The 60,096-nt window shown below is 40.3% G+C and overlaps 1 long non-coding RNA gene and 3 other non-coding genes across 4 annotated transcripts; all 4 read right to left on the reverse strand.

The window, feature by feature from the left end:
* Nucleotides 1–19,536: 19,536 nt before the first annotated feature.
* On the reverse strand, nucleotides 19,537–30,405 carry LOC145448548 (uncharacterized). Its single transcript, XR_013917950.1, has 2 exons — nucleotides 30,199–30,405; nucleotides 19,537–20,177 (listed from the first exon to the last, which is right to left on the reverse strand). It is a non-coding gene; the product is annotated as an uncharacterized LOC145448548 (long non-coding RNA).
* Trnal-uaa (transfer RNA leucine (anticodon UAA)) lies at nucleotides 20,963–21,045 on the reverse strand. The gene has a single exon. It is a non-coding gene; the product is annotated as a tRNA-Leu (tRNA).
* Nucleotides 30,406–34,128: 3,723 nt separating the features above from the next.
* On the reverse strand, nucleotides 34,129–34,200 carry Trnap-ugg (transfer RNA proline (anticodon UGG)). The gene has a single exon. It is a non-coding gene; the product is annotated as a tRNA-Pro (tRNA).
* Nucleotides 34,201–34,923: 723 nt separating this feature from the next.
* Nucleotides 34,924–34,995, reverse strand: Trnaa-ugc (transfer RNA alanine (anticodon UGC)). The gene has a single exon. It is a non-coding gene; the product is annotated as a tRNA-Ala (tRNA).
* Nucleotides 34,996–60,096: the final 25,101 nt, after the last annotated feature.

Genomic DNA, 60,096 nt, shown 5'->3' on the forward strand with positions numbered 1-60,096 from the left:
AAAGGAGTTTGCGCAATTATATCCCGAAGTTATTTCAGTTATGGACCGGAACAGCTTGTGATTTCTTATAATTAAAAAAATATATAAATTAAGTTTATCAACCGTTTTGCAAATTTGAGGTTTCGCGGACCCCTGAAAATGCTTCGCCGACCCCCGGTTGAGAACCACTGCTTTAGACCATGGGTACGAAACCAGTGGATGCTGGACTATATAGTACGCATCGGCATTTTGTCGCCGCCATTTTCGCCCCATGACACACCAAGATTCATGAAGTTTTGGCTGCCATGTGACTCCGCGAAGTTCGAGCCCTGTCAACAAGTTCGACGGCGATAAAACCCTGAAACGAATACTGCAGAAATCAAAACTGCGCTGTGGAGAAATGCGAATTTGTAATCACCACGTGTTTTTCGTATTAGTTTGATATATTCTAGAACGTGTGAGCAATAAAATTATCCGAGGTCACGAAATAACAGCAGACGTTTCAAAAAGGCTATTATTACTAATGGGTCCGCTCGGAGCTAACCCACGAGAAATTCGTAAATAATCTTAACCGTGGGACATGAAGATGACGAAAGATTGTAGGATTACGTGCCTTTTATGTCCGAAGTCATTACCTCCGTTAGCTCAACAGGTAAATCCGATCACATATAGGCGGACGGATGATAGTATTGATTGTAATTTATGCAAGTGCCGATATCATGGCTGAAGAAAACAGATCCGTACTAAGCCGATAGAAATAATTAGTCCGATAATGTGATCGTCGTTACATATTGAGGCCGGTTCGTGATTCGCGTAATACCATAATTACTGCGCTGTATGTGTTTGTTACTCGCGCTAACCAATATCCATGGTTCATATTACTACAGTCAGTGGTTGCACTCAATATATTGGCAATCGGTTCGGTTACAAAATGTCTATCCTGGTCACTAATGTTAGAACATTCGTGATAATGATCCATTTTAAAGAACTGGTGCGAGCCAGCTGAATCGTTTCACTACATATGTTCCACATTACCTTTCTCAAAATAGATACGAATAATTTTGAATTTGGAAAGGCTATGCAATAGAAAATAAAGGCGAACGAAATGGCCTTTTCAAAGGAATAATATTCATGCTGCCAACATAACACAGAAAGCAATGTAAATTTTTCACAAAATTTCGTTGCCTTCAGAGGATATTCAACGTTTTGGCGAAACTATCTACCACTAAACCACACGGAAAGGGTCGAAATCAATGTAACGTGAAAATATACCTAAAATTCCCGGAATCTTCCCAAAGCGAAACAGAATTGGCGTTTATAGTGGAAGCGGTGAGAAATCACTCAGATGGCCGTAAACCGCGCCGGGATACCGAAGTTAGAATTGCCCGTTAGAGTCTGGTGCCGGGAGAGTATAGTAGAGTTGAGTCAGAGTAATAGTCACTGTAATAAATTTGTTGGAGATGGTGATCAGACATGGGGTAATCGCGATTAGTAATCGTAATCGATTACGACGATTACAGCATTTTGAAGTAATCGTAATCGCAATCGATTACATTCGAAAAAAATCCGAAGTAATCGTAATCGACTACTTCCCATATCTAATCGATTTGTTTGTGAATGAACGATTACTTTTTGTTTGTACAAGGACTATGACATAAACTGAATATCCGTGAACAAGAATCAGATAATATACCACGTTAGCGTTAGCACAAACGTCTGTTTTAAAACGCCACTGACTCATTATTACGTCAGAAGTATTAGCTCCGCTCGTCATTGCGTAACAAGTATCCACATATAGTAAACAGACATGCGATGGACATTGTAGTGTGATTGTAAGAACACCTCCCGTGGTGTATATCAGGTTATCAATACACTACAGAAGCCGCTACCTCGCAGCAGGATATTGATCACCACTCTGCCTATAGTTTCAAATAGTAACTTATGTATTAATGTTTAGTTGTGCTTAGTTAAACGCAGTTTGCCATTGCTGCTTGGCGAGCAGGAGGCCTACGTACGCACGTGCCCCTGACGAAGATTCGGAATTTTGTACTCGTCGAATAAGACATTGCAGTTTCCACAACGAAGCATTACAAATAAACAGCTGCTGATATATATCATAACCTAGCCGTGCTTAGCCGTTTCTCGTAACAGCAGCTCGCTGTATATGTATTAAGTTGAAGGCAGAATTTTTATGTTAACCATATCTTATTCTCATATAACTACTTGAAACGGGCGTCAATCGTTATTTCACAGTTCGTTACTTAGCATTTGGACCTGCCGCCATAACCATCCGCTTATATAGCCTGACATGTTAGCGTGGGTTGTAGCTAGAATCAGCAATTCAGCCAAAACAGCAATTCCCCTGTTCAACCGTTGGTCAACTTTCAAAAGTGAATTTCGTCAATAATATTGGTAATTGCATTATATTACTATTCATTTATAACCTCTCTGAGCCCCGAGTGTCAGATTTACCTGTAAAGCTGGGGCACGTAATTCATATTCATAGCATCTGGTATGTTGTTAATTCGCGACCTCCAGTCCGTTGTATAATCACAAGATATTGTACTCGCCCAAACGTAGCAGACTAAAAGAATATCTTTTGTGAGACGCACACACAAATTGTCATGGCTTTATTCCTTTGTGGATGCGCCGGGTGACATTTGCATTGTGGGACCAGATTGGAAGGACAGGAGTTATTAGTCCCGCCCACTCAGCGCGGCTATTGACAATAAAATACCCTAAGTTTCGGCCAAGGTATTTCTTTGGTATCACATCCCGTGGAGTTGCGTGTTGGCCGAAACTGCTTATATGTTTTGGTGTGTTGTGGGATCGTGGCGCGGTAATGACCGGCTACGAAATGCCTGTTCCCATAAAATATAGCCTATGTATGTTTTTCTTGAGGGGAACAGGTATGCATTTCAAACCCAGCTATCTACTGGAGCAGGGGTCACCAACTGCTTTGAAACAAAAAGCTACTTCTTGTGTAATTTGTACTGATTATTACGACGACCGACGGGTTACCACGTAGCCTAGTCCCGTCGTTTATCCATGTTCAGTTGGATTTCTTCACTTAGAGTAAGACAATCAGAGCACTGGGCCGGGTTTCCGCCCCTTACCAAGAAAAAAACGCCCACTCGCAGGGACTCACACCAGCTCCTCCAAGCTCAGTTGCGTTGCTGCCGTGTGCGCAGAAGCGCCGATCTCCGCGTCTAGACTCGGGAATATTAACTATATAGATTCCCGTTGAGCCGCCGCGTGGGCGAAGACAAGCAATGCCCCGAGCGACTGCGTTCATATGTTCCTTGGCGTCGGCCGACCCATGTTCAACTGCTGCTCATATGAAACGAGCTTCAACTATCAAATCTCTCATTTGGATATTTGCTACAGCGCAGTGGTGGCCATACGAACGGGGGGGAGGGGGGCTGGGCGAGACTTACCGGGGGCCGCCCTATAAGTATCTATCCGTAACTTATGGGGGGCTTCGCCCCCCAGACCCCTCTTTCGCATCTGTTATTATTATCCATCTATCAAGGTTTGGCCAGGTGCTGGATTCGGCCATGTCTATTTTTTCATGTGTGCAAAGATAGACGACATTAAAACTAAGTAATTCTACCGCATGCAGAGACGTGATGATTATCGGCATATGGTACGTTTCTAACAAATGCAGAGATTTGATGATGATTGACACATCTGTACGGAATCCTATTCTTGCCTTACACGGATTTCCATGTTTATTCGTTATTATCCCTGAAAAAAGCGCATAATCCAAATAGGGGAGCCCTTCGGCCAGCCCCCCCTGGCGGCCGCCCACCTCGCCCACCCCAAAAGCCACCACTACTACAGCGACCGCGGACGACTCATTTGGTCCGCGTTGGTGACCCCTGTACTAGAGATATTTGAATCGCAAAGCTCGGAAAACATTTACAAGAATTAATTAAATTCTCGAAAATGCTCTATAATATATGTTGGTTCACGAAATACTTTTGAGTCCCCTTCGAGCACGCTCCCCACTCTATTAAGGAATTTGGGGCGCGGCAGGTAAAGACCTGGCAATAATGCAAATCGTTGGATGCGATAAATCATGCACTATAAAGTTGTGCAATTGATATATTATGACGTAATAAGCAAATGACGCAAGATGTATGAAGAAAGTTGATATCTCATAAGCCTTTTCATCGCAATCCTTGTATTGCCTTCCCATATATCATTTAAGATTATAGTCCTAAGCAAAACAAATGTAATCGCGAGTAATCGTGATTACTTTTTCAATGTAATCGTAATCGTAATCGACTACTTCCTGATTTTGCTGTAATCGTAATCGTAATCGCGTGATTCCGAAGTAATCGTAATCGCAATCGATTACATTCATAAAGTAATCACCCCATGTCTGATGGTGATATGAGTCGGATTCGCAAAGTTATAAGACATTATCTTCAGTCAGAGTCGGGGTCGCGGTTTTTGAGTGACAGGAGTCGTAAACGTCGTAGTCGATTACTAAATTGAGCAATAGTTATGAGTTGTAGCCGGAACCGTACGCCGCACCCCAAACCCCTGAATTGGGGGGGGGGGCGGCGAGCACGAAGGGGGTCCAAAATTACTTCGTGAATTAACATAAATTGTAGAGTATTTTATTTAAATTTATGCAAATTTTTCAAAACTTTTTATAGGTATCGAATTTCTTGATTATTCAGTACCCTTCCCTCAAGAAAAAATACCCACAAGTTTTAGAAATGAGCATTTATGCGTCGGCCATTAACACGCCATGACGCAGCCACACATACGAAGCTTTAGAGGCCATGTAACATACGACTCCGGGAAGTGTGCCAGTACGAGTAACCCTTGTCGGGAAAGGACTGCCCTTATGCTGACGAAAACTCCGATATATAAACATATATTGTCCATTGCCGCCCAAATGGCTAGCGCCAAATGTTCCTGTACTGGCAATCTGAACCCCACAAGAAAAATGCCATCCCGCAGAGCAAAATTATTTGCCACAGCAGAAATACCAATTTGAAATCGTGTGCGTCTTTTAGTTTAGTACGATTGGGCGATTTCAATGTCTTTTGACATAGCAGACAGGCCATGAAATACCATCACGTAACGAAGTCATTATGCCAACGGGCCCGCCCTAATATATTTAATTATTCTTTACGCTCCCTACATTTTCCAATACCCTCACTCAGCTCTACCGGTAAATCTGATTACATGACAGCAATATATATGCAATTACCGATCATAGCTTTTAAAAACATTTTCTATATACATCTATATTTATTTTTAGGGGGTCTCACATTATAATCAAAACATCAGGACCAATAAATCACGCGAAGCGCGGAAAATATTCTCAAGCAAAGTAAAATCTGCCCTAAAAGACTCTATTTTACGTTGCTTTACCAAATAATTTTCGAGTTACTACGAGCTTTGTACATTTTGAAAACTTCTGTTTCATATTTTGCAAAAACAATAGTTTGCGTCAAATCATTGGGCGTGCCATGAAAAATCATCTCGCGTGCTACAAATGGCACGCGTGCCGGGGTTTGCCGACCCCTGCCGACCCCAGCTTGTAGCCTACTTTATAGGACTACCGTTGTAGACGACTCATTGTGAATCGTAAACATTCAAATGAAACAAATAGGCTGACATGGTGTTATGCTTAACGTACCGCAATATCCTAACTGAAGCAAGATTGCGTGGGTATTTCATGGTTCTTATATCCAGAAGCGCATGATGAAAAATTGTGATGTAGACAACATTGTCAGAAGCAACACGGTGTGTAACCAGCAGTGTGCGCACAACTTCAGTGTTGTCAGCCAACAACTGTTGGTGTTGAACGATCTTTCTCGGTTCGGTTTATTAGCAGTTTCTATCAGTTCAATACACCACAAAAATCTTGGCGGAGGCAAAAAAAAACGAATGAAAAGTAAAAGAGGATAGTATAGAAAACAGCAAGCGACAAAAATGGGTTGGCATGTCACGGAAGTCGAGATCGATAGGTCAGATCGTGGTCCGGTAATCTTGAGAACGGATTAGTATTCTCCATTATTGGCAAACAAACTTAGCTAGGACAGACACTTTCTACCCGAGAATGTAGCAAAGTATCTTTCGTTGTACTACAACAAATTTTAATTATTTCAACCATAATACGTGATGTGCCTACCGGAATTCTTCGTAGGGCCAGATTCAGTTAAAATAAAGTGTTTTCATGTACACAGTTGTCAGTTTTTGAGTCAAAAAAGTTTTTTCAGGCCAAACTACTTCGTAAAGACAGACAATTACAACCAGAAATGAATATTAGTAGTATAATTCTAACATTAGGTGGGTAAACACCTAATTTGCATACATTAGGTCAAAATTAAGTTATTTTAAGGTAAAAAAATGTCAGCTAATTTCAAGAATTACCTCGCGGGCCACACAAAACCCTCTCGCGAGTCACGGGTTGGCCGCCGTTGATCTCAATATCGTTACTAATAACAGTGATTGATGGTACATAAAAATACTATTTAGTTATTACTCGTAATTTAAAAAGATACCTTTGAAAGCAATTGTTTTCATAATAAAGAAGTTGGAGTCGGAGTCAGGGTCATTTCACAAACTCCGAATCCAGCCACTTCAGTTTTCACGACTCCAACTCCAAGCCCGACTCCGACTCTGACTTCACAGCACTGCTTTCAACACTTCAAAATTTGGACTTGAACGCCTATATAATCAGATCTATGTTATCATAGCAGTGTCGTGTGGGAATGATTTCCTTTAAGAGACAGCATGGATATATATTTTGGCATTATGATCACCAGTCAAGGACATCGATCGTTATTCAGCATCACGTAAGCCGCACTTAAGCTTGGGCTGGCCTAATCTTATCAGAAAGATTTGCTAATATATCATTTATTATGATTAGACCATATGTTAATCCTTTAGAAGACGACCGCGTCATAGCACAGAGGCAGATTCGTCGAACCCAGGGTTCGATCGAGCCCGGGATAATAACCTTCAGAGACAATGTCGTAAAATTCTAAACATTGCTATTGTAGTCTAACTACCTCTTTCTATAATATTCCCCTGCTTCCACGGCATGCAAAGCAAGATTGTTTTGTGTCGTCTAACCAGACCAATTCAAAGTCTGGTGACATTGAGTGGATATTGCTATCTGGAATGTATTATAAATTATTTACTGGTATTATAAATCTGCGTGAATACAATGAGCATTTGAAATACTGCTGAACACCCGATACGATTTAACAATATGACATTAAGTTTTATTTTTAGTCTGTGTTATTATTACTTGAATAATTAAGGGATTTAGGAAGGCAACCGCCCCATCAGTACATAGTCAGTGATCGCAGTTTTCGCAGCTTCAACTGCTATGTTACGAATTCTCAATCGACGTGAATAAGACGCTGCAAAGTTTCGAATTGTCGGGTATGTAGTATTTACCAACGTCAATCTGCTCACATACACGTAATGTTTCGAAATTAACGGAAGCAAACAATCGATATCGATCGTTGATTTGCTCCAACATACATATCGTTGACTGAGATCAATGTATGAGCCATTTTTTATTCCGCGAGTAACTTGCTCCCGCGTGGCCTGTAAAGGAAGCTAGTCAAGGGAAAGGATTATATACTCATAGCAGATAACTATTTCCGTAGGATATATAAACAAGTTACCATTTTAAATGTTGTCGCAAAATTAACAGTTGCTGGAAACTAGAAACTCGGATCTCTGTATCGCAAACATTCACCGCTTATTTTCAACGTATGCTGGATTTGCACAAGTCCAAAATTAATTTGTGGGGACGTCAAAACTCGTTGGCCAATTTGTACGAATATCAAATGTATTTGAGCGATTATGAGAGCAACCTTGCTACTGCAAAGTGTTTTCTTGTCCCGCCTATGAATATTCGCTGTGTTATAATGTTAGCCTGTGCGTTCCTCTGTGATCTTGCAAAATTTACGAAACAAATAAAACAGTTACCGTTCGAGGACTTACGCGAAATTGACGGTGTTGAATGAGCTCGTTTCCTGATCTAAATGTCAAAGCGTCTTTGTTCGTGTATAGATCTGCGCGTTTTATCTGGTCTTACGGGTTGATCGAATTGTACGTGATGGTAACTGAAGGTAGTGGTAATAGATAACTTATTTAGATTATTCGATAAGGTTGCAGAGCTCAGTATATGTCTACAGCACCGTAACTGCCGCACCCCAAACCCCCCAATTGGGGGGCGGGGGAGCTCGAAGGGGGCCAAAAATTATTTCGTGAATTAGCATAAATCATAAGTATTTTTTGAAAATTTATGCAATTCTATAAATTATTGGGTATTGGGCCATTACCGCGCCACGACCCACCAAGACATACAATCAAGTTTTATGCCATATAACATGCGACTCCAAGAAGTGTGTCAGAACTATCGGCAGCGAGAAAAGCTTGGCCGAAAAGGTCTATGCCCTTATGCAGACCGAAGACTTCGTTATATAGGCTATATAAAATACATATAGGTTTAATTGTTCATAGGCGCCTAAATGACTGGCGCCGAATGTCCCTGTCTTTGCAATCTGAACCTCACAAGACAAATACCATCCCACTGAGAAAAATTTCATGCCAGTGAAGAAATACCAATTTGAATCCGTGTGCGTCTCTTAGTTTAGAAGCCTACGTTTGGACGATTCTATATTTTTGATGTAGCGGACTGGAAGACACGAAATAACATCATGTAACGAAGTCATACCAACGGGTCCGCCCGCCCGAAGATGTTTAATCATTAATTGTAATTGTAATCGCGATTTGCTGAAATTTTGACTAATTACAATTTCAATTACAGTACATCGTTATTGATACTTGACAAACACAACATAAAATAATTGGCGCTTCTTCGTTTTACGATCAACAATCAACTAGTCTACACCGTGACACCAATAAACAATAACCATGTCAAAATATATAAACCTTGAAATAATTTTTATGCGTTGTGATTGGTGTTGTGGGCGCGGGATATTAGGGTTGCGGGAATTTTGGGTTACGTGTATGGGGGATATCAGGGTTGCGGGTTAGGGACAGGGTATCCACAGATTAGGGTAGTGGGTGCGGGATGTTAAGGTAGTAGGTGAGTTAGGGTATCCCAAGATTAGGGTGGAGTGGTATTAGGGTTCGGGTATCCTAAGATTGGGTTGGGAGTATCGCATTATTCACCCCCATCCTAATATCCGCCACCCGTAACCCTAACCCACCTTCAACCCTATTATCTCCTCACCCACAACCCTAATCTCAGGATTTACTGGGGGCAGAAGCTTTTTGCACCCTCTAATAATATTCATCAAATGCAATGCAACAGTTTCTGAGCAAGCGAAAATGTAAATAAGAACCAAACCTTTGTAATTTGTAGTTATCAGGAGCTTCTTTCCTTTTGCGTTTATTTAAATTTTACACACCTTATCGCTATAATACTTATCGCTGACGCCTTATACCTAATACATTTTATTTGCCTTGCTCAGCTAAGTAGGCTATATTCGTTTGATTACACTTCATTGCCTGTCTTATACCCTATTTGTTGTTCGTGTTGCCAGTCGCGCAAACTTTCGGTATTGGTTTTCTGTGTTTGTATTTTTCAGATTAGGGATAGTTCGAAAACGTTCTAGTTTTTTTAACCAACGGGTATTCTACGTATCATGAACGAAATTTTGTGATTGTTGCTAATAACGTCACTACGATTGTCAGAGAGCACCTCTCTACCGAAGTTGAATTTATGATTGAGCAATCACCTGTTTAACAGTAATTGTTATTAAATTGTAATTGTAGTTTTAATTGTAATTTGATATCTTCAACATGGAGTAATTGTAATTTTGATTAAACTTAATTGATGTAATTGATTCAACTCTGGTCCCAAACACGCGACCCGCGAGAATATTTTCTGCGGCCAGCGTCTGCATTTCAAATTTTCAAGTTTTGGACAATACTTGACTGCCACTTTTTTTTTAGATTTGAGAACTTAAAATCACCAGAACACTGATCCAAAATCCTTAAACTAGTCATTAAACTTCAATATTGCGACACTTCCAAAAGCCACCATGCTGTGGAAGATCTGCCAGTAGCCTACGTCACGTTATATGTTCATGAGATGATAAAACAGTGCTTCTCAAACTTTTCACGGTCGCTTAGCAGTGGCGGCTCGTCCTATATAGGGCAACTGGGGCATTGCCCCACCTAAAATTCGGTTCAACAACAATTATTTACCATTTATAGATGCACAACAATCAATATATACCGAAATCACAGCGAAACCTGCATTATTCTTGTGCTTTCGCTTGTAAATGCCCATACCTAGCGAAGTCTCTGCGAAAATCGAATTCTCTTCTGTGTTTTCGCTTTGTGAATGCCTAGCCGGGGCAATTTCACCGTTAAATTGTGGCCTTCAAGCCATTTGCTGGCAACCCGATGTCAAGCGCGTGAGCTAGTTCGTTTTCGATGACGGCTAACAGTTGATCAATTGATCAGCCTATTCCTCAATAGATTTTACGCAAAATTCAGTGTTTTTAAGCAAGACTCGGCTCTTATCAGACTGGTAATTGTCCATTGATCTAATCGTACACGGGAGGAAAGCGCACTCTTACCTTTTCCCAACGTATTGCGATAAAAAATGAAAGGCTGACGTATAAGCGAGGATAAGGACGCCTTGTTATACACTTTTACACTTCTGGTGCCAGGGGCCAGTGTCTCTAGTTCGACCGAAATTGGGTATCGTATCGTGATCTGAAGCATGTGGTCTATTGCAAACGGTGTCTCGATATTACCCGATAGTCGACATTAATCGGCTCAAGTTGACTTGTTGATATTCTAATACATCTTTTTCCGAAGTAGTAACCACTAGTGAACTTTTAAAATTCCTATAGTTGAAAAATCGCTTTAGGCATGCTGATACAAACGTTAAAATATACAGGTATGAACAACTGTACTTGATATTTTCTTTCGAATAATTTGAAATACATGTCTTGTTTACCATGCTTAATGTATATACCCCATACAAACTGTGTGTGACAACACATTTTCACGTCGTAGTACACTATTGTGACGTCATTTAGACAATTAAAATCGCGTACACCCCTTGCCCCACCACCCGATATTATCACGAGCCGCCACTGGTTTATAGTTACCAGCCAAAATAAAGAATAGAGAAATGAATTGATGAGATGCAATACATAACCCATTTACATATTGATATGATATAATGGCTGAGGAGTACATAAACTAATTTCGAAGTCAATTTCAATAAAACAAGAGGTTTGGTTAAGGGAATAACACAGAACAGAAATAGACATTTTGCTATTGTACTTCTTTACTATTAGTTTACGACAAGGTAAGCTGTAAGCGTCGACTACTTCGTTTGTGGTCAATTTATTTGTGAGAGAACATTGGAGGCTTAGTAAAACGCACGATCATCGAATGATTGGTCGCTTTCACGGGTTACACCAGCGTTTCGCGAACAATCCGAACATAAGCAAGATACAGTGATTATTATCGGCACCGATTGCTTGATGTCTTGAAATTGACTCGTGAATTTTGCTCCTAGTCACGAGTCAATCCACATTTCTGATACGCCGAGTCAAGTCAAGTCGAGTCATTTTAGCATAGTGACTCGAGTCAAGTCAAGTCATACGAAAAAAGGTGACTCGAGTCTGACTCGAGTCAAGTCATGACTCGAGTCATCCCAACACTGAATCACGGTACTACATGTACATTGTACACTGTACATTGCACAAGTACAATTGTACATTTGTACAATGTACATTGAAACCTATTTACTACGTGAGGATAATTTATTATGCAATCACGACCCTAGCTAATACATGTGACGCAATAAAGAGCAGTGGCCTTTGAAAATCCGACGTCTCTGCTATCAATAACGTGATAAATCATTGTTCATGTTCACGAATATTCGGTTATGTCATGGTCAATGTTCCCTCTAATTTTTTACGAGTCTGCGCAAACACGCCAACTCACTGCGCAGGCCCTTAGACTTCAGTGCGCAACCAAGCCCCCACAGGGTGATAAACAAAACTTCTAGGGGGCCTCGCCCCCCAGACCCCCCTCCGGTTGTGCGCTTTCTGCCGCTGCTTATCGTCCACCTACATTGTATGTCTGGTTAGTGGGTGTATCGTATGAACGCGCAAAGCGCGAAAAATGTATATAATTCATGATTGAATCGGTATATTGCTATCAGTTTTCATGCTCTCTCTGCTCACATAATCAGATTTAACGGTGGAGCTGATCAAATGAGGAGTGTTGGAAAAGGTAGGACCCCTAAATAATAATTAAACATCTTCGGGCGTACCCGTTGGTATAATGACTTCGTTACAGGATGCTATTTGGTGACGTCCATGCTGTCCACATTTGACCATCCGAAAATTCGTTTGCTATTTTGGCTTCTCGACATATTTTGTGAAGCAGACCAAATCTCATCTAATTTTATAGTTTTGTCTTCCGTTTTCACATGCTCCGAAAACCATTCCATGTTAAACGAATCGCACTTCTTTGATAATATAGCTTGGTCAGTGGATGAGAGACTACCTATTCGTTTTGCCATTAATAAAAGCGATCAGTGTAAACAGTGCTAAGCAGAATTAGCGAGTATTCACTCAACGTTGGCCACATACGCAAGCAGCTAGCCAAAACAATTGTAGCGACACAAATGGGCGCCTCGCCTGTAACCGCAAGTACTAGTATAGACGGCGAATCATAATTTTTTGCGACTATCTGTGACGTCACAATAAATCTGTGTACATGGTGACACTAAGTATAGACAGAGGATGTAGGTATCTACAGTCAGTCTATAGCAGAGGTCTCAAACTCAAATGTGCTCGCGGGCCAGTTTTCCCGTTTTGACGACGCCGCGGGCCGCAGCACTTAGGGGTATTCTATGTCTTTCCAAGTAGGCCTTATTTGGCGTGAATGAATTGTCCTATTGAAAGTGAGACGATCCAGCAGACTGACAGTGAACACACATCGTCAAAATGTGATTTACTCTTGTAGCAATTTAGGCCTGGCACGAAAAGAATCATCACATTTATAACTACTTGAATAGAATTGTTGTTGTACTTGGTATATAATAATTATAAGATATAGACACCATATGGGCGGACAAATGTATAATGCCATCATAAAAGCTATCGGGTTATAATTTTGCAGCTATTATGAATATTTTGCATTTAACTGATTGATAATAGAGACTGATCTGATATCAAAACATTTTTAGGTTGAGCATTGTAATTCCAATCCAGGATTCGGGTGTACTTCTGATAAGTAGGCTATTAATCTCATGGCCAAATATCTTCAAATATAGGAGCAGAAAAAAATAAAAATATAATATAAATATATTATTAAATGTGTTTTAGTGGTTGAAATGTCAGAACGCCTAACGGCCCATTGTTGTTAAAGGGGCACTGCGCTCTAAAAATGACGTGGTCTCAAATTGAAGGTGAAAACGAACAAAAATTTTTGGCCGCGGCCATTTCCTTCAGAACGTCACCGTAATGGAGCTGCAATTTATTGAAATTTCTACAAGACCAGCTGCTGCGGCTGCTTAACCTGTTACATGGCACGATATCTTCACCGTCGCACTTGCTCGACGCGATTAGGCAGTCACACAGATAAGGAATTTTAGATAGTTGTCAGCCGATGTTATGAAGGAAATGTGTCTAAGTTTCGTTCTCTGCGTGACTGCCTTATCGCGTCAAGCAAGTGCGACGATGAAGACATCGTGCCATGTAACGGGTTAAGAAGCCGCGGCAGCTGGTCTTGTAGAAATTTCAATAAATTGCAGCTCTATTACGGTGGCGTTCTGAAGGAAATGGCCGCGGCCAAAAATTTTTGTTCGTTTTTACCTTCAATTTGAGACCACATCATTCTTAGAGCGCAGTGCCCCTTTAAATCGTTGGGGCGTACCACTACGGTACTCGGTACCTTTGAGTGGCCTTAATAACATGGTTTAGCGACCAAAGATGTAACTACCAGATTGCCAATGGTTGCCATAACTACTTGCTTAGTTAGCGAAATACCAAGCTGCGACTTTCTGATCTATTACTATTTCCCTGATACGCGATTAGTTTGTTGCGTCCATGGTTCTAACAAATTCCCGGCATTCTGAATCACTCCGAGTCCACTATATAGTCATTTTCATTTTGCCATTGACTTAGCCCGAGTCTGAGTAATTGTAGGAAAGGTCGCGTCCGAGTCCAACTCACAAATTTCAGTCACGACTCGTCTAAGGGTCAGGTTTTGTCATCATGAATTGGAAATGTGGCGAAATAGTGAATCTTCCACTGCATGGTAGCGTTTGCAATTGATGTGATAGTGAAGTTTGATGAATAGTTTCAGACTTTCGGAGCAATTTAAGAGGGAATTTTGTTTTTATAACCTGAAAAGATATATGCGACACTTATATATTGTCAAATTATGAAAAATCTAAAATGTCGTCGCGGGCCGCACAAAATGCTCTGGCGGGACGCGAGTTTGAGACCTCTGGCCTGTAGTGACACCCTATAGATTACTGGAGAACGAACTTCAAATCAATGCATGCGAGATGCGATCGATGTGGGCCTGCCACGTTAAAAGACTGATGTGACGTCTTAAAACCGGCAATGCACTCTTTAACATCAAGACATACGGTCAGATATAATGATACGGATATTCAAGTCTGACTGAAGCAAGAACAATATCAGCGTATAACCTTATCGAGATAAAATCAAAATTTGTCCTGCTAAGAAGCTGATGTAATTCAACGCACTACACAATTGCACAATTGCAGCATTTCCCGACCAACTTTTGCACGGGGTTGGATTTTTTCAGCAATCGTGATGCTTGTACTTGCATATTCTGCATATTTTCCTATCTCACCATACGTGATCAGATTTGGCTGATGGAAGTGATGACTTCGAAAATTCACGGCATGTAATTGTGCAGTAAATCTTACGCAATGGTCATGGTCATGCCAGGCGGAGAAGACTATTCGTTAGTTTCTCCCAGATTAACTTCGAGCTAGCCAATTGTTATTCATAACTTTGTTCCCATTGTTATTTATAACTTTGTTAAACCATGTTATTTCACCATTCCAAGAAAAAGATTGCACTATTGAAATGATATCAGTATCGCTCACGCGTACGAGACCATACCAAAGAAAACTCTATTTCGTGAGGAGCACGCCATTGCAAATTATAATTTCCTCACAGAGCGCAAAATTTACCGGGCCGCACTTGTATCTCGGTTCCAGACTTCAGCAATGACACTATTTGCCATTGGTAATGTTCCCACTAATTTTTCGCGAGTCTGCGCGCTTGCGCGGTCCCTTAGACATCAGTGCGCAACGACTGAAAAAACAGTCATCACTTCGGATTTTTTGTGCGCAGCTTAGATTTTCTGTGCGCAGAGACCGTTTCAGCTCTGCGCATTTGCGCACGTGCGCAGCTTAGAGGGAACATTGGACTCATGGTCCTTGCACAAATGAAAAGTAATCGTTCTTTCACAAAGAAATCGATTAGATATGTGAATTAGTCGATTACGATTACTTCGGATTTTTTTCGAATGTAATCGATTGCGATTACGATTACTTGGAAATGCTGTAATCGTCGTAATCGATTACGATTACTAATCACGATTACCCCATGTCTGGTCCCGATGAGTGAGAGTTATCTGTTCTTGTTGAGGGACGGAAACCCTGTCAAGTACTCCGAATGTCTAACTAAGTGAGGAAATCCAACTGGTTACTGATAAGCGGCCGGGGTAACTGGTAATCTGTCCCATTAATCAGTACCCAAGAAGTAGCTCTTATAGTTATATATTTCATTCCTATTTTATAACAGATTGATCCGACAAACAGAGCAAATATGGCCATATGTCGAGCCATACGGATATTCGTAAATGCCACTGCTAGCTGACGAGATCGGTACAAATATTTGATCAACAAAACAAATGTAGTAGTAAGAATTGTGAATTACCATTCTAGGTTGAGCTCGCGGACACATGCCTCACTCACAGGTTGCAAAAGACGAATTAGGAATTAAGCTACGCCCCGTGACAGTTTTCAGCTGTGTTCTCAATACTAAAAATAAGGTCAATCTCTTTCCTGCAGTTCCTTATAACAAGATTTTTCCCCTCGCCTTAGCACAGAAAATAGGTGCTTTGTTCAGTAACGAAACTCCTGTTGCCGAAACATGTAGCCTGATGACAAGAAGCCAAGGATTACCAGCTCTAGGAGACCTAGCGTCGCATATTTTCTTTCATATGTAGCCTACTGTCTGATATAGAAGATATGTATTCAATTTTTTGTTTCACATGTCATACACAAATTAGAGTCTATACCATATGCAAAGTGTCTCAAACTCAAATGTGCTCGCTGGCCAATTCCTAGGTTTTGATGACGCTGCAGGCCGCAGCATCAATAATAGGGGTTGGCTATTCAATGTATTTCCAAAGCCTCATTTGAGGGGACCTTGTAGACTGGCATTTCACACACATATAGAAAATGTGCAGTGCTATCGTAATATACACGCCTGGCACGACAAAAATCACCTTTTTAAATATTTTATTAATATCGTTGTTGTTACTTGGTATAACTTGCCAAAATAATGAGGTACAGACACAAGACAAATGCATCACGAAATCGTAAAAGCTGTCGCGTTATTGCTTGTTTGATCTGTGCTATTCATGGTGTTTGTCGAGTACTATGGTCATTTACATTCTTCATTGTTATTCCGTAACTGCCGACTTAAAGCACGGCCCACTTCTAGGCTTTTGTAAGACACCGCTTACGCAGATGAGGTGGCGAAGAGGAAACTGTCGCGTTAAAATTTTGCATCTCACAGACGTTTGACAAGCCAGAATCATAGGTAGAATATTTTAGAATTTAACAAGGCCTTTGAGCAGTGTAGTCCAATCAAGGTTTCGGGCATAGGTCCCTCCTGATAAGTAAGCTATTGTCCCTATTCATCATGTCGTTGCAAAAGTCAATTTAAATCAGCGTAAGGGTTACCTCCAACCTTTGGACAGATCAATAACAGCATAAATATGAAACGAGTGTGACATAGTAAAGAAGTGTCTTATCGCGTACCAATCCATTGATGTTACAACTTTACAGCATACCACTTTGTTACTCGCCACCTTTAATTATCGATAATAACATGACTAGAGAAACCCAAGATGTAACTAACTATACATCAAGGAGGCAGCAGCAGAATGCCAATGGTTGCCATACCGACCTGCATAGATAGAGAAATCCGCTACGCTACGCAACACCCACAACGACCATTTGATATAGGCTATTACTACTCCTCGGAACAGTTTGTTGCATCCATGGATATAAAAACATTTCATTTTTACACCAAGTAAGCCCGAGTTCGAAGAATTCTACGAAATATCGCGCACAAGTCGAAATCACAATTTTCAGTCACGGATTTTCAACCGGTCATGTTTTATCACAGTGGTTCTCAAACTGTGGTACACGTACCACGACGACCTTTCCAGGTGGCACGCGAGGGGATCGGTGATTTTTATTGGATTCAGTGTACAATTTGATGTACTTTGCACTAAACCAGTGGTTCCCAACCGGGGAGGAATTCCCCCCTTGGGGGGAATTTTGCAATTTTTAGGGAGGAATTCCACTTTATAATTGTAACGGATTTCTCAAATTGTTCATGTCCGAACTGTCATGTAGTCAACCAGTTATATCCGAACGTATGCTCCTTATTGCTGTTTTTTGCTGAAAGTATGTTCAAATGCTATTTGAAATCTCTTTTTCACATACGAATTCCCCCTTGTTGTTTTTTAAACTAGTTCAGATGTGCTGCAGTTTGCAAGGAATTTTTTCAGGACAGCGACGGCCTCTCAATCATATATGTTCTAAGCGAGCAAATGTCTTGCCGAATCTATCACAACAAAGCCTCTAATGCAAGTATTTATCATATATTTTCAATTCAACATTTTCAGACAGTGACAGAATATTCCAACGTCATCGATTCAAGTCAAAGAGATCGCTAGCCTTGCTTTATTTTTAGTGAACAGCTACCCGACCGAAAAAAGACATGTTAAACTTGGTGCAATGTTGCTGAAACGGAATTGGTGTCCTAACTTTCGATGAGTTCCAGCAGGAAATTTGATCACTTGTATGTTATATATCAGGGCTGTAACCAAGTCACGAGGCTCCGAGTGACAAGTCAATCTCACTTTCATAGTTTTGACTCGAGTCACTTTCAATTCAACATTGAGTCAAGTCTGAGCCCAAGTCACCGAGCAGAGGGTCGAGAGTAGTATTATACACGGGGTTTATACCCCCTCCAATCAGCGTCGAGTATTTGATCACGTGACATCTGTTAGCCAATCAGAATGCAGAACAATGTGGGCGTGGTTCCAATACGAGAGAGGTTTTGGTTGTGCGAGAGATGGCATAGTTCCAGTCCAGTAACGCTGAGATATTTATTACGTCATTGCGTAAGTTGATTACCTATGATTGCGTATTGCACATATCCATGATCACGTCACATGCGATTACTTTAGTTATTACGAGAGTGGCTTTGCTTAGTTTCAGTAATGCTGAGATATGATTACGTCATGATTGCGTCTAGTTCCACTCCAATAACACTGAGAAATACGTTAATATGATTGTGTAGTTGAAGCATGTTCATGATTACGTCATATGTGTAGTTGATTACTTTAATAACGCTGAGATATGATTACGTTAATATTGCGTTGATTGCCTTTGCAGTTGAAGCAAGTGCAAGGTAATATATAACGTGTAATATTTATTACATGATTATTCGCTGTAGGCTGTAGATTGAATATGTCAAAGATTACTGCTAATGATATATACGTCATAATGGATCGAATTGACCTGATGAACTGGTATAGGTTTGCACGTGAAAAACTTGAGCTATCTGACAATGAAATTGCCGAATGTCAATACATGGATTGCTATAACTTAACTGAGCAACGATATCAAATGATACAGTTATGGATTCGTAAAAATGGTCGTTACGCTACGATGAACAAACTTGAAGAATTAGTTCACAGCTGTCAGATACCTTCGAATAGCAATTCAAATGCTCTGAAAGACATAACGTACTAAGAGGAGAATTGCGCGGACTAGTGAAGATGCTCTCAGAAGACTTCAATATCGGTTTATTCGTAATCATATGCTCATCTATGCGAAACTGTTATTGCTTTTACATCGCAAATCAAAAAAAGGATTCTGATATCAAGAAAGTGTGCCAAGATCTCAAAGAAGCTCTACGCCTTGTTCTGAACGATTAGTAAATGTGCTTGTTGGTTATTAATAAACTGCTCATGTGATTGTGTAAAATGTGTTATAAAAGTCACTCGACGGAAGTGAATAGACACGTCTGAACCTGTCTGTATTGCAGCATATTAGAGATAGATTGTGCAATAACCTCTACGGAGAGTACTAAACTTGAGTGACCTGCTTATAAGCACAAAGCTGCTCTACAGGGCTGAGCAATTAAATTACCTCATATGCTATCTTGATATAAGTCTATCAGCACTGAAAATCATCGAACACAACAATCATAATCACAGGAAGCTTTTATTTCCACTCACATAGCAATAAAACAATTGATATCGCATTGAGCGCGCTTCCGAGACAATTCAAAATTGCTGAGAATTGTTTGGCATCCATCTGCGATTGTCGTATTGCGTATTGCTATTTGGAAAGGCTCCATTAGCATTACCAGCATTCCGGAAACTTGCATTGGCATTCGACATGCCACCATTCGAATACCCAGCAAAGTTACCATAACCATTTGGAAATCCCGCTTTAGCGCGATCCATAGGCTGTATTTGACCATTCGGCGCAATGTAACGCGATGTTTCTTGTAAAATCCACCCAAGCGGTGAATTTTCTACGTCATCGACGACGTTCGACGGAGAATATAATATATATTCATCAGCGAGATTGATTTGCTGAAAGTATTCGATACCTTCTCGAGTGTAACACGCAACGAGCTTCCCATTATGAGTTAAACTTGCTTTGAATCGTTGAATTGCGCCATTCGTTGGAAACACACGTACTTGTCGAGCATCAATCAGCTGATCGTCTGCAGTTTCGATTCGAAGCTTCGATATGTTATTGAAAATGTAAATGTCTTTCCGAAGAGGTCCTTCTGGGAGTTGCGACTCGGCTCTAATTGCTATAGACATGATTCGATCTAAACAAAAAATACACACCTTAAAGATTCAACGAAAACTGCTATGCGGTATACGAATAAGCACGTTGCGAAAGAACTTAGAATCCTTTGCTAATTTCATGATCAGAGGACAGGAAGGATTGAGTCTAGCATGCTCGCTCCAGACATCTGTACAATTTGTCAAGTTATCAAACAATTGACCACAAATGTAGCACTTGACGTGATTGTTGAATCCTAAGTGGAATAGCCCACAAGTCGCGAGTTCAAATGCACTAACTCTGAAATTCTCTTTATGAGACTCGAATGATTGCAAGCGTCTATCGAAATTCATTTTATGAAAGACGGGTTGATTTAATAAATCACAAGGTTCATATAGTATTTCGCCCTCGGAATTCTTTATTGATTGATGCGTTCCACACGGCTTGATCTTTTCCATGTCTCTTGAATAGAACTGAAATTATGCACTAGCTTCTGTGGTTTTATAGACCTCGGCGTCTTCTCTGATTTTTTAAAAATTTAAAATGATTGAATGTCTCGCACATTGCGCAGCTGTTTCGCAACTGTCACAGATTCAAATTCAACGTTCACGCCGCAGCTGTTATTTTTAAATTTAAAATGATTATCTCGAACGTTGCGCAACTGTTTCGCAACAGCCGCAGATTCAAATTCTACACCGCAGCTGTTATTTTTTAAACTTAAATTATCTCGATCGTTGCGCAACTGTCAACTGCCGCAGTTTCATAGCCGCAGCTGTCAACGTTAATTTCAGAGGCGCAACCATGCGCGTTTATTGTGATCGCAAACAGTACTAGGTGTGGGATTCGAACCCACGTGAACACTTGCTCATTGGAACTTAAACCCAACGCCTTAACCACTCGGCCAACCCAGTGTTTATTCACGTTGTTTAGCCTCAGCTATGCGACTACTATTTAGAGATCGCAGTCATTTGCGTTTTTAATATTATAGAGTATTACGATTGAATCGCTACGAGTAACGCACTGTTGTCTAACTCATTGGGGAATTGATTTTAACGGCGCATTTAGAGCTACCAATGCTAAGTTCCACTACGTTCGAACAGCTGCGTTTTGTTATTGTCGAGTATCGCGCAGACGTCGTTAGGGAATAGATTTAGATACGCTCAGTATTTCGAATACGGCGTACTTTAGTTATTGAGTATTGAGAATGAATACTGAACAAGCCGTAAATGACGAGATGGAACAAGTCGCAGTAGATAACGAAAGTAGTACGACTCAAGTTGACGTGATTGACATCACCGGTGATGATAGCAGTGAAGCTAAATCAACCAGCGAAGGTTTTGATTGGCAAAACACTCAACCTTTTGTTAAAATTCGACGTACGGATGAGAATAGTCCTCCAATCAAAATTCGTCGTACGGAAGCGGCGCGTGCAGAGATACGCAAAATCATGAAAAATGGTCATTTTGGTGTAGCGCCTTCGAACAAGCGATCCACCCGAGAAGATACAGAAACAGCAATGTTAAGTGGGTTGTCTGATGATGATTCGCCAATGATATCGAATATTAGATCGTTAGCTAGTGATCAAAGTGCCTCGTCTGATTCAACAAATGTTAGTGCTCGTAGGCGCTCTGTGATTTCTGTTATTCGAGTGTTGCGCGAATCCAGTACGAGTGAAATTCTGGCAAGTGATTATATGAGAAGTCGAAAATTCAATAAAGTGATCGAGAAGTTAAGTCCCCAACCCACGATTCAAAATGCTGTGTTTTTGTATTCTGCGCTTGAAGAAAATATCACCGAAATTTGGTATGCCGGTCAAATGCGTAGTCTTAATTTCCTCAGGGCTGCGCTCGTTGTTTCTATCATTGAAGGTTATGTTCACCGCAGAGATATAGCCCCGAATTTTTGGTTTGAGGGTGATTGTCATTCTGGTAAAGAAATGCTGACTCATATGTTTTTGAGTAGTGATATAGCAAACTATGTATTGAGTACTTTGGAAAAGTTGGATGCATTCAGATATTACGATGCCGACAAATCTATTTGTATGTTTCCGAATTGCGCTAGTATTTTCATGAATAATGCTGCTCTCCAAGAGACTATTATGACAGTACAACGCACAGCTGTGAACTGCGATTATGGCTTGATTAAGCCTGCCTCTTTCTGGATGTTTTGTGATGTGAAAAATGGCTCTGAGATCATGACTGAAAAGTACCCACTATCATTTGGCGGAAAAACTGTTGTCGTAAAATTTGGAAATAAACTTTACGATCCGTCAGTAGAAGCATTGAATAGTCATGGTCGTGATACTGTTCTGTATTCGTTATTGAATCGTACTTCAGTAAAAACTCACAATAACGGCAATGAAGTAGAAACTGATATGCATGCAATGAGTTTCTATGCTAAATTTCGTGATATCAAACGTACTTACGAAGAATGTGAATGATTTTGATGCATGTTGATTTAGTACTAATATTTTGATGCATGTTGATACAGTGCTAATTCAATCTTTTTTGTTCGCAGCTCAGTATGGATAACTTCATTGACATAAGTGACTTGCTAGATATGAACGCATCTCATCAAAGTGTAACGATGCAGGCTCCGAGAAAAGACATGAACAAAATATATCAGAGTCAAAATGAAAGCCGAAAGCGCTCGCGTCAAGACAGTATGTCTTTGATCGAAGGTCTAGTTGACGACGATTTGAAGATGGAAGCTATGTGGAATCGACTTGTTTCGATGGAAGTATTTGACCAAGACTACTCGAAAAATTTTCTAAACATAATTAAAAACACCATGAAAGACATTGAAAAACTATCTAGTGACTCGAATGCTTGCATTGTTGAGATTCAGCGTCTTGAAAAAATTAAGTTTGTGTTTCTATACGGTGTAATTAAATGTAAACTGCGCTTGAAATATGGATTCAATTTCTAATATATGTACTGACTATTGTCTTGATATTTTTCAGATACTAGTATCTATGGCGCGGCGCAGGCGATATGGAGATCGTGGGTTTCTGGTCGACGAAACGCTGGGTTTCGAACAAGACGGCATTGAGGTGATTGAAAGACACTACGATTCCATCATCGATTCGACATGGACTTCAAGAAACAACTTACGAGAAATCATCAACATTCGAATGGTCGGAAGAGGTCCGCTCGAAATTCACGCGCGTATTGCAGACATTTACCCCAGAAGATATCGTCAGTTCAAGATGAATTTCGCGTATGGGTACTTATTATTCAACCGTGACACATCCAGATATAGTTATTATCATCCTCAGAGTTCTCAAGCGGTTTTTAATGTCCCGAAAACTATCATATCGCGCGAAGATTTCGATTCCGTTACGAATGAGATCGATTTGACGGCAGGTTTTGAATATGCCAATCGAGTGCGACCAGATACGAAATTCTACTGTGCTGATGTGTTGCATATTTCCATTTACATTTATGAAATGGATAGAGCTTTACTCGGTGGAAGTACTTCCATTTCCCCGGAGATGCAAGCATTAAGCAAATGTAGACATATCATGACTTTCCTGCGTAATCGTAAAGGCAAAGCATATGACGATTCTTTATGTATTTTTCGCTGCGTTTCATATAGCATGAAAAAAGCGCCAGATGAAAAACATGTTCGGCAATTAGCCGCGCAATTCACAGCCCGTTACGATATCTCGACTGAGAACGGAGTAGCTTTTGAAGACTTATCAAAAGTTGAGGATTGTTTTCAAGTTCAAATACTGCTTTATGAAAAACGTAATCAAGACACAGTCATGCTGCGTAATTCTCATGCTAATGGAATGACTATACCTATTCACATGCAAGATCATCACTGTTGCCTGATTATGGACCTAACATTGTACACGTCTACCTATATGTGCGACAAGTGTAAATTTTTCTTTACTAGAAAAGATCATTTGGTAGAGCATATGAAAACTATTGATTGTGAGCGTCCCCAAAAACAGCGACACGGTTTCGGTATTTATCGCCCTAAGATGACTGTGTTTGAGCGAATGGCCGAACAAGGAATTTTGGTTAGCCCTGAAAAACGATATTACCCCTTCAGAATCGCTTATGATTTTGAGAGTTTACTAGAAAAAGAAAATCTTCGAGCTGACACACCGAAAGTCGAAATTGTTAATAAGCATGTCGCGGTGTCGGTATCTCTCTCAGATAATGTTACGAATGAAACGCATACACTCATTTCCAAGGGTGATCCCAACGTTTTAATTAACGATATGGTGGCAAAACTGTATGAAATTCAAAACATCGCATCTTCGCATATGCGCCAGTTATTTGAAGAAGAATTGAAAGATTTTCGCATGTTAATAGAGCATCGCAATGCAATTGAACCAGGCAAAACTCGCTATTTAGATCGTTTGTATCGTCACTTCGAAATTTGGTTGGATCAAATACCTGTGATTGGATTCAACTCGGCTCGTTACGACTTGAATCTTTGTAAAAAATATTTGATTCCTATACTGCAAGAAGAAAGTGGATTTTTCGTTTTGAAACGAAACAGCGCATATCTGACCATCAGTACCAACAGATTGAAATTCCTTGACATTTCGCTGTTTCTGTCACCGGGTTATAGTTTGGACGCGTACTTGAAAATTTATGGAAATGGCGTGGACAAAAAATTCTATTTTCCATACGAGTACATGACTTGTATCGATAAATTGAATGACACGCAATTACCTCCACACGAGATGTTCTATAGCAGTCATCGAGGCACTAATATCACCGCGGCGCAATACCAAGAATGCGTAGATATGTGGAATCGTCTGCAAATGAAAACCATGCGAGACTTTCTAACTTTTTATAACGAAAGTGACGTGATTGGCTTTCTGGTTGCGTTAGGTAATAACGCTGCCTTTTATCAAAAGTTGGGTATTGACATGTTCAAATCTGCTATCAGTTTACCAAGCATAGCCAATCGACTCATGTTTGCGGAATGTTATGACATCGCGCTGTTCAGTAAAGCGAATGCTGATCTCCATCAAACTGTAGTGAACAATCTATTTGGCGGTTTGTCACAAATATCGACACGATTTGCAATGAAAGACGAAACGAAAATTCGTGAAATACAGTACGGCGACGCAGCGAAATACGTGAAAAAGATAATAGGATATGACGCAAATTCGCTCTACCTCGCATCCATCGATCAATGCATGCCGTGTGGATTTCCAATCAGGTGGTTGTATGACGAAACCAAACAAAAATTTCACAGAAAGCCAATTTACCCTGCGATGGCAGAACTCGAATGGCTTACTTATGAAAGTTATCAACGCGGTATTTCAATTCAACACGCCTGGAACGGCAAGCAAGCTAAACTTGGTTCGCGTCAGATTTCGGTTGATGGCTTTTCGCTTGAATATCAATTGATATTCCAATTTCATGGGTGTTTTTTTCATTTTTGCGATCGCTGCTATAAGGACGACGCAAACATTGAGCGACGTATTAAAACAGAAGAAATTACTGCCTATCTCGAAGAGTTGGGATACACGATAATATCAATACGCGAATGTGAATGGAATCGCATGAAACTCAACCCTGACATTGCGCAGTTTGTTTCGTCCCTACAAAGAAATGTAACAAAAGAATATTATCTCACTGCGAATCAACTATTAGATCGCGTATTTCATCAACAGTTCTTTGGTGCATTGGAAGTCGATGCGTACTGCCCCGATGAATTAAAAGCAAAATATGCAGAATTTCCGCCATTTTGTAAACATATCTCGGTAGATTTATGCGATGTCGGCGAACATATGCGCGAATATGCCCGTCAAAACAACGTGAAATTTCCAAAGAAGTTTTTGGGCTCTAGTTATTTCACTGAGAAACAACTAATTACAAGTGATTTGTTGGGTTGGTACATGGATCACGGTATGATTATTACACGCATATATCAAGCCGTGGAATACGAAGCCAAACGACCATTTCAAAAGTTTGTAAATTCTGTCGTAACGCAAAGGCGAAAGGGTGATGTAACCCCTAAAGACCCAGCACGTGAAATGGAGGCCTTGACCTTCAAGCTCTGTGGAAATTCCGCGTTCGGGTCCACTATACAGAACCCAATGAAGTACAGAAACCATACTTATGTAAAAAGTGATGAGTTGAAATCACACATTCAGAAAAAAAACTTTATTGACGCCGATGAACTTTCTGAAGATCTGATCGAGGTTAGCTCGTTACCAGATTCAATTGACGTCGATCAACCGATCATTGTAGGTCTATTCATCTTTAACTCCAGTAAATTGCGCATGCTTTCGTTTCTGTATGACTTTTTACATGAGTATTTAGAGGAATGCGACTTCAGTTATTTAGAGGGAGATACTGATAGCCAATATTTGAGTTTATCAGCTGATTCAATCTACTCCCTAATTAAACCTTCGCGAAGGAAAGAATTTTTTCAAGTTCATGATGAATGGCTCATACAGAGAGCTTGCGCGCTGCATCGAGCAGACTTTGAGCGTGATCCGATTGCTTTCAAAACCACCGAACCGTGCTGTATCGCTGCTTACAATTATGCTAAACGAATTCCTGGTCTGTTTAAAGTAGAATGGGAGGGTCACGGGTTTATTGGATTGAACTCGAAAACGTATTACTGCAAGGGTGAGACTGATAAATATTCATCCAAAGGTTTGAGTAAATCCGCCTCTAAGACCTTCAAGGATTTTGAAGGCGTGTTGCAAAACCGTTCCACTTGCGGAGGGATTAATTCTGGGTTTCGCTGTTTCAATGGTAATATTTTTACTTATAAGCAATATCGTTCTGCTTTGTCGTATGGTTACTATAAAAGAGTTGTTTTGCCGGATGGCATACATACTGTACCGCTTTCATTGTAATAAAATGAACCGTGCACGTGTTTTATACTCGCCTCTTCGTATGATAATTAGTGGAGCATCGTCCAGTGGAAAAACAGTTTTCGCCTATAGAATCATACAAAATGCCGACAAGCTCATCGTACCTCGACCGAGAAAGATCATGTGGTTATATAATAACTATCAACCGTTGTATGATAAGATGAAAGGAGTGGAATTTTACAAGGGTCTAGACAAGTTGAAAGATTTACAGAGAGCTAATAGTGAACATACGTTAATTGTGCTAGATGACATGATGACGCAAGCAAGTCAAGTGCGTGAACTGTTCACCAGATACAGTCATCACATGTCGCTCTCAGTGGTGTTTCTCTGTCAAAATCTATTTCACCGAGGAGCAGGCTTCCGTGACATTACGCTGTCTAGCAACTATATTGTCATCATGAAAAACCCTCGTGATTCTGCCCAGATTCGATATCTTTCACGTCAAATGTTTCCAGATAAACCAAATTTTCTCACGGAAGCTTACAAGAGAGCAACTCGTGAGCCTTATAGTTATATCATGGTCGATTTGACGCAGGAAACACCCGAACAGTATCGACTTCGCAGCAACATTTTTCCAAGCGAACGTATGACCGTGTATTCGGAATAAATAGCGCTGTACTCGAACATTCACTATCATTCGCAATGGCGAGGTCACGCGGTGTTTTGAAAAAAACTTTAAATAATCATCTTATCAAGTTGAAGCTGTTAAAGAGTGCTAAAAAGAAGGAGCGTAACGAGTTATTAACTCACAAAGCTTTTACTACCTGTGTGTGTGAGTGTCTCCGTAATCTTGTCTCGGGTAATATAGCTATTTCAAGTACGAGTAAGGCACGACTGAAGAAGCATAAAACTAACATTCGCAAAGTGCTGTGCTGTAAATCTCAAAAACAGAGGCAAAAAGTATTACAAAAGGGTGGCTTTTTATCCGGTGAATATATATGTGATTCGATTCAATTCATTATCTAACTTTAATGATTTATAGCGATCTTAAGTGCTGCAATTCCGATTATTGGAAGTCTGTTAGGTGGATTGACTAGACATGCGTGAATTATACTTCCCGCCTTTACAATCAAAAGACGCCTACGAAAAGAAATTCAATGAACATATCGCAAGCATTAGGGACTCTGATTTGACACGCATCGAAAAATTAGCACTATTTCAACACGGCATTAGACTATTGAGAAATCTACGTGCAAATAAGAAATTGATCAAGTCGTCGACCCGCGCACCCGCAGCGCCCGCTACCGATGAAACAATTGCCGCGTCGCATCCGCCCGGAGCGGCGCCCGCTATTAATAACACATTTGACGCGACACCTCCGCCCGCAACACCCGATATCTGGAGCAATTACGAAGCGGTAACTCCACCCCATACACCTAAAACTTCAAAGAAAAAAGTTAAAAAGAAGAAAGCCAATAAACCTCCAGTTAATTGGCAAAGCATTGATGGTCCGCGCAAACGAAAGCCGAATCAACGCTACACAGGAAAGTTATGGACATGACGCAAGACTATTTCGATCCCCGCAAACCAAACTCCTATAGAGGAGCTTATTTACAGAAAGACAAAGAATGGTTGAAATCAGAACAAAGTTATACCCTGCATTTTCCTATACGAAAAAAATTTACTCGCGAGAAGGTGGTGGTCTCTGGAATTGATAGTCAGTTTCAAAGCGATTTGATTGATGTGCAGTCTATTTCTAAACACAATCGTGGATTTAGATATCTGACTTTGGTTATTGATACGTTTTCAAAGTTTGTGTGGTTGATTCCAATTAAAGATAAAACTGGTCGCAGTATGATTTCTGCTTTCCGACAAGTGTTCAATGAGAGGCTGCCTTTAGTGTTGCAGACTGATAGAGGTACAGAATATACCAATCGAGCTTTTCAAAACTTTCTCAAGAAAAATAAAGTTCGTTACTTTTACACAAAAAGCGAATTGAAGTCGTCTCTCGCCGAGCGCTGTATTAGGACTTTCAAGGCAATCTTGTACCGCTATTTCACAAAGAATAACACCAGTAAATACATCGACGTGCTACAGGATTTCGTATATTCCTATAATCACACCAAACATACGTCGTTAGGTATGGCTCCTAGTCAAGTCAATTCACACAATCAAGAAGCTATTTGGCAAAAAATGTACGGGTTTCGACAAGCTACACTTCCCACACTGACGAAAGGAACAGCCGTACGCATTTCGAAAATTCGCGGGCTTTTTGAAAAGAGCAGTAGACCCAATTGGACAACTGAGATATTTTATATCATCGACGCAATGGCTGGTGACCCTCCGATGTATCGCTTGCGTGACTATAATCATGATGTCATCGACGGGAGGTTTTACAGAGAAGAACTACAGGTGGTGACCGAACCTACAGAGTGGCGTATTGAAAAGATTATAAAGAGACGTCAACGCGGCAAACAGCGTCAGTATTTAGTGAAATGGCTAGGATATGGACCAGAATTCAATTCCTGGGTCGATCAAAAAGATATCGTCAAACCGTAACTTTTATCAATTCATCGCTCAAGTCCTGGTTATATTGATCATAGTGATATTTTCACTCTACAATTTAACAATCGTTCAAGAAAACAAGGAGCTTTGGGTATCGTTATTATCGTCGTGTGTGGGTTATATGTTACCAGCTCCAAAAATACCTAAACTATGAGTTATGTGACGTTATTTTCCAATGCTTCTATGGACATGTTTCCTGGCAATACAACCGCAGAATATGTCAACGAAATGCAGACGGCAAGAAATGTAGAGAGAAATGAAGTCGCTCTGACGGAGATCAGTTTTCCAAGAGATTTTGAAAAACGCATCGAATCACAAGTTTCTTTCGGATTCCAAATTATGGGTATCGAACAAAGCTTTAGACGATTCCGCCTGAAAATTGGACAATATGACTCGCTCTACGCCATGTTAAAAACCATAGAAAGTATCAACCCCGATGTAGCAGTAAAATGTTTTCCTGAGAGCAATACCCTAACTGTGTCAATTCCACACGAAGACATCACAGATATCTTTTATCCAGGAGTGGATACGCAATGCAATATCGTGACTGCAGAGAACGATTATACAGCAACGTTGAAGAATATAGAAATTCCAGATGGCTACACTCTCGCGACTTTCGTGTTACCAAATACAGCAGCGCTATCCGCATATTCTTTCTCAAAGAAAAAAATACATTTCAATTTCGATATAACACCCTTACCGTCGATTGACTTTGTATACGTTCATTGCGATATTATTGAACCGCAAGAATCCAATGGTACATTACAGCGCCTATTGCGAGTGGTGAAAGTCGAGGGAGATAAGAAGGCGTTTTCCAAATACTACATAAAGCCTTTCTTTTTCCCTGTAAATATAAATAGATTGGAACGTATAAAAATATCTTTGTTGAATGATAAGGGTGAAAAAATTCCTTTTCGGAGTACACCGTCTAGTGCTGTACTGCAATTTCGAAAGCGTGCTATTGCGTTATGAAATACATTCACATTAGCAGTTCGGAATCGGATTTTGTACTTGACTTGGCGCGTCCAATCACTGGAAAATGGGAGTTGGGCCTTGCAGAATTTTCAGTTCGTAATCAGTTTCAAGCTACTTTACCCCATTTCAATGGATTGTTATGGGAATTTCAAGAGGAAAAATCTTCTGCTCTGTTGGCAGCGCAAAGCAATAATTATTTTTTCTATCCCAATGGGGATTATTATGATTTCAAAAGCTTGATCGATAGAATCAATCGTACCCAGACAAAGGTATGGATAAATCAGCTGTCAAGCTCCACGGCTATGCTAGTCATTCCACCTAGCGAAGCAGGTGCCTTTCCGAATTTCCGAAGAAATCCAAAGAGAATCAGAAATCCGGTTTACACATATGGAAATCTTAAAGAACAAAATTTACCGCAAGGAAAATATTTAACTTCGCAAATGTTCTTGAGAGATAGCATCGCACCCATAAGTAATTTATTGGTCTATACCGATCTCATTCGACCGCAAACAGTTGGTGATACGAATGCACCGCTATTGCGAAATATCCCTATCACAGCAGCTAACAATGAATACCAACATCACATTTTTGAGAAAATCTACTTTTTCCCTATGATTGCGGAATATGCCAATCGAATTCGAATTAGTATTAGAGACGATAAAGGTGCATCTATAAATCTGAATGGTTCTGTAGTTCATATCACACTTGCTTTACGTCACGATGAGAGCACATTACTGTTGTGATCGTGAAGCTTTTCAACACTATTATCGAAATCAAAGCGGAGGGGACATAAACTACTTTCGAGGTCGAGTGCAAAGAGGTCACGGTCTAGGTAATCTATTTCGCAGTTTGGGACGTAGTGTGGTACCCTTGATTTCCAAAGGAGCAAAAGCTCTGGGTAGACAACTACTTCACACTGGGGCTGAAGTCGCTTCTGATGTATTGGGAGGACAAAACATTGGAGAAAGCTTTAAAATCAGAGGAAAGCAAGCTGCTAGTCAAGCACTTGATAATTTCCTAGGGAAGAGAAAAGCACCTAAAAAGAAAAATACCAAACGAAAAAAACGTCGCCGGGATATTTTTGATTAAATACGAATAGCAAGCCTTCCTCTTTTCATTTACAAGTAGACCCGCGGAACATGACGGAGCTGATTCATAGCAAATCTGCTGAAGGTATTCATCCGTCCTTAGATCTTTTCCAGATACCACCTACTCAGACCAGTGTAGAGAAAAAACGTATCATTAAGATACCCCCTGTTTCGGACAATGAATCCGTCATCACTTTCAGATACGAGGGGTGTGGAGATTTCATAGATCTAAGCGAATCTTATTTTTTATTTCGTTTGAAACTGCTGAAAGGCGATGCGGATTTAGTTGCAAATGATGATATTGGCGTTGTCAATAACATTTTAGATTCAATGATTTCACAACTTCACATTAAAGTTGGAAATCACACGATCAAGCAGGATATAAAACTACAGGCGTATTCAGCCTACTTGAACTATCTGTTCGCCCCACAAGACGTACAAAAGTCAACGCTTTTGACACAGGGTTGGGTCAAAGATACCCCTGAGCAATTAGATGATAAGGCTATAGGCGATGCTGCAGCTAACAAAGGTCACAACGCGAGAAGTTTGCCTTTTGCAACCAGTAAAGTTGTTGAAATAAGAGGCCGAATCCATCACGGATTATGCTTACAAGACCGTTACATTCTGGATGAGGTACCCTTGGAGTTCGAACTCACTTTGAATCCGAAAAGTTTCTTTCTGTTTGGATTGAATACTAGCAATTTCAAAATTATTAAAAAAGAGCTGCAATTGTGTGGTGTGAAAGTAAGCGAAGATGTGAAATCCGCAATGATGGTCGATGCTCCAGCTAGATATCCGTTTATGGACATGAAGCTTCTGACAAGAACTTTCGCAGCTGACACCACTCAAATCGATATTGGTAATCTGTATTCGGGTACTCTACCGACTCGTTTAATCATCGGTATGGTAGCGACTAAGGCATTCCAGGGTGCGTTCGATAAAAATCCATACAACTTTATTCATAACAAAATGAAGCGTGTCGAATTGAAAGTCAATGGTTTCCTGATACCGGAAGGTGGATACGAACTTGATTTTGAAAACAATCACTATTCTGAAGCCTATCTCAATATGGTTCAAGGCATAGGAGCTCTCGAAAAACAGATCGGAGTCCTTACCCCGAAGGAATTCGCTAATGGATATACTCTTCTAGTATATAACTTGCGAGCTGATGATCTAGATGACTGTTTCGAACTGCAGAAAAGTGGTACACTTAGTCTGCGCATCACTTTTCCTGCTGATGGTGTCGCGAGCGAAACAACTCTGCTTTGTTTCATGGAATTTCAAAAAATACTGGAAATAAGCCAAGCTCGCACCGTTACTGTAATATGAACGGACTAGAAATAGATGAAATATTGTATAGTTACGATTCCACCAAACGACATTATCTAGGAAATTTTCCTATTGATCGACTTCCTCGGCGACCGAAACCTCCCTACTCATTAATCATTAATTATGACGAGGCCGACGAACCAGGAAGTCACTGGGTATGCATCTACGCTGATGAATATGGAACTCATTTTCATGACAGCTTCGGCATAACTCCGTTCAGAAACGAAATACCCTGTTTCCTAGAACCTGAAAAATATACCAGTTCGATCAAACCATTACAGCACAAACGTTCAGAGGCTTGCGGAGCGCACGCAATTTCATTCCTAAGCTGTCGCAGTGATGGTATGAGCACGTTGTCATATTTAGATCACTTCGGAAAAGATAAGAAACACAACGATAGTATAGTCTGGGACTTTGTTCAAAGATTAAAACGAAATGCGAGCAAATAGCTTCACTGTCATACAGTACTTTGGAGATGAGAAGATTCGACTGAAAATCAGAGAAAAAATCATTGTAATGAATCCTGAACGTATTCACAGACTTTCATCAGATAGCTTTCATATACGTATTTATCCGCATGACCGAGATATTACATTATTCATTGGAACTGATTGCTTGCCTGTACGCTTTCCTAACCATTGTATGTACATAGACGTGTTATCGAAACATAGAATTGCACAGCAAATCAGTGAAGAATTTGTTGTTTTTCGTAGACTAAAAATCTGGGAATCTCTGACTAGATCGCGTATATAAATGGAAGATGTCGATGATATCTTAGCTGTCGTGTTCATTGTACTGCTCACTATTTGTTGTATACTGGAATGGGTATCATGTTGCTGTCAAGAACGTGAACAAGCTAGTGAAGCATGACCATGGCAAGAATTTCTGTTGCTGCTCAGTTTGAGTCGAGTCGTAATTATGAGGAAATGATTGTATTACCTAACGTGAGATCAATTACCATTCCCTACACGTGTATACTTTTCCATTATGATAATAGAATTGTAGTGAAACCAATAGAAGATAGTGTTACATACCCAGCGCGTAATATCATTGTCTGTAAAGACGAACATTATCGTGTGCTTTATAAATCGTCCTTGGTCATTGATTTCAAGGGCAAGGCGATTGTTGTTGGTAATATAATCCTATTCCAAGCGTTTTGTGATGGTCGTTTCATAACTCAATAAATCACTGACTCGTGTTCGGTCGTGTTTGAGGCGCATTAGGTAGTAGCAAAATGCAGATTCGTCCGGGATTTGAACCCGGGACCTCTCGCTCCCAAAGCGAGCATCATACCCCTAGACCAACGAATCAGCGCACAAGTCAAGATGCATCAGATCAGTGCAACTTCGTCAATAAATCACTAACTCGCGCTATTTTTTCATATAACCAACAAAGACACATTATGGAGATTTTATTACAAAGGTGGGGCTCCACAATTAATATTTACAAGGCATAAACAAGTCACAAGCAAATGATAGTTTTAATAATTGTAATCACGCTGACAAATCGCAGTTGACTCTGGCATAGCGATTGGTATATTGCTGAGCGCGTTTAAAGTAGAGTTGTCTATCTTCCAGATAGAGATGTGCACTTTCCGCATTCATAGGATCATTTGGATTTGGTGCGCCAAGTAACGAAGATATTGATAGCAGCACAGTTGATGTAGTTAGCGCTGGTGACCATTGCTTCTGCAAAATATCCACGCATATAGTGCCTTTCACACTAATGTTCGGGTGAAATATATGAGTTTCAAATCTCATCTTCGGAGGTCGAAACGGATACTCTGTGGGATATTCTATTAATATTTTAAACACTCCTTTTTCGTATGGCGTTCCTTGGGGTCCTTCAATTGTTGCCCACCAACTAAATAGATTCGATTCGTCAATCGGTCCCGCTTTGATAGTAGAATCAGAACAATTCCGAAACTTTTCTCGCTCGAAACACAGTCTTTTCAAAGCACACATTCTGAGTGACAATCAAATTGAAATGATTGCGCCACCTTTGCGTCATTAGCACTTCAACGGAAAAAAGAGTGGAGAATACGGGAATTGAACCCGTGACCTTCTGCTTGCAAGACAGCTGCTCTACCGCTGAGCTAAATCCCCAAGCGGTAGTGACGGCTTAAATGTTAGTTTTGAGCAGTAGCATTAGCAAATTTATGAGATAGTTCTACTGTTGCTGTTGACTTGAAAACAACTCGATGTTCTTCTTTCGTTACTTCAGTATCGTATATCTTCATTGTTTTTCTTTCGTCTTGATCACATGCTAGCAGCTCTGTATAATTACATCCTTCACATTCTAGTATAGTGAAAGGATACGATATTTCCATTACATCCACACCAACCATCTTCATACATTTCGAATATACTATCCATGATACGGCCTTGGATCCAATAAACTTACAAGCATTTATTCGCACGGAGCCCATGATGTAAATATAACAAATAGTAACTGCGATCGAGCTTTTATAAGTGATACCACATGACAAAATGCCTCCATCCACCATTTTGTTCTATCCACTTTCGTTTTTTAGTAGCAATGTAATTCCCGAGTGTCTGTATGATAGCATCTATATCCCTGCCGTTATGCGCAGCCTCGTTATTGCGAGCAAGAATGCCGCCAAGCACATAAAGAGATACAATCTGACCCCAATTTTCTTGACTATCTCTGAATATTTCATCGGCTATCATCAGGAACATTCGCTCAATGGGTGAATGTTCTTTATATTTCTCATTGAATTCACTATAACGAAGGCGCTTGGAGACTGCGTTTAGGATAGTTCGATATCGCTCAAATATTTCAGTAACAACTCGTCGTAAGGTTTTCTCCACCTGCGTATTTGCTTTAACGCTTGAGCCGTCGATTTCATACATGATAAAATTTCTAGCTAAGGAATATGCCGTGGATATAATTTCATCCTTTTCTTCAGTGAGCGCAGGTGATACTCGCAATAATTCCATGGTTTTGAAGATAACAGTGAGCATCAACTACGCTTGTGACGTAATCATGAATATGGTGCAATACGCAATCATAGGTAATCAACTTACGCAATGACGTAATAAATATCTCAGCGTTACTGGACTGGAACTATGCCATCTCTCGCACAACCAACACCTCTCTCGTATTGGAACCACACCCACATCGTTCTGCATTCTGATTGGCTAACAGATGTCACGTGATCAAATACTCGACGCTGATTGGAGGGGGTATAAACCCCGTGTATAATACTACTGTCGAGTCCGAGTCATTGTATTATGACTCGAGTCCGAGTCCAAGTCATTGTGTTGACTGCTCAGTTTCCAGTTGAAGTCTTGTTAAACCCACTTTTTATAACTCTGTTTGGTGATATTGAATGATTTTGATTTATACTATACTAATTTTCCTCACTTTGAGCAGTTTCTTGTCGCATTTTCAAGTACCAGGACCAATATACGAAATTCCAATACGAAGGCCACTTTACTGTTCTTCGAAATTACAATGAAATGTCGGTCTTGGCCGTCTTATAGTTTCGAGTCATATGGCTTCGTTCGAGTCATGCACAATGATTCGAGTACAAGTCGAGTCAATACACAGATTGTCTCTAGTCGAGTCGAGTCATTTCCCTATTTTGAAAAAATGACTCGAGTCAAGTCGAGTCTTCAGAATATGGTGACTCGAGTCCGACTCGAGTCTGGTCAATCCTGCTATATATGAAAGCACCAATATTATTTTCCAAATGCATACGCATTACGCAAACTTGAGAAAAAATCGCGAGACCAGTAAATTTATGCAATCTGATTTTTCACAGCAGTTATATTAGCGATTGGTGCATGGTAAGCCGAAACACACAAATGGAAGTGTGGGGGTCTGTTGAGTCAAGCCTTCCAGAATTTGTTTGATTGGGACCAAGACAATTGTTTTTGGAGGTCTACAAAGTGTGGTTACAGCCCTGCTAGAAACAAACACTCTGTACCGCCCATCTTATTCTTTGGTCAACTGGTGTTTGCGCGGTCAAAATTACCTTTTTAAATCATCGGCAGATTTCTCCTAAGGAGGGAATTTTGGCTCAAATTTCGGCCAAGGGAGGCAGGAGATGAAAAAGGTTGGGAACCACTGCACTAAACTACTATTAATACCATAGGATTTTCAATTACTACAATTGTGCAGCAATTTCACGATGGCATCATTGAGCCACAGCGGATTCACAAATGAGAACTAAGCATCCGGTGATATTGGCTAGCTTGGCTGCTAGGGCTAACATACTAATGCACCAGTGTAGAAAGGGATATAATTTTCCGGCTATCTGGTTAGCATACCAATGCATGAGTACAAAAAGGTCGATAAATTTTAACCATGTCGAAACGAGATTATAAACCAGAATACATAAAGTATGGATTCATGGCAATCGAATACGGAGGATGTTTGCTACTGTGCGTGGTTTGTATGAAAACCATTTTTAACGCGATCACGGAGCCTGGCCTGTTTAAATGACAACTTGATTCAAAAATGCAGAAAAAAATAATTGAGTGTTGTGAGTGCGAGGAAGGGCTTCCGGCCATTACGTGGCCATGGTCACTAAATGGCCGAGATCGTCGAACACAGGGCATATTATCCGATGTGTTATGGATAATATTATACTCCACATAGACAATCATACCTAGAGGAAACAGTTACAGTCCTATCTAGTAAATTAAATCGACTTTTCGTACTATTCATTGGTGTTTTGGCGTATTACCGACGCCAGTTACTAATGATACTGGTTTATATGACTAGATGGTACGCACTGCAATAAAAAAACAAATTATATAGTGCTAAGCGACAGTGGCGGCTCGTGATAATATCGGGTGGTGGGGCAAGGGGTGTACGCGTTTTTAATTGTCTAAATGACGTCACAATAGTGTACTCCGACGTGAAAATGTGTTGTCACACACAGTTTGTATGGGGTATATGCATTAAGCATGGTAAACAAGACATGTATTTCAAATTATTCGAAAGAAAATATCAAGTACAGTTGTTCATACCTGCATATTTTAACGTTTGTATCAGCAGGCCTAAAGCGATTTTTCAACTATAGGAATTTTAAAAGTTCACTAGTGGTTACTACTTCGGAAAAAGATGTATTAGAATATCAACAAGTCAACTTGAGCCGATTAATGTCGACTATCGGGTAATATCGAGACACCGTTTGCAATAGACCACATGCTTCAGATCACGATACGATACCCAATTTCGGTCGAACTAGAGACACTGGCCCCTGGCACTAGGAGTGTAAAAGTGTATAACATGGCGTCCTTATCCTCGCTTATACGTCAGCCTTTCATTTTTTATCGCAATACGTTGGGAAAAGGTAAGAGTGCGCTTTCCTCCCGTGTGCGATTAGATCAATGGACAATTTCCAGGCTGATAAGAGCCGAGTCTTGCTTAAAAACACTGAATTTTGCGTAAAATCTATTGAGGAATAGGCTGATCAATTGATCAGCTGTTAGCCGTCATCGAAAACGAACTAGCTCACGCGCTTGACATCGGGTTGTCAGCAAATGGCTTGAAGGCAACAATTTAACGGTGAAATTGCCCCGGCTAGGCATTCACAAAGCGAAAACACAGAAGAGAATTCGATTTTCGCAGAAACTTCGCTAGGTATGGGCATTTACAAGCGAAAGCACAAGAATAATGCGGGTTTCGCTGTGATTTCGGTATATATTGATTGTTGTGCATCTATAAATGGTAAATAATTGTTGTTGAACCGAATTTTAGGTGGGGCAATGCCCCAGTTGCCCTATAGGACGAGCCGCCACTGCTATAAACTGAGGCTATGCAATTACTTGTGTAATTTAACAGTTCTACGTATATGCGAGCGATATAGCGCCTTCTTTGGTGTATATTCAACTCTATATTAGTTCATCGGTTCAGAATCAATGACCCCTCGATCTGTATTTCAGACAGATAGCAAATTGCAATGACGTAATCTTGCCTCATACTACGAAAAGGCAACTTGACTTGAATTGTGACTTGACTCGTGACTTGACTTGACTTGACTCGACTTGAGTCGAGTCACCTCCAAAAATCGACTGACTTGACTTGACTCGAGTAACATTCGATAATCGATTGACTTGACTTGACTCGAGTCAAAATGTGCAATGACTCGAAATGACTCGTGACTCGAAGGTAGTGACTTGATCCCAACACTGCCGTGATTGCAAGAACACCCGCTATGCCTTAAACCAGGTTATCAATACACTCCAGAGTCCAGATTCCTCTGCCTCGTAGGATAATATTTACCGCTCTGCCTAGTTTCAAATAATAACGTATTGTGTTGATGCTTAGTTATACTTTGACCGTTGCGGCTTGGCTAGCAGTAGGCCTGTTTACGTACACCGGACTAAGATTTGAAATGTTAAACTCGTCAAATTTAACATGAAAATTTAAAGCATTAAGACCAATGGCTGCTGATAAAAAATCAACCGAGCTGTTATTTGCCGTTACTTATATAACGGCATCTCGAAATATATGTATTGGGTGGATTGTAGGCAGATTTATCTTATTGTCATGCGGTCCTACTGGAAATTGGCACCATTCGCTATTTCGCAATTCCATACTCATCATTTAGATCTGCCACTATAGCCATCCGCTTACCAGGGTTGTAACCAAGTCACATGGTTCCGAGTCACGAGTCAATCATACTTTTGTGGTTTTGACTAGGGTTGGATTATCCGGATAACGGTTAACCGGTTAACCGCGAGTATTTTTACTGTCTGATATCCGCATATAATTCTGCCGGTTAACCGGATAAAGAAGAATCGTGGCCAATGTGAGTAGTGTATTGAAGCTGATTATAGCCACCAATGAGATTACGCCACGTGTCCTGCCACGCCCACTTTCAAATTTAAATATCCCCCGTATTCTTTTGAATTTTTTTTTTTAATTTTTTGTTAATTCTCGTCAATGGATTATGAGAACAGTTACTCGCCGAGAATTGAACCGTGGACCTCCTAACTCAGATATGAAAACGCGCCTTCTCCTGGAATCGAACCGAGAACCTCATGTCTTCTAGACCGGAACAGTGACCGTTACACTATCGCGCTCGCTGAACATATGTGTATGTATTGAAGCTTTTAACGTCGAATGAAAACGTCACCTCTCCCTGACTCGAACCGAGGACCCTATGACTTGTAGAACAGAACCGTAACCGATTCCCGTTTGTATTGAAGGTTATAAAAAAGGTTGTCTAATAAGGGGCAAGCATTGAAAACACATTTGTTATTGGCGCGACAATCACCATATATTTTTCGGGATATCCACATGATAATGGTCCCTATTGACCTTAGAAAAGGATTCAGGTCCATTTTCCGGCCTCAAGAAAGCTACCATTAAATTAGAGATGGCTACCGTACGCTTCCGAGCCGGCGCTCTCTTACCAATGCGACCCGCGCACAATTATGTAGCCCGATTTTCGTTGAATATTGACGACCCCAATAAATCGAATGAGCTCTTTTCCGCAGACATCTATGACACAGCTGTCAGTCCAGTGGACACGAACTTGAGATTCCGTGGGGTTAAATTCCGCATCAAATAAGATCAGAGCGCCTTTTCTCGCTTTCAGGATTTGGACTGATGCGTCCGGCCTATGTCGCAACACTACAATATGTGGTAACACGAACCTGTGCACACGTACAGTTGTTATTTGTAGTGTCATCGTCGCCCGCCAATGCGATAAACTCCCAACGGCTGACACATTGGCCTTCAATCTAATACCAGCATAATTTTTATAGGTCGAGAACAAGGGTAATTTAATTGCAACTAAAATGCCTGCGGCTTGTTTTGGCTCGAGGGTCGAATGCAACATATGAATCCATTCGCGTTACGCATTATAGCCTATTTAGGATGATGAGCCAAAACGCGTAGGCGAGGGCATGGAGATAATAACTAGCCTATATATTTAGAACAAATCAAGCATTGATTTCACGATAACGTATTCGTTATAACGTCATAAAAATTTAGCGAGTTTTATAAGCTGCTTATCCTCAATAACCAATTTGCGGAAATTAGTGAAGAAGTGGATTGTACAGATTCTTAGAACTGCACGACAATCTGGTTATAGATTTGCTGATGGTACCTGCTGCCAGCATCATAACCAAGCAACCTTTACTTACCCGTCAGCTAATGTCTTACTATGTAAAACATGCATTCTGCACGTTCTTCCGTGTAAACGAACGTAATTTACCGATGTCCTAAATATTCAATTAATTCGGTTACTTTATGTGGCAGCTCATAATTTGAAATCAGCAACGACTTCATTACATTACAAGTCTTACAGTTTACGTTACTTCTTGCTCGTTTCTTTACTGCAAAAAGCGTTTATATTCAACTCGTCGCATTTTAGATTGCTTCGAGTCGTGGCGGTAGTTATGCATAAGTTAATATTGTGCCTACTGCCCAGTGCACCTATAGATGCGGAATCTACTTAACACGCGCATGGATCGCTTATTTCAAATAAATCGCATAAAGTAATAAACGTGCTGGAGTTGTCAATCTAAAATCACATTTATGATACGAAATAAGTCATTGTCATTTTGAATTTATGGGATGTTTATAAACTACCTTTGAAAATGCGCGGGCCCCGAAGTCAGGTTATTGCACCAGCAATAAAAAAAATAACATAGTAAGTTTATTCCGGGCGATAAAATATTATATATTTTTGAATACATTCCATCCATATCTACAAATATATCTTGATGCTATCGTGAGCCACTAAAATGTTGTCCGCATGCGATCCGCTTAGCGTAGTTTGCTCATCCCTGGTTTTAATCATAATCTTTCGAGTAAGTTCTGTTCGGTTGGTAGGCAAGCCCTACCAGAGTATATTTTGATAAAGGCAGGAGTAAATCGTTCTCGAGCACCTTTCGTTAGCAACTTCTTCGGTAACAGAAAATGGGTGACCAATCGCGACCTCTCGAAATAAATGACCAGCATGCAATATGAACAGGACATGAAGCTACGATGTCCGATAATTCCTATCAATTAAAGTAGAAGTATAGCTATTTCCAAGCGAGTAAAACGTTACTCGACATTGCGCTGTCGATATTAGTGAGAAAAGATAGTCGTTTACTTTCGATAATATCCAACATGCGGGCTCATGTCGAGGGCAATTTTTAGAACTCTGATATCGCATAGCCCAACTGTGCAATATTTCTCGATTTATTTAGTCATGTTTTCCTTGCGATAACCATTCAGCATCGCGAAAATTCATAGTACAACTTAGAATAAACTGCTAACTTTTATCAAGGTCTTTGAAAAGTACTTTTCAACATTTAACTATCATGACATAGTAAACTTCTACTCAAGTACGAGAAGTAGCGATTGTAAGGTGATTAGAAAATAAGTATTGCGGGGCCCAGTTTTGCCTAAAACCTAAATCATAACACGTTATCTGATCCCTTCCGAATGACGAGTTTAAATATCCCTGAAAAATGAATAATATTCATAATATTCACTTTGCTATACATAAAATTTGCTCTGACATTACCCATAGTGACCATTTAGAATTGGATAGTAAAGGAGTCGAAATTTCTTCGATGCGCCTAGTGCACTAATTCGAGTGCTGAAATCCGAATCGACTAATTTGTTATAATGATTCGAGTCGAGTAGTAAAATTTAATTAAGGAGCACTGAAATTACAGTAACATAGTTATATCACCGATACGAAATTTGGTTGCCATTTCCCCGGAATAGTAATCAGTCCAAAACATTATGATAAATAGATAAGGTTGAAGAAATATAAAAATATCATCAATGGTGTATGTATTATGAAACTGGAAATATTGTATTTGCGGTAGCACGCAATTAGTTTCCAATTCGTGATTTCAACCGCATCGGCAGTTTTTTCATAAAACTAAATAAACAAATACTTTGATACTAATTTCAAAATAACGCAAATCTCTTAATGAATGTCCCTTGAATAGTTAATTAATCCAAAACATTATCATGCAAGGTCCGAGAAACATAAAAATATCATTAATGTAGTATGCATTGTGAAAGAGGCAATATTTTCTTTGCGGTGACCAGGGAATAGGTTCTAATTCCTAATTTCAACCCCATCATCATTCTCTCATAATAATGAATTAGCAAATCCTTGGATCCTAATTTTCAAAGTAGCTTAGATCTCTGAATGAGCTCTGACTCGCTGTTATCCTCAAACCATGGAAAGGGATGAAATTATATCCGGGGCATATTCCTTGGCCAGGAATTTTATCATGTACGAACTAGACGGGCCGAGCGTTAAAGCAAATACGAAAGCCGAGGCAACCTTACGGCGAGTTAGTGATGAAATGTTCGAGCGACATCGAACTGTCATGAACGCAATCTCTAAACGTCTCCGATACAGTATTGTTGAAGTCGAAGAAAAATATGAAGAATATTCTGCGGATGAGCGGATGTTCCTGATGATAGCTGACGAAAATTTTAAAGATACCCAAGAGAATTGGGGTCGGATCGTATCTGTCTTTGTGCTCGGTAGCATTCTTGCTCGCAAAAACGAGGATGAGCATCACGGTGATAATATAGAAGGTATCATACAGTGAGTCGGAAATTACATTGGTAGTAGAAGGCGAAAGTGGATAGCGGGAAATGGAGGATTGGTAAGCGATTTTACATGGCCTGATACGGATTTGGGAATTATCATTTAGCTTGAGGTACTGTGTATCTGCTCTCGAGAGTCCATACCACCTATCGATAATAAAACTTAGCTTGCACTTCACAATTCGGTTTTCAATTTACATTTTGTCATAAGGCACAGTAATTTACATTCCAAGCGCTCCGAACTTTGAATTACCTAGCAAGTACGGTAACTTTCCTCTGCAAGATTAGGAAGGTTTACATTCTTTTGTTTGTTTCAGGACAGTTTTTTAGGATTTTTTGATAACGCAGCTTTCGATGATAGTAAAGTTTGGAAGAGGCTCATGCTTGTTGGAATTGGACTGACGTCTATTGCAATGGCAATAACAAGATCATGGATACACCTTTGACGTACATCATGTAATATTTTTTAAATAATATATTTCTTCGCCGTTTAATTACATAAATTTTACTGTAGGACGGATGCAGTTTCTTCTGAGATTACATGAAAGATTGCTCCATAAAACCGTCTTTATCTGGAACATTTTCATTTTTCAAATTTATACAGCTACGTAAGGAAATTGCTAGGTTACCTAGAAAACACCGCAAGTCAAATTTGATCCAATTCCGACCATAGTAGCGACAAAGAGTTATGACAGCTCAAAATGATCCATCTTTCGATGCCAGATATCGTTGGTTCTCCACGACCAAATATCGTGTTCTATAAATATTGTGTATATGGAACAGATATAAATGTTGCTATTTTGTTGTTATTTGCGAAGAATACTTTGCTCAGTAATTAATTTCACGGGGATTCTAAACCTCAATACATACAAGTGAGCAAAGTTACATCAACCTGCGTTAACCTGTAGTGTTATGTAATTACCTACAATTCTATCAAGACGTAGCGAACACGACAAGTAATATGGAGTGAAGGAATAAGGGCGCGAAATTCCAATGTATAGATGCATATTTAGGCGGAAATATCGTCTTACCGGACGAATGCAATTGTTTCCTTAAAGTTTTCCTGTCTACGCCATTCAAACGCGGTAAGATCAGTTTGAGTTGACGACATTCAGGATGATATTTCAAGAAGCTCTGAATGATAGTCACATATTCCTCGTCGATTCTTGTTCTATCGCTGTCACTGAGGTCGAATACCTTTAGCTGTTCATTGAATAATTGAATATTAGGCGGTTTAGGTCAATTTCATAAACGAAATCTGAACTAAATTGCTTTATTGAGAACCATGAGAGAGCAGAAAGAACTTACTGTAGTGCATCGCTTGCCCATCTCTTCACTAAGATTCCTGATTTGCATGGAAAGCATCTTACAATTACTCAGCTTGAATTCTTCAACGCGGGTTTTGTGTAGGATTTCAGTTACTGTTTTGTAGCAGGAGGATATGTCGGGATTTCTACTCAAATCCAGCGACTGCAGCTAAAACACAGTGTGATGTTCAGATCTTTTACGATGCTACAAACCACTCAGTCGCTGTAATAATAATATTTATCGACGACAGAGCAATATTATCAATTTCTTCGCCTCATCGCAAAACTGGTGTAATACAGAAAATAATGAACGTCTATAGGACATCGAAGAAACTGCAGAAACTAGCATTAATATGAATGAGCGATGGAAAACCTTTCACTCATAAGCAAGGACACTTTTCATCAGCAGACGTGATCAGGAATGCCTTATTGATGATAAATTCGCTCGCTAAATGAAATGCCATGTCTGACGTTGCTTGGAACTCGCATTAGTTGCAAACTATGCTTGATTATTTCGCTAGTAAGAAAACAAAACAGATCTAGCTAAAATGGATCACCTCATGATTACCGAGACCATTGTTCAACGACGTTAATGAATGTCCATCCAATTCGCAAGCTGAAAGTCGAACTGCCTTCGTGTTATGCCTTTTCGCGAAACGTCCGATTTCTTGCAATCCTACCGGTTCCAAATCCGTATTGTAACTTAGATCGAGTTTATCGACCTACAAAATACAGCAAATTATTCTGAAAACGACACACAAAATTGTGGAAACGAGTGGCTACCTCGATTTCACCAAAACATTCAAAAGCATGAATTTCCTCCGGTGTGAGGTCGCATCCTTTCATCACAAGAGTAACCGCTCTGTCTTTACAAAATATGGGCGGCAGTGCAGCCATACACTCTTCATCCAGACGATTATAACTGATGTCGAGATATCGGAGCTAAACGAATATGGGAAACTGACAACTTACGACCAGAATTAATCGGGGATGAAGACAAACATTACAAACTTATACCAGAGAAATGTTGATTAGCCAGTCACGTCATAATAGATTGGCGAAATGTTCTGAGATTAAAATAGAATTTCTGTGATTCGTCTCAAATGGACTCTTTGCAAGCAGTCATAAAGAATGTGACTATTGACCACTACTGAACAACAATCGCTCAAGACAAGATCCATATACCTTACTGTTTTTGACCTGCATGGCGACGAAATCCTTTGATCGCAAGTGCGAGTTCACAAGTGACAAATAGGTTAGATCGCTTGAAATAATAGTCCCGAGTTGCGTAAAGTTGATGTTTTCGCCGTAGCTGAGATCGAGTTTTTGCAATTTAACCTATGGGAATGAGGTAATAAAAGTCTCATATCGAAAGGATTTGTACTAGATTAGTGTCCGGACATTTTCATCGCCTATACCTGATGCTGTCTGATAAGTTGACTCAAAACGATCAGAAAATCGTTAGATGCGCTACTTTCTTCCAGGTTGAGTTCCGTCGAGCCACACTCCTTCATCAACTCGCAGATGGCCGGCAGGAGTTTGTCAATGCCATCGTGGGCTGTGACGCTGAGTTTTTTTTATTTGGACCTGGACGAGTGCAAAACTTTCCCCCATAAAACAGTAATTGAGGTGATGAATAATTAAACCCTCATCAACTCCCACTAGTCTAGTATGACTATTGCGATAAATGGCTACACCGGTGCGCGATTGAGCATTGTTCGGTACGATACCTTCAATTCACGCGTAGTAACAATATTAATATGAAACAATGCGGTCATGATGAAGGTTTCTTTTTAAGCCCGCTATGTATATTATACGGATAAACATGCTTAAATTGAACGTGGGTTTATAATGCTCAGTGACTGTGAGCGGTATATGTAAATGTGTTTACCTCAAATTCAAATTCGCGAATTTGGTCCAATATCATCTTTACAAGGTTTTCATTGAGATGGCATTGGCGGAATTCTAACTCGTACATGCGAGATTTCCCCATGAGACCATTCACGATATTCTTTACATCCAATTCAGTCGTAGTTTTATGATAGATCCCACAAGGAATTTCAACTTCATCATGATCCATAAGTATTGATTGATGGTACATCCTGTTATCACCTTTAGCGTATGTGAATCATCAATAATTCATGATCAGGAAATAAAATTAATATTAATTTTATTCAACCTCCAATGTGATTTTTGTGTCGGACTATTTCAATATTTCGATAAGTCGGATAAAATGACGATACGTGACATATATACTTAAGCAACAAACCGCTCCAGTACCAACACCACCACGTATGCCAATAACATATGACTGAATCATGGTAGTTTGCAGAGTTTAGGCAGCCATTGTACAGTTTATGCGCTGTGAGAATATCGAGTTAATCCAATTACACCATCAAAAAATTTATCCAAGAGTCTAAATTATATTATTTTTCAGTATTGTATGGCAGAAATTATTAGAAATAAACATCCAAAAAGTTTAAGCTTTGGTTTTTACTTTATGAGAATAATTTTATATACTTTATTATAGTCATGGTAGGGTGCTTGTAATAACGAAGGTGTTTTCAACAACAAATATCAATAACTTCACAAATGACACAAGCTAATTGATAAATTTTGAAATTGCCTGTAAGATATTAAGCTAATTATCAGAGTCGACGACGATAAAACTATTTTACTTGAGTAATATATATCGCTACGTAAATATCGTTATGCCTTTGATACGATGTAAATAGTTATCTCGTGCGGCGTCCGTTGCGTGTCGTCACCCTTCGTACACCGTCGAGGAATAGGCTGCCCGGTGCCGTTGACTTGTGATTATTTGTCGTAGACTTAAGTTGTGATATTGCAAGTTTTGAGGTTCTAAGATGGGTCCGTTCGGGTAAAAAGGAGCCCGCGAATGCAATAAAGAGACAATTCTGAGGATGCCGCCCGCCCCGCTCGGTGTTCGGGGCAGTAAAAGGGATTAAATAGGGGCGGGCGGCATCCTCAGAATTGTCTCTTTATTGCATTCGCGGGCTCCTTTTTACCCGAACGGACCCATCTTAGAACCTCAAAACTTGCAATATCACAACTTAAGTCTACGACAAATAATCACAAGTCAACGGCACCGGGCAGCCTATTCCTCGACGGTGTACGAAGGGTGACGACACGCAACGGACGCCGCACGAGATAACTATTTACATCGTATCAAAGGCATAACGATATTTACGTAGCGATATATATTACTCAAGTAAAATAGTTTTATCGTCGTCGACTCTGATAATTAGCTTAATATCTTACAGGCAATTTCAAAATTTATCAATTAGCTTGTGTCATTTGTGAAGTTATTGATATTTGTTGTTAAAAACACCTTCGTTATTACAAGCACCCTACCATGACTATAATAAAGTATATAAAATTATTCTCATAAAGTAAAAACCAAAGCTTAAACTTTTTGGATGTTTATTTCTAATAATTTCTGCCATACAATACTGAAAAATAGGTACTTGTGAAATAAGTGCCCGGAGGTCTAGGCGGCCATAGTTGTTGCACCATAAAATGGGTGTGTAGTAGGATAGTAAGTGTTTTACATGTACATTGAAATGAGGGTGAAAAAATCACTAGGTCTGGTAAGGAACAAGTGAAAAAAATAACCCTGTCATAGGAATAACACGGGATTAAAATAGGAGAGAGTCAGTACACATGAAACGCCAAGAAAAAGGGGGGTTTGATCTGCTAAAGACGATGGGGAGTTGATCGACGCCACATGTTGTATTATTTACTTGCGCAGATACGCGGAAAAGAACATACAATGTGTTGAATTTGGTCGAATCGGGTGCACTACTAAACACACGAGATTGTGTGATATTTCTGAGAAATCACGGGTTGTTGGTGCGAAGGATGAAATGCAAGCGATGTAAAAAAATAATGAAAGAGCAAAGTACGTCAACAGGCGACGATGGGTTTAGGTGGCGATGCAACCCCTGTGACACTACGGCGACTATACGGAAACACTCGATATTCGCGGGAAGCAAGGTAGGACTTCCCAAATTATTAATATTGTTCTACTTTTGGTCCCATGACGCGTTGCAAACCCAAATTGCGCATGAAGCTGAGATTAGCTAGCGTTCAACGGTCACCTGGTGCGGCAGGTTGCGAAAGCTTTGTACGGCCGAATTTCACAGGAATAAGCGACGTTTGGGAAATGAAGGCGGTTGTGTGGTCATTGATGAAACGCATTTGGCTAAGCGCCGGGTTGCCTCAGACAAAGGACCAGCCGTTAAAGCCATTTGGGCGTTTGGGGGAATAGACAGAGCCACCGGAGAAATGTTCATTGAAATAACTTCTGACAGGACTGCTGAAGTATTTCGAAAACTCATAGTAGAAAATGTGGCAGAGGGGTCCACAATTCTAACCGATGCCTACCCTTCCTACAGGGGCATAGAGAGCTGGGGGAAGGGTTATATACACGGTGTAGTGGACCACTCCCGGTGGTTTAAGGACCCTCGGACAGCTTTTTGTACTAATGAAATCGAGGGGGCTTGGGGCCAGCTTAAATATCATTTACATAGGTCTCGCGGTTTAGCACGTCACCTTTTGGCCGACTACGTAGGGGAGTTTTTGTGGAAACGTCAACATCAAAAGACTGACCGATTCTTGGCACTCCTGCGCACCATACACAATGACCCACGGTATAATTTTGACAAATTTGATGGGTCTCCTGTATTACCACAATTGTGAACACCGCTATAAGGTTCCAGGACGGAAATGACGACATCTGTTATTTTGTGTTTTTACAGACGGTAGTCTAGGGCTAGTGAGCGATTATATTTAATTTATGACGTGGCGAGAACCACCACTATCCGTACCATGGACCTCCTTCCTCATTCTCTGTCTATCCTTGTTGGTATCATTTGTACATCTGATTTGTTGCTGCATACGGCGGCGAAAGGCATGCACGGACTCGCAGATCCTGTAACAGGAAGAGCACGATCTTTCACTCAAGGGACGCTAGGTGAACTACGAGGATCCCTGCCTGATGAATGGATCACTTTAAATGATACACAATGGGAGGACTATCACTTGATGAGCATCTTCAATAAAACGGCGGAGCGACATGTATATAGACGGCCTGAGTTATTTTACAGTAAGTCATTTGGTTACGTAGTAGCTGAGCGGTTTTCATTACAACAAATGGCGTTTCCACATGGAAGATATTGGAGAAATGTACAAGAATTTGAACGCACCTGTCTCTGTCAGCGGCGCCTGGGCCAAATCACGCCCAATATTTCCTATGATGTCCTTAAACAAACGAACATGTTCATACGTCCAATAGGGTATTATAGGATTCGTTGGTTCTGGAATGGGGACCAATACATGTCGTTTCATGACCTTGGCAAGAATTACTCTATGTTTGCTCTCACCAAATTTAAATTAATTATGATGAGACTATTCGAAAGTTATTCAGCTATTGAAGCCTCATGCCGTCAAAAGCCAATGGGAGATCGGGACAAAGCCAAAATGAATGAATTGAATAGGTATAATGCCAGTAGCAATAGTTTTACACAATGCTGGCATCTAGTACAAAAAAGAGCCTACCAGGGCGACTATTGGCAACAATTGTACTCCTGGAGGGAAAAAGGGGTCATAATAGGAATCTGTACAAGGTGTGATTTTAGAGGAGTTATCTCTGCCCTGGAACCAAATAAGGCAGATATAATCATATAAGAAATAGTAATGACTACAGTAAGTAACTGGCAGTATGTGCGCAGTCCATTGATACCATGCCGGGCCCAGGGGGGATGGATTAATCAGGACTGGTTTGAGCACTTATGGCCAGGGGGTCATGTAATAGCCCATTCGTGCAACTTCTGGCCAGGAATGAATACCACTCTGTGGGGTGATCTACCAACGACGAATTTTCCTCCCAGAGTAAAATGGATACAACCGTCTTTTCCAAACCTGGATCACAGTGTGTATGCTAATCGTGGCAATCAGGGCATGAGGTGGAATAACCTTTTTGATGGTGTGCCGACTAGGTTTAAGGCATCTACATCAACATGGGTACCTTTTTCCAGGCCTATGTGGAAATACTTCCCCTCTCTTACTGCATCGGATGAAGCATGTAAAAATAGAATATCACATAACCAGGATTTGTGTCGCGACCCGGTGGGTGGACCCATTTTAAAGGCAGCTTTTTGGGACCATGTTCATTTTGATCCGGAGTTAAACCGACCACGTTTCCCAGGAGGCCCAATAGAAATTAAGGGAGAAATAATATCGAGAGCTAGTACCAGAAGGGGTGCGCGGAGAAGACGTAAAAGGTTTCTGTCTGGATTAATATGTCTTGTGTTTGCCGTAATATCCACAATCGCCGTCGTTGCGACAGTTTCATCCCAGTTACATGAAGAGACGGTGGATCTTAGCCAACAGATCAATAATAGAATGATACAGGCCACACAGAGGTCCACTGCACTAGGGAGAAAGATTAACGAGCTCTCGCTACTTCAAACAGCGCAACAACAAAAACTGGATCAAACGATCGCTGCCATGGAAGTAAGGACATCACTGACAAATAAACGACTTGTACTAATGGAAAAGTACATAGAAAGAAACCGACAAATGATAGTACGACAAGCCACAGCTTCTTTGACCTCTTTTCAAAACTATAAGGAAATGAGTGATGCCGAACTAGCCATTGACCGATTGGTTTTGGACGAATTGGCTAATTTGACTGGTAAGTTAATATTTGACTCCAGCAAGGTATATCTCACGAAAATCCGGCAAGGAACGTTACGGATAAAGGAACATGCTCAGCAATTAACAGCCTATAGGGACGCTTACATCAATGAGACGAATGACATCGGAGTGGAACTACGTGCTAATCGTATTGGTATGGATCAAGCCCAACAGAATGTGGATTTGGGTTTGCAAGTTTGGAGAGAAGATCTGAATAAGAGCGTGTACATGAACATTTCTGATTGGCGATATGAGAATATTACAGTGAAGCCTTTCGAATTTGTTGGAGGAGAAAAATTTATGGAAAACTTGGGCCAAACGATAGAAGACATGGCACACGGGGCCGAAAGCTTGATAAAATCAGTAGGAGATAGTACAGGAGATCTACTACAAGACGGATTAGGTGCGGTCGGAGGAATATTCAGTAAGGGAGTGAGCGGAATTTTTTCCGGCCTGGGGTCTGTTTTAATTCCAGTAATTTTGATATTGGGGGCCGGGATCATCTTGTTTTGTTGCTGTCGTTATAGCAGTCTTTGCTGTCCTAAGTTAAAACCTGAGGTACAACGGCGGAACACGAATACTCAGTTGACAATGTACATATCATCGGTACCGACCTCCGTTAAAACAGCCAAATCGACAAGAATGTAGTGCACGTATATGTACTCAAAGGATTTTACTTTTATAAAATTTAATTTTTTCATAAGTCCACAGATATACTAACTAATTTATACTAATATGAATCGTTACCTTAAAATATGGATTATGCTGGCAGTAGCCTTAACACTACACCGAGGATATCTGCAAACTCATGGCCAATTATTGCCCCTATCTGCTATGAGTGTGGTTCCCAGGATAGCATTTAATCTTACAGGATGGACAACGTTTCGGTATCAAGGTCTCAGATACATCCGCCTTAATCGACTATTCAAATTAAACGAGAGTTGGCCAATAGGTGAAACGGAAAATAATTTTCCAATATACGAAGAGACGCCCGAATTTGGTCCAACACGAGCTAGCCAAGATCAATTGTACAAGTTATTCGCACCCTCGGGGTCTGACAAGAGGTATTGGAACAATGTTAGACAATACGAAAGAGAATGCGGGTGCAATCGGAAACTATCAAGAATATCTCCCGATATTACGTTGGCAGCCTTTACCAGAACCACAACATATCGTCGAAAGAATAACTTTGGTTCAGTACATACATGGAAGTATGTGGTTGGAAGGGAAGCACACGGCACTATGGCTGTGCCGGGGCCGATCCTTCGGATGATCTCTCCTAATGCTACTCCACAAGTTACTATACACCAGCTGTTGACGGTGTACAAGTTATCAGTGATGATGAATATCTTGGCACAATACGCAACAGTGACAGCAAGGTGTCAGCAGCGTTCAGAAGAAATCGCGGGATGGAGAGTCAATAAAGTCGAATTTAACGTATGTGTGCACAGAGAAGCTAACCAGACGCAATGCATAGGATGCTCATTTTATACAGATGATCTGGCAGTAAATATACTGTCCAGAGATTTTGTGTTCATGGAAATAGATAATAGCATAAGAGGATTAGGAACGGGAATGCAAGAAACTTATTCCTACAGCCAATGGCCAGCGGGAGTCAAATTACCCCAATTACATCACGACATCGTGTGGTTGAAGGCTCGAAATGAAACAGGCCCCAGGGAGAGGCCAGCAAACTTTGATGGTCATACTTGGTTTAGATTGAGGATTTACGCCCTTCGCGAACATCTAAATAATGATACTCAACGGATAATGGGGAAGAAAAATTTTCCGACTATGTTACAAGGCAGCATAGAATGTGAACGCAAGAAAAATAAGAAGGTTTGTCGCAATTCAATAGGAAGTTTGAAGACGGCCTTGGCCTTTAAGGAAGTGTTATATGATCCATATACAAACCAATCCGTGTATGCAGATCATAGCAATGGTCGCTTACAAATTGCATCCCCAAGACCTGCAGGTCAGGGATCTCCACTCAAAGCATGGCCTAAGAATCTACCCAATTGTAAACAACCCGGTAGATTAGGCAACCTTATCCTGACTGCATCATTCAAAAGCTATGGGCAAAATACAAGGAATATGGACTATTATCTAGCTCGCCTGGGAATGTTTTACGTAGAAGTAACGAAAAGGCGTTTACGCCAGTTATCTTTGCCCATATATAAAATGCGAAAAAACCTGGGGAGATTGGACAGGTCCATAACTGGTAAAGAGATGGAGTCTCTAAGTCAGGCGCTACGGTCAGCATTGACACCCCAGAAACTGAGTAGGATAAATGAAGAGTTACTGAGCTATATGTCAACACGCAAGCTCATAGAGGCGCAGTTTCATGATATCCGGATATTCCGACCTAGTGTGGCCTACAAAGCCATAATATGCGCTGGAATATTGGTATATACGCCTTATGCCTATAATGACAATAACAAAATCAGAACTAACTCTGAAATGCCATTAAGTACCGCGGAATCAATAACGACAAAGGCTGTAAGTTACGAAGGAACCACTCGAAAAGTGTCTCCTAGCTCCGTAATGCCACGAAGTCACGCGGAAGCAATAACGACAAGGACTGTAAGTTACGAAGGAACCACTCGAGGAGTGTCTCCTAGTAGCGAGACGGGTATATGGTTTAATTTCACTCCTGTTGTAACGGCTCCAGAATCCACTGTGACAATGGTAAAAACCATAACGATTGCTGAGGGAAGTGTAAGAATGACGAATCAATACGATACTAACCACTATAACTACGATTATATAGAAGGTTATGACGAAGGATTTAGCTATGCCGGTTATGACAATGATACTAGTTTTCAAGACTCTGGAAATTACTACTACAATTATTATGACGAAGACGTAGAATATGATGGTTCACTAAAACGTAGGCCCATACCCGTAACTTATACTACGGATTCCACAAAAGTTATTGAAACTGCAATGGCGTTACCAATGATTGAAACTCCAACATCGACCAAAAATACTCAATATACGATCGAGTTAACAACGGATACAATAATTTCCACGCCAAGAACGTCTGCACATACGTTGGATAGCATTACGACCGCATTATCAACTACTACAATCACACCACATACTAGAGGGTTGACATCGGCCATTGTTATTTCCGGAACGACTTCATCGACACCACTCCCAGCCATATTGACTACTGTGCATTCCTCACACGAAGATAACACTAGCCCAAGACCAACTGCATCTATTACTACATTCTTAACTACAGTGAAAACTGTTAGTGAGCAAGAAAGACGCAGGACGAGTCCCACTAATATTTTCACAACTGTGGAACCATCTACGGCTATATCAACAGAGAAGGACACTCAGAAAAGCATTGGTATTGCTACGACAGGAGTCACCTTTTCTGAAAGTGGGTTAACAACGCGTGTACCAATGGAGAGAAGTGTAAACGCAAGGAATACCATGACCTATCAAATACCAAAAAAAAATGGTGAAATGTTAGGCTCCTTATCCGTGCCAATAAAGAAAACACCCCAGATTACACAGATACCTGAGTCTTATAGTCAATCAAGTCATCACACAAATCAACTCATGGACACAACACCGCCGAGAGCGCATTTCAATGAGCTGTTTGATACAACCCAAGTAGCAACGACAGTCGAAACGCACCAATATTTTGTCACCAGCAAGTTTCGCTCTAATACAGAACCAGATAATTTAAACAAAGAGCAAGACCTACAGGTAAGAACTAAATCAACATCAGTGCTTTCATCAGGGGACTATCAGAGCGAACCCACATCAGTAAGTAAAAATGATGTGATCAGAAGTTGGAAGAGTACTTCCAATAGTGCACTTTCTTCAATTACACCCTCTATCGAAGAAGAAGGAAAAACTACACTCAGTATACCGCATACCTTACCTACGGCCAAATATAACAGACTGGACCGAATTACATTTGACTTCTATGGACGACTACACAAACTACAAGAAATGGAACAAGGATATGCAGCAGGTAAAATTATTGTTGATATTAACAATAGAAAGGATTTAGGAGAATCACTTAACAATCATGCCTTGATTTTTGCGGTTAGCGTAACAGTAATGGTAGGATGTATGTATTTATGTTATAATAAATGCAGGAGAGTCGCAGCAAAAACTTATCTTAGGGAGGTTATTCGGCGGAATAACCGAAAGACGTATATTACAGCAGTAACATTGCACGAAAAACTTAGATAGGTATGGTGAAATAATCACTAAATTATTGTAAAGATAGAAGTGAGTGTTGTTGTGTGTTGTATTCGGTCCATTTGCGCGGTTTAGAGTTCATGTGAAATTAACCAAAAACCTAAATTTAATTTCGTTATTAACGTACTTTAAAAATCATGCTGTATTTGCCTATGGAAGCCTAAAAGTGGGCGGGATTTAAGAATGTACGAGGCAAATTCGCGGTGTTAACGATGCTTATGCAACGACTATCATTGCGAAATACATAATTGCGAAATTTTCGGATGGTATTGCTAAGCCAAATTAGGATTAAGTAATACAATAGTATGTAAATATGGGAGCAGGATGGCGTAAGTTTTGTACATGTTGCAATGGCATATTGACGAACAGGAAAATATAAAATTTAGCAGAAACGGCAAAATACGACCCCAATTGATGGGTTGATCACGCCATTGCAAAACTCTTGCACAATAAGGCCACAAATAATGGTGGGAAAGGAAGCGCTACAGTGGAAAATTGACGAACAGGAAATATTTAACTGCAGCAGAATGGTGAAATTTGACTGTAATGGGGGGCTTAATCATGCCGGAGTACGAAGGATAGCGACAAAAATTTGCTTGATGAATGTTCGGATGTACGTCAACCCCTACTTTACGAAAATAGCAAATTGCTCGTGGTGATGGGGGGTGGATGCATGCGCGTCAACGACTTTCCGCTCAAAACTGGATAAAACGCGGAGCGCAGGAACAGAAAAATCAGTTGACTCCACACCAAGCTGTAAGGTGTTAAGGGAGTTGAGTGCTGGTAGCAGTTGGAAAGAAATTTTTTTTCTCGATTAATAACAATAGGATATTCCATAATGATTGAAATATAGGTAAATATAATACGCAATGACAGAAACTTAGATTGTCCAGTTATGGATAACTAATCTCTGTATGATAGTTAGCTTATCTATATATAGGTTGACACCAGTGTTGGGATGACTCGGGTCGACTTTTTCGAGCGGTTTGACCTGGAGCGGGTCGCCTACATGGAACGGGTGACTTGGCTTGACTCGGGTCGCATTGAGAGTCGATTGACTTGACTTGACTCGAGTCAGGATGTGCGTTGACTGGGGGTGACTCGTGAATCGAGGGTCGTGATTTGTCCCAGCAATGGTTGACACTTCAAAGACTATGGTATGTCAAGATAAAAGACCTGAAAAGTACCTGGGTCATCATAGTACAAACTGCTAATCTAATTTTGTCGCGTAAAAACTGAATCAGTCGTGCCAAATGTTGCTCAACGTAGATTATCTTTATAGTTACGAGATAAACTGATGCTCACTTTTCTATAAAGGGGAGAGAGAAAATCAACGTGACATTTATAACTATGATATAAGACTTAATTATATCCACTCGCTTTATTGACACCTCTATTATACAAAATAAATTCTAAACAATCTTTACTAATTCGGATAATTTTTACTACGGCTAGGAGGATTGAGAATGCATCGGATAGCATAATATACTGACATAAGCGTAAAATATACCACGAAATAGAATCACGACACGCCAAACGCTCGCTCACTCACAATGTTGTCTGTGTCTAAGAAAGTACGGTTAATCCCTGCTAAAAACGTTTGCAAATACAATCATTTGAGGCAAATAATGACAGTAGATCTGGAATTTAAAGGTCTATAGTAACAGTCTGCTGTCGACGCGTTTTTGCTACTGTAGCTGTTCCTTACATAACTTAAAAATAACCGTATTGGGTAGCATAAGTAACTGCTGTAAAAGTGGTAATTTCAATCGGCAATAGCACAATCACCAGCATATTAAGTATCAAGAGCTACCTCACATTATGTACCGCGCACTGCACGGGATTGACAATAGTATTTAGGAAATAAATAGGGGAAATATTTATTTGTAACATAGCAACTAAGCAGAATACAGTATTACATTGAGACAGCCTGGTATAAATACCTACTTGGGTGACAGCTGTCTGTTGTTTCAGGGTAATCCGGGTCCGGTATATCCCATACATTCCGTTGGAAAGGTATATTCTTTGCAAGTACTGGTATCTCCCAAAAATTACGTTTATCTCGGTTGAGAAACACTAACTTCTAAGTGCCAGAAATTAGCCGTATTTATAACTACAACCCGCCGCGACGACTTTAAATTTAAACATTGAGGTAAAATAATTCAATAACAAGCGTTTGTCATAACAAGGACGAGTAGCATAGATGACTCGCCTGTACTGTCAAACTCATATTAAGCTACGAGCCGGATAATACTGAATAATAACAATTCTGCTCAAGACGCAAAGTGATTGATCCCCTTCAAAGCTTTTAGGCTACTAGGACTATAATATTGAAACCGTTCTCAAAGCTTTCTTAGGTAAAGCACTGCTAATATGGATATGGTATCTAAATTTGTGTGACGGGAGCCGCCCCAATTAATGGGTCCTTCCAGAATGCCTGACAGGATGGAACGCTATTTGGGGTGATTCTAGTCATGCGCATTCGTATATATGAATAATAAAGGAATATAATAAAATCAAGGGTAGTTCAAGTCATGGTACATTCTCATTGACACAATAATGACCTGTATAATGAACATTATCTTGTGTTTTTTTGTAACTAGGGCTAGCACAAACGCTGATTATAAGAGCTCGGCGACTTTTTATAGGAATTTAAAAGACCGCAACAAAAATGATGAGATTGAAGTTGGTATTAATATTATTGTTTCTATTTTCAAAATAACCCATCCGCACATTCTCGACAATACCATTCAGTACTTGACAATTCTGACAATCAGATTTACATTGCAAAGCGCGCAAGTTCGTCTTGGTGTATAAGCTTTAAGAATTATCAAGAACCTTATATCGTAGGTCGCTGTACACATTCTATTGTCGTCTCAAATGCATAGGTGAGACTGGATTAAGAAATAGATAGTCTGAACAAAACCGATCAATTTCGATATGAAAGCTAGTTTAATCCTGGCTGACTGCGGTTCTTTATTTACTATGACTGATACATTGCGTATTACTAATGTAGGGTAAGAAACAGTGTTGGGACGACTCGAGTCAATTTGGAAATATGTATTAACTCGTGTCCCGAAGCAGAATTTATAAGTCAATATCAAGTCACAAAATAAACGGTGTCGAATAAATCACTGTAGCTTGCGTATACTCGAATTGTTGTGTCAGGTCATAAATAAATTAACCGCAAATGAAACGATCATGGCTGACGCTGCCGTGGTAATTATATAGGGCTATTGTAAATAACAACATCTTTCTGTCTCATTAGACGGCTCAATACTTACGTTGTGCAGTGCGTATCTTCCTATATTTTGGTCGATAATGCCTGACTGTAGTATTTCGCTTTATAATTTCTCACGTATTTTACTTGCGCGTGACTGATACAGCATCTTGGTGCATGTATAGTTATCTGCATATTTGTCAGCTAATTCAATATAGATGCTGAAATCCAGTTTGACTCAAGATTGTGATTTGACTCGTAACTTGACGTGGCTTGACTCGATTAAAGGTCTGCCATGACTCGAAATGACTCGTGACTCGAAAGGAATTGACCCCAACACTGGTGCAAAGTATGGTTTCAAAAGGCCTGTGTTGAAGCGGTATGCCCCTAAGCAGGTGAAATATCTCTCTCAATCAAAGGGTATACAGTATCACACTAAAATAATATAATACCATGTTGCTCGCTCGCCTATGTTCTAGCTTATGCTGAACCATAAACCTACATTTGCGAAAGCTGGTCTTCGGCTCATTGTATTACGGATTTTGGTACATCCCTGTAAATACCGTTCGAAGGTTACACTATGTTGCAAGTTTTGATACATCCCATATTGCGCAGTAACCCTGTTTGAAGAACTATGGTCTATAATTCTAAAACTAAATTGTGCTTGTGCGGACAACTCAGGTTGTCTTAGCTAAAACCTGATGCAATAATACGACGCCAAGCATGCAGTGAAGCAATGCCTAGTCGCATAGAATGACTTCCTGAAATGGACTAACTCGCATTGCAGTGCGAGGCGAATATTATTGATTACTGACAATTGTGTACGTCATAACACATAAGGGCTATGAAATTGTAAATCTACTATAAGCCATGACAAACCTCGGCTTTGATAGATCGTACTGTTTCAAACCTTTCTTGCGTACTGGATTACTAAACAGGAAAAAAATGTGCTTGCTCGTGCTCTATTGGGGACGTCCATTTCAAAACTAGTGCGTTGGAGACCTCTACAATATCAACTCAAGTGTGTTCTAATTGTCGAGACATGATTAAAATCCACCAGAAAACTGTTGTGTGGGTATGGTAATTTGTGTAATGATAGCTGCCTCCGTCAGCTGGTCTCTCCAAAATAATTGAAATGATGGAACAATTGCTTGGGGCAGTTATAGGATTTTTTGCGC

The sequence above is a fragment of the Botryllus schlosseri genome, chromosome 10 (genome assembly GCF_051294905.1).
Source record: "Botryllus schlosseri isolate E-star chromosome 10, Bs_hap1, whole genome shotgun sequence".
NCBI classification, from domain to species: Eukaryota; Metazoa; Chordata; class Ascidiacea; order Stolidobranchia; family Styelidae; genus Botryllus; species Botryllus schlosseri.